Below are 72,089 nucleotides of genomic sequence, written 5' to 3' on the forward strand. Positions count from 1 at the left end.
TAATTATTCACCTTGGAAATCATTGTTTCTTGTTGCATATCATCTATAGAGATTTCACTAGAAATTGAGGATATCTCCTTCCCTTTTTTAGCAAAATCATCTACAACAGCTCCTTTATTTATAATATCCTGTAAAATAAAATAGCAAACAAGGTGTATATATTTTATTAGTTAAAAAAATATTTATAAAAATTTTAATAATATATCTAAGTTATTATGTATTACCTTAGTCTTTTTTCTACAGTTATTTTTCTTATTCTGTGCATTCTTCTTCATAGAAACAAGTTTTTCAACTTTAGAAGTTTTACGCTTTGGTGGTCGTCCATGTCTTCGTACAGCTACAGGACTATGAACTACATCCTCTTCTTATTTATCACATCTTTTTCCTTCCTCCTTATCACAACTTTTTCTTTCTTGCTTGTCACAACCTTTTCTCTTTGTTGGCAATCCATTCATCACATTCCAAAATGTTTCACAATTATCTTTAGATTCAATAGCCCAATCAGCAACTTCATAAAATTTCTTTTGCAACCTATTATACCTTTGAGTGTCAACATTTCCACTCACATCATTATAGTTTACCTTGATCCTTGTATGACATCGATTTATATCTTTCCTCCATCGCGCTAGAAGATACTTTTCTGGTACTTTTTTGACATGTTCTTGGGTCAAAATTGATAATATATGCCTACAAAGAATCCCTTTAAATTCAAATAGTCGACAAGCACAATTGATCTCACAATTCTCTTTATTGAACTTAACAATATAAGTCCTTTCTCTTTGTTGGTCTCCAACAAATAAAGTCTCAATTACGTTAAAGACTTTATCATCATCACCATTACAAGATACATTGCAATAAAGCTTCCCAGCTAGCTCTTTTTGTAATTCTTTAAACTTAGAATGAGTATAGATCATTTGAAATTGCCGCTCTATATCAAAATGAGTTACACAAGGAATCAATGTACTAAAAGATTAAAAATCTGCAAGATTTTCTTTCTGAACTTTGTTTCTTAAAGCAAGGTCATATTGCTCTACAAATTGTTGCAATGATGTCTTAGAATTCACATAATCATCAAAAAAATTAATTCATGCTTTCACTGCGTTGAGTAGTTGACATACCAGCCCAAAAAGTATCTTTTACAAATGAAGGAACCCAACGATGTTTTTCCTTATATAAATCACTTAACCACTCATTCTCTGAAAGATTAAATTTATTGAGAAAATGCCTCCATTTTTCTTCAAACTCTTCTATTGTTAAAGAATCATAGACCACATTTTTCAAGACATTCTTTATATGTTCATATGCTTTGTATCCCCCTAACTTTTTAGGTATCTTCTTCATTATATGCCATAAACACCAACGATATCGAGTCTTGGGAAACACAACTTCTATAGCATTTTTTTATTGCTTTGGCTTGATCTGTGATTATAGCCTTTGGTGCACATTCATTCATACATATACACCATGTTTTGAACAACTAAATAAATGTACTAGTATCCTCATTTGATAACAACCCACACCCTAATAAAATTGAATGTCCATGATGGTTAACTCCTACAAACGGTGCAAATGGCAAATCATATTTATTTGTCAAGTATGTTGTGTCAAACATAACTACATCACCAAACTCTTCATATAATGCTCTACTCCTAGCATCTGCCCAAAATACATTTTTTATTCGCCCATCATTATCCAAATCCATCATGTAAAAGAAGCCAGAATTCTTAGGCTGCATACTCATAAAATAATCACGTATTGCTTAAGCATCTCCTACCCCTAATCGTAAACGTCTAGCTTTATCAACAAAATTTCTGCAATCTTTTTCTAAGAATGGAAATTTACATGACCTCCAGCTTCAACTACAAATGTTTGAAAAAAAATTTCCACACTAATCCCGACACGATCATTTAACTCTAACTTTCTTTGAGCTCTTATACCTATTTCTCTGTTGCATGTATAGAATCGTGATTTATGGGGACTTAAATCATGATTATGTTCGAGCATGACAGAATTTATCTTGCATTTTCCATCTTCATACAAAGTAGCATTAATTCTTGCTTTGAAATCCGTTTTTGTCTGTGGACTCGGAGAAAGAAAATTTTGTTTCGTGGGTTGTGGTTTTCTAGCTCGAGAACATGAAATGCAAACAAACTTCACTTTACTAGATCATGAATTGCGACTTGTTTTATTTTTAACACCAAAACCTTCTTGTCTTCCATATTTTTTGTAGTATATAAACATATCTTCAAATGAATCAAAATGCATTCCTATCTTAGGTGTTTCTACTATTTTATTCAAATTTATTGTACTTCCAACTTCCTCACTAATATCTGTTGGAATTTATTTTACCAGGATCTTAGATCAACTCACAAGTATGTTTATTAACATCCTAAATAAGAACTTTCTAAAACGATAAATTAAACACATATAAAGTTAAAGAAACCTTACATTGGGTGCAGCGGAATTAAATGACTCCTTCCGTTCAGATATCTAGCCCTTGATTCCTTTCTGTAGCAGAGCATTATCAATATCTGAACCTGGATCTCTTTCTCTGAATCTTTGATGCTGAAACCTCCTTCTTGCTGAAAGTCTTTCTTCACGATCTTCCTCACTATGATTGAGGTATCACTTGCTGTGTGTGGGCACTACTCTCACACTAAGATTTTCGAAATTGAAGAGGGAAGGAGAAAGAGAAGGGTCAGCCAAAGATAGGGAGAGAGAAGGCTCAGTTTTTTTCTGAATCAGAAGTGTAGAAATTTTAGTGTAAATTTCCTGAAGCCTCACTATCTATTTATAGCATTCCACTAGGGTTAGGTTTGAATTATTTGGCATTAAAATAATGAAAAAATCAGTTTAAATTTCCTACAAAAGTGGTTGGCCCTATACAAGTGGATTTGGGCCTCACTTTTTGCAATTTTGCAGTTTTATCTTTTCTGCATCTGATTTTCTCAAAAACGCCAATTTTCTAATTCAACCATTTAAATGCCAATTCTAACTATTTAATAACTATAAATAATTATTAAATAATATTGTCATTTATCATATTTATTAATTGAACCATACAAAGTATCATAATTAACAAATATGCCCCTATAAAACTCTTTCTTTACAATTTCGCCCTTACTTAGTGAAAAATTCACAAATAGACATAGTCTAATTTGAGAATTATAATTGATTAATCAAAACCAATTACATGAGTCTTACAAGCAATATTATCTCAACTAGTGGGGGGACCATGGGTCTATATAACCGAACTTCCAATAAGTAGATCAAGAATTTAGCACTAAAATTCACAAACTTATTAATTCTTCGTTGAATCCACGCATAGAACTTAGAATTGCACTCTCAGTATATAGAATGCTCTATATGTTCCACCATTGTTATAATCCTAATTTGATCAATGATCCTCTATATGAATGATCTACACTGTAAAGGGATTAAATTACCGTTACACCCTACAATGTATTTTATCCTTAAAACACTTGACCCCGTATAAATGATATTTCAGCTTATGTGAAATGAGTACTCCACCATTTATGTTCGTTTGGTCAAGCTCGAAGGAGATCATCCTTTGCTTACTATTCGCCAGATAGAAGCTATAGATTCCATGTTTATGCTAGCGCTCCCACTCAATTGCACTACCGTGTTCCCAAAATGTACGTATCACCCTGACCTAAAAGTAGGCTTAACTAACAAATCAAAGAACACGAATAGCCTTTCAAGATTGAGCCTAATCATAACAGGATTAAGAACATTTGATCTAGGATCAACTAGGCGATATTGACTTGAATAGATATTACGGTAAGTTTAATAAATCTAAGTCAAAGTTCAATATCGGTCCCTTCCGATGCATACTCCATGCATCCAACCTGAGCTTTACTTTAACCAATGCTCTGGAAAGAACATGTAACACCCTAACTACCTTAGGCGTATTACGTGATTTTTAAACATACTGTGCAGCTCGTTGCTAATCAACGAGGTTTATGGAAAAACGTGATTAATTAAAATTTTGCTTTTTGATTAAACTTGTAAAACATATTATAAAAGACTCGGGATCCCGATTATAAAAATATTTACAAAAAGTTTCACTGTTTAACTATTACATCAAAATCAAAGTCGTCTAACGACAGTTACAAAAATCTCACTTCGTCGTCCCGAGGATCGTACGCTCCAGGCCTAACCGCCCCGACATGTACAATCTCATAAGCTCGCTCACGGTCCATCAGCTATAGCCTTGCCTTTACCTACACATGAACATAAACTGTGAGTCGACAGACTCAGTAAGAAAAGCATAATAATATCATACATAACTAACTGCCGTGTCCAACACGATACTGAGTCCCGCTACTGCCATGTCCAACATGGTACTGAGCCACTACTGCCATGTCCAACATGGTACTGAGTTTTGAACGTTCAGGGGACGGTACTATTGACAAGTATCCTCCTGATCGGTCGAACCGGTCATACTCCGCCTTTGGTCATACTCCGGCTGTCACAGACGGGATAGGTCAATAACCTTTGAACCACCAACCAAGTGTCACTGATCGGTCGAACCTGGTCATACTCCGCCGTCGGTCATACTCCGGCTGTACCGACGTGACAGGGTTGGATGGTTCGAAGCCTAAATACCTAACTAATGTAATCTAGCAGGCTTCCTACATGCACGCTAAACATGTAATCTACATATGCATCTTGTTATACTAATCTTACCCGGATTCCGATTTCGGTGTGTGCCGTCAACCCGACCGGAACCGAAGCCGAGCGGCTGGACATCGGCTCCTAAACCATAAAAATCACAACGCTATAAGTGACACGCTAAATCACTTCCGGGGACTAAAACTTGGAACTAAAAGTTTCCTATCGATAAAAAGCATGGCAATACCCCTAAAAACCTAAAAACGAGGAAAACTAAGGTTCGGAAAAATTCCCCAACCGGCAGACCGGTTGCCCAACCGAATTCCGGTTACGGGAATTTCTGAACCCTCATCCGGAATTCCGGATGCACAACCGGAATTCCGGTTCCTCGCAGGCAGCCAACTAAAAATCTCATAACTCGACCAATTCAACCCCAATTGGTCCCAAACTTTCCAGACCTGTTCTAAACTATCCCTAGAACAAATCCAAAGCATCAAAACCACCCAGAAACCACATATACAAAAATCACCATTAAAGACCAAGCTTTGAGTTCCAAAACTCAAACTTGGTTAAATCCACTAACATGCATCCAAACCTATTTAATTCTACTCAAATAAGCATGAATAAGCTTCTGGAAACATACAAGAACAACAGCAACAACATAGTAACAGATTACATACTATTTCATCAAAATCACACATTTTGCATAGAAAATTTTCAAGCTTTGTACAACCTATCTAGCATGCTTTCCAACCTAACTAAACATAATTAATCCAGTATTTTGAACATAAAAATAACAACAATCACAAGCAGCAGCAACAACATACAAATTAACATGCATTTACTCATAATTTCATCAAAAACTCAAGAATTTTAAGAAAGGAAGAAGATGAGCTAACCTAGCTTGCAAAGGATCTTAAGAATGGATGAAAGTTGCTTGGAAATCAAAGAGAAAATCAATTCATGCACCCCAATTGCTTCAGCCGAAAATAGAGAGGAAAGGAGAGTGTTTCTTGAACTTTTCTTTCTTTTCAACACTTAGCCAAATTTAGTAAAAATTGGAAAATAAACTAAAGCCACATAACTCATTTACTTCAGCCAAAAATATAAACAAATAACATTTATTTTTCAAATAAACAAGTCACTAAAAGACAAAAAGTCATTGGGGCAAAAAGACCATTTTGCCTCTCCATTCTAAAATCACATAAAAATCACTAAAGGGTATTTTTGGGAAATTCTAAATTCCCGGCCATTCCCGACATTCCCAATGTCTAAAACCCGTCCCCAAACTACTAACATACTAAGTTGTGATTTCTACTGAGCCAAACGCCGAGTTCCAAAATACCGGACACCGGAAATGCGAAATATAAAGCTACTGATGACATAATCATGCATTTCTGAATTCCATAAATAACAGTAATAAATTATTTAAATAGCTATAAATAATCTCATAATTACTCCCAATTAACTGATAATTTCCAAATTAGCTAAGCGGGCTTTACAACTATCCCCCCCTTAAAAGGATTTCGTCCCCGAAATCTAACCTGAATAACTCTGGATATTGAGCTCTCATATCTGACTCTAGCTCCCAGGTGGCTTCTTCCACCTTACTGTTTCTCCAGAGAACCTTGACCAACGCTATGGTCTTATTCCGAAGGACTTTATCCTTTCTATCCAGGATCTGCACTGGTTGTTCCTCATATGACATGTCCGGCCGAGCCGAAGACTCTCATAACCGAGTATATGAGAGGGGTACGAAACGTATTTTCTCAACATTGAGACATGGAATACGTTGTGCACTCGTCGATAAGGCTGGAGGCAATGCTAACCGATATGCCACTTGACCTATCTTCTCGAGAATCTCGAAAGGTCCTGTAAATCTAGGGCATAACTTGCCTCTTTTCCCGAAACGTTTAATCCCCTTCATCGGAGATACTCGTAAAAACACATGTTCCCCTACTTGGAACTCAACATCTCTGCGTTTCGGATCTGCGTAACTTTTCTGTCTGCTCTGTGAGGCAAGCATTCTAGCTTTTATCTTTTCTATTGCCTCATTGGTCCGCTGAACTGACTCTGGACCTAGGTATTTCCTCTCCCCTGTCTCATCCCAGTGGATAGGGGATCTACACTTCCTACCGTACAACAGTTCATAGGGAGCCATCCCTATCGTACTCTGATAACTGTTGTTGTATGAAAATTCTATTAACGGTAGATACTTACTCCATGAGCCTTCAAAGTCCATAACACAGGCTCTCAACATATCCTCCAATATCTGAATTGTCCTTTCGGACTGACCATCTGTCTGAGGATGGAATGCTGTACTGAATTTTAGCTTCGTACCCATTGCCCGTTGCAAACTTTGCCAAAATTTAAAGGTGAATTTTGGATCCCTGTCCGAAACTATAGACTTCGGTACCCCGTGAAGTCTCACTATCTCTCTGACGTACAGTTCTGCCAACTGATCCACTGAAAATGTTGTTTTAACCGGCAGAAAATGAGCAGATTTCGTAAATCGGTCCACCACTACCCAGATGGAATCATACAAACCCGTGGTCCTAGGTAACCCGACCACAAAATCCATCGCAATATCCTCCCATTTCCATTCTGGTAGGGTTAGAGGCTGCAACAACCCTGCTGGTCTCTGATGTTCAGCCTTGATCTGCTGACAAGTGAGGCATCTCGATACGAATTCTACCAAATTCTTCTTCATACCGCTCCACCAGAAGTACGGTTTCAAATCTTGGTACATCTTGGTGGTGCCGGGATGCAGAGAATATGGAGTAGAATGAGCCTCCTCAAAAATCTCGTTTCTAAGTTCCACACTGTTCGGAACACAAACCCTGGCTTTATACAAAAGCATCCCACTGTCTGACACTGAGAAGTCTTTGGCTTGACCAGCCAATACCTCATTTCGGATCTTCACTAACTCCGGATCTGTCATCTGAGCGACCTTTATTCTTTCCAACAAATCAGATTGCAGCGTTAAGTTGTGAAGCTGACCTACCACAAACTCACGTCGGATCTAACCATATCCTCTGCTAGCTGAGGTGAGATCTGAACCATGCTAGCTACTTGCCCGGACCCTTTCTGCTCAGGGCATCAGCCACTACATTGGCTTTTCCGGGATGATAGAGGATCTCGCAATCGTAATCCTTCACTAATTCCAACCAACGCCTTTGTCTCATGTTCAAATCTTTCTGAGTAAAGAAATACTTGAGACTTTTATGGTCGGTATAGATCTCACACTTCTCTCCATACAGGTAATGCCGCCAAATCTTCAGTGCAAAAACCACTGCGGCTAATTCTAAATCATGAGTCGGGTATCGCTGTTCATAATCCTTTAACTGACGGGAGGCATAAGCGATAACCCGATCGGCTTGCATCAATACGCACCCCAAACCCTGTTTGGATGCGTCACAGTAGACTACGAACTTCTCCTTGTCCGAAGGCAAAGCTAGTACGGAGCAAGAATCAATCTCTGCTCGGCTCCTGAAAACTAGCTTCGCATTTATCTGACCAGATAAATCGCTGATTCTTCTTTGTAAGCTCGGTTAGGGGCATTGAAATTTTGGAGAACCCCTCCACGAACCTACGGTAGTACCCAGCTAATCCCAAGAAGCTTCTGATCTCTGTCACTGTCTTCGGTCTCGGCCAATCCTTGACGGATTCAATCTTCCCGGGATCCACCTTGATCCCATCCTTACTCACAATGTGCCCTAGGAAGGACACCTGAGACAACCAAAACTCACATTTCTTGAACTTGGCGTAGAGCTTGTGTTCTCGAAGTCGTTGCAGTACCATCTGAAGATGTAACTCATGCTCCTCTTCTGATTGAGAGTACACGAGGATGTCGTCGATAAACACAATTACACAGATATCGAGGAAATCCTTGAATACTCTATTCATCAGGTCCATGAATGCTGCAGGAGCATTGGTTAGTCCGAATGACATAACCAGAAACTCGTAATGTCCATACCTAGTGCAGAAAGCCGTCTTTGGAATGTCCTCCTCTCGGATTCTCAACTGATGATAACCCGAACGGAGATCAATCTTAGAAAAGACCGTCTTCCCCTGAAGCTGATCGAACAAGTCATCGATCCTAGGTAATGGGTATTTATTCTTCACCGTCAGCTTGTTCAACTCTCTGTAGTCGATGCACATCCTCATAAATCCATCCTTCTTCTTGACGAACAAAACCGGGGCTCCCCAGGGTGACACACTGGGCCGAATGAACCCTATGTCAAGCAACCCTTGGAGCTGAATCTTTAATTCCTTAAGTTCAGCTGGAGCCATCCTATACGGGGCTTTGGAAACCGGATCCACCCCTGGTGCCAAGTCAATCACGAAATCGATCTCCCGCTGAGGTGGTAACCCTGGAAGTTCTTCGGGAAAAACGTCCAAAAATTCCCGAACCACTCTGATGTCCTCTGGCCGAATGGTGTCTGGCCGAGTGGTGTCCACCACCACGGCCAGAAACCCTAAGCACCCACCGTGCAATAATTCTCTCGCTGACATAGCCGAGATCACCGGGATCCGAGATCCCTGAACCGAACCCACAAATACAAACGGTTCTTCACTTTCCGGTTGGAAGACCACCATCTTCCTCTTACAGTCAATGCTCGCCGAATATTTAGATAGGAAATCCATTCCTAAAATAAGATCAAATTCGACTAAGCTCATCTCTATCAGATCAGCGCTTAACTCTCTACCATCTATCCTGATCGGCATAGACCTAATCCACCTATTGGAGATAACCAATTCTCCGCCAGGTAACAGGGTTCCAAACCCTGATTCATATCTATCAAAGGGTCTACCCAACTTACTAAAGACTCTGGCCGCCACATAAGAATGTGTAGCCCCAGAATCAAACAGCACTGAATAAAGCGAGTTGTTAATAAAAAGCTGACCTGTAACAACTGATGGGCTGGCATCTGCATCAGCCTGCGTGATAGCGAACACCCTGGCTGGAGTGGGTATCGCTGGAGCTCTCGGTGCCTCTGGCCGGAGCTGGGGACATTCCCTCTTGAAGTGTCCGGGCATGCCACAATGAAAGCATCCCTGCCCCTTGCACTCACCCCGATGATGCCTCTTGCAGCTAGGGCACTCGGGATAGGAGAATCGGGTCTCATTACCACCAGGACGACTCCCTCTGTTCTGGTTCCCCCAGAACCTCTTGTTCTGACTCGAGCCGCCGGAAGCAGTGGGTGCCCTCTTCCTCTGATCAATGGCCGAACCACTACTCCCCCTGCTATAGCCTGATGCAGGAGGGGTAGGAGCTCCGCCACTAATCGGAGTACTAGCTGATTCTGACATGCACCCCACTGCGCCCTCAGCTCGCAGTGCCTTCTCCACCATCTGAGCATAGGTGGTGCTGTCGTCGGTGGTAATCATCAGGTCATGCCTGATCTTGGGATTCAACCCGTCCAGATACTTCTCCTTCTTGCTGAAGTCGGTCGGCACAATTCCCGAGGCTAACCTCGCCAACCGATCAAACTGAGTAGTATACTCAGTGACGCTCATGTTCTCCCGCTGGGTCAGGTGAACGAACTCTTTCCTCTTGGCGCTTCTGACCGCCTCATTGTAATACTTTGCGTTGAAGAGTTCCTGAAACCTTTCCCAGGTCATGGTGGTGACATCGTGAATCTGAGACACCATGTCCCACCATACCAGGGCGTCCTCCTGGAACTGAAACGTGGCGCACACCACTCTGTCGTTACCGGTGACACCCATGAAGTTCAGAATTTTGGTGATCACCGTCAGCCACTGTTCGGCTTTCATGACGTCCGGACCTCCCAGGAAAACCGGAGGTGCTTGCTTCCGGAACCGCTCATACAATGGTTCCAATCTATGGGCCGCCACCACTATCTCGGCCTGGGCAGCAGGGGCAGGTGCCACTGGAACTATGGGCACAGGAACTGCAGGAGCACCCTGCTGTCTCAACCTCTGAATCTCGAGGTCTTGTTCTTCGATCCGGGCTTGCATCTCCGCAAACCGCAACTCCCAATTCGGGGCTCCCTGATCGGCTGGGGGAGCCTGGGCAGCCTGTGGCGGGTTCTCATCACCCCGGCCACGAGCCCTGCCTCGGGGACCTCTACCTCGGCCCCTGGCAGGTGGGGGAAACTGAGCTCCCTGTCCCTGATTCGACCCTACGGAGTTGCCCTGACTCCTGGTAGTCCGCCTGGCGTCCATCTAGTTAGAACCGCCTGCGAAACCAAGAGTTGGCATATCAGGTCGTATTCAAGGCGAGCTTACTAATGCCGCTTAATTTGGAAATTAGAAACGAAACATGCGCCTATTCTACTATCAGGCTACTAACATGCTTCCTAACAGGCTTTTCTTTTTCATAACTGAATAAAATAAACTACTAAAGCAATAAAGGCTTACTGAACCGTGAACCGAGCTAACTGCTGATGATGATTGTACATGTCGTGACGATCTTCGGAAGACAACACAGCGGCTACGATACCAAATTGTAACACCCTAACTACCTTAGGCGTATTACGTGATTTTTAAACGTACTGTGCAGCTCGTTGCTAATCAACGAGGTTTATGGAAAAACGTGATTAATTAAAATTTTGCTTTTTGATTAAACTTGTAAAACATATTATAAAAGACTCGGGATCCCGATTATAAAAATATTTACAAAAAGTTTCACTGTTTAACTATTACATCAAAATCAAAGTCGTCTAACGACAGTTACAAAAATCTCAGCCCTGCTGTCCCGAGGATCGTACGCTCCAGGCCTAACCGCCCCGACATGTACAATCTCATAAGCTCGCTCACGGTCCATCAGCTATAGCCTTGCCTTTACCTACACATGAACATAAACTGTGAGTCGACAGACTCAGTAAGAAAAGCATAATAATATCATACATAACTAACTGCCGTGTCCAACACGATACTGAGTCCCGCTACTGCCATGTCCAACATGGTACTGAGCCACTACTGCCATGTCCAACATGGTACTGAGTTTTGAACGTTCAGGGGACGGTACTATTGACAAGTATCCTCCTGATCGGTCGAACCGGTCATACTCCGGCTGTTGGTCATACTCCGGCTGTCTACTGACGGGGATAGGTCAATAGCCGAACCACCAACCAAGTGTCGGCTGATCGGTCGAGCCGGTCATACTCCGTGCGGTCATACTCCAGCCTGTACCGACGTGACAGGGTTGGATGGTTCGAAGCCTAAATACATAACTAATGTAATCTAGCAGGCTTCCTACATGCACGCTAAACATGTAATCTACATATGCATACTGTTATACTAATCTTACCTGGATTCCGATTTCAGGTGTGCCGGTCAACCTGACTGGAACTGAAGCTGAGCGGCGGATTACTGGCTCCTAAACCATAAAAATCACAACGCTATAAGTGACACGCTAAATCACTTCCCGGGGACTAAAACTTGGAACTAAAAGTTTCCCTATCGATAAAAAGCATGGCAATACCCCTAAAAACCTAAAAACGAGGAAAACTAAGGTTCGGAAAAATTCCCCAACCGGCAGACCGGTTGCCCAACCGGAATTCCGGTTCTGGGAATTTCTGAACCCTCATCCGGAATTCCGGATGCACAACCGGAATTCCGGTTCCTCGCAGGCAGCCAACTAAAAATCTCATAACTCGACCAATTCAACCCCAATTGGTCCCAAACTTTCCAGACCTGTTCTAAACTATCCCTAGAACAAATCCAAAGCATCAAAACCACCCAGAAACCACATATACAAAAATCACCATTAAAGACCAAGCTTTGAGTTTCAAAACTCAAACTTGGTTAAATCCACTAACATGCATCCAAACCTATTTAATTCTACTCAAATAAGCATGAATAAGCTTCTGGAAACATACAAGAACAACAGCAACAACATAGTAACAGATTACATACTATTTCATCAAAATCACACATTTTGCATAGAAAATTTTCAAGCTTTGTACAACCTATCTAGCATGCTTTCCAACCTAACTAAACATAATTAATCCAGTATTTTGAACATAAAAATAACAACAATCACAAGCAGCAGCAACAACATACAAATTAACATGCATTTACTCATAATTTCATCAAAAACTCAAGAATTTTAAGAAAGGAAGAAGATGAGCTAACCTAGCTTGCAAAGGATCTTAAGAATGGATGAAAGTTGCTTGGAAATCAAAGAGAAAATCAATTCATGCACCCCAATTGCTTCAGCCGAAAATAGAGAGGAAAGGAGAGTGTTTCTTGAATTTTTCTTTCTTTTCAACACTTAGCCAAATTTAGTAAAAATTGGAAAATAAACTAAAGCCACATAACTCATTTACTTCAGCCAAAAATATAAACAAATAACATTTATTTTTCAAATAAACAAGTCACTAAAAGACAAAAAGTCATTGGGGCAAAAAGACCATTTTGCCCCTCCATTCTAAAATCACATAAAAATCACTAAAGGGTATTTTTGGGAAATTCTAAATTCCCGGCCATTCCCGACATTCCCAATGTCTAAAACCCGTCCCCAAACTACTAACATACTAAGTTGTGATTTCTACTGAGCCAAACGCCGAGTTCCAAAATACCGGACACCGGAAATGCGAAATATAAAGCTACTGATGACATAATCATGCATTTCTGAATACCATAAATAACAGTAATAAATTATTTAAATAGCTATAAATAATCTCATAATTACTCCCAATTAACTGATAATTTCCAAATTAGCTAAGCGGGCTTTACAGAACATATCACTTCTCCAAATGCAAGTAAACTCTGTTGTAGATTATCATATCAGTAAAACCCTATGTCTGATAAATCTAGGAAACTTTATTCACATAGTCATGTTTACTTTCCAATGTGTTGACGGCACAATAAACAGGATCAAGTATGTGAAAAGGGTTTCAGATGAATTTATACATTATGTACATATAATCATGAAATAAATCATCCGAACCATGCAACATTAAATGTTATTTCTGATCTATATTAATAAGTAAATCTGATTATATTGAAATGAGTTTTATTTAGGGCATAAAACCCAACAAACTCCCACTTGCACTAATATAAAAGAAAAAGTGTGTTTCAAATAATCTCAACACCTTGATATACAAATCAAGTGTAGTAGTAGTAAACTCCTCGTAATAGGACCTGAAAGGTTGAATTAAACACAACCTTTTCTCCACCATTACTCTTCCTTAATCACAAAATCATTGATAATGTGAAATTCCTCTCTATATGTCTACTCTCTTGGGATACTGGATTCTATACTTTTGGCAACTACTTTTGGTTAATCAGGAAATTAACACTAGTAGTTTAGGCAGTTTGGAATGGTGCCAAAGATGTATAGAACTTTCCTTAGACTGAATAAGTACGTTTCCTGCAGCTTTAACATTCAGTCCCTCTCTAGTAGACCTAGAGACTTCAGATAGGTTTTACACTTCTCCAAAATCACCATTCCACCCCCAGAGTAACCACCATCTTATCAGAAAGATTTACTAGCACAAAGGCAAATTTCGAAATCTGATATGGTGTAGTCTAAGAGTTTTAAACACACCCTTATAGACTAACATATAGTTTCTCTTCTTTATCTTAAGATTTACTTGATTGTCTTCCAATGTTCTTCTCCTGGATTAATCTGATACCTACTCATTACTCCCACTCAACAGCAGGTGTCTGGTCTAAGGCATACAAAGCATATCTAAGACCTCTCACTGTTGATATAAGAAATTCTTTCATGGCTTTATCTTTTCTGGAATAGTTGAGACTTTTCCTTAGATAAATAAAATCTATGCCTAAGAAGTTGTGAAGCTTCAATAGATTTCCATTAGAAAGAAAATGCTTCAGCATCTTACTAAAGTAAGTTGCTTGCATTAGAGTAAGTAATTACCAGGTATACCACAAGCCATAGGTTTAGATAAACTCAAACCTATAATACTAGGAACAGGAAGTTTTGTTAAGTCCATTGAATAGACTTATTAACTAAAATTTCCTTTTATGTCCTTGTAATAGAAAACTTTAGGTTACTCCATGTGAATGGATTAAACCATAGTTCTATTGGCTTTCTTCTTAGTTTCTTATCTTGACAATCCAATACTTGTTTAAACTCACAATGGATTTTAATCACTAGTGTCTCCCAAGTCATGAGAAGGTGAGTTCCTTGAAACTCTCCCACTACGACAAGGTACCGTGAATTATGTCTAAGAAAACTAAATGGTATTGATCTCTTCGGTTGTGACAAGACAACAGAGGCAGTGGGATCATGATATGTCAAATAAGATGATAGAACACTTTTGGAATCAAGAATTAAATATCTCCTTTATTTGCTACTTTATTTTCAGACTTAGTCATTATCTTAGAAAAGTAGTATTTGTTTAAACAAACACTTTCTTATCTATTGACTATGGGATAGTCCACCCCTAATCACTTAGAATAGCTAACAAACCATGGTTAACAGTTCTAGCTTTTCTTAAGATTTTGATTAGGTCATCCATGAATCTAGTAATGATTTACATTAAGTATACAACCATTACATCATTCTGAAATTGTATTACCATAGAAGGATTTAGGCAACGAATAGTAACTAATCATCAATATGCAACTCGAAATTTCTGGGGAGGTAAGTTTGGATATAATTCAAAAATCAATTTAATGATCTTTGAACTGCATATCTACTAACTATTTCTCCACCCCTATCAGTTCGCAAGATCTTTAACCACTTACCTTAATGGTTTTAACCATTGCTAGAAATTAATGAAATTTTTCAAACATTTCAAATTTCTTTGCTAAAAGGTATAATCTAGAGTTATCGTTTTAAGAATACAACGAAAAACTCATATCCACCCCTGAATGTACATCCATCTGCGAATGAGATGAACTACTTTCAGTGGATATAGGCATATTAACTCTTTGCAGAGATTGATTTTGTCAAATCCACTATGAACAAGATACAAATGCCATAGATTAAAAAAAAAATGTGGTAGTGTCTATTGATGACATAGGTTTAGTTACATCAAAGAGTTGTTAGAATACTGCAAGTGGATCTTGGTCACAGAATACCTAACTCATATTCCATACAGTTTTAATCCATTAATAGAAGATGGATATTAAACACTTGAGAAAGTGTAACTGTATTGTATTCTGGAATTAGAAATATAAGAAAATTTCGATTTGGAATCTAAAATTAAAGTCAAAGACTTAAATTTATACCAAATATAATGAGTAATTCTATCTTGGACCACCACTACTAATACAAACTCTAAGTAAGATTTTCCCATACAAGTAGGAGATTTCTAAGATTGAGGATTTATATCAATTGGGAATAGAATTTCGGGATTATAATCATATGCGTCATTTAATTTCTTAAGAGAAAATATAGAATGACATGAAATGATTTATATACCATTCATCCAATGATATGTTTTGAAGCTAATTCGAAATGAATAAGCTAAGAGGAATTAGGATAATTTCGTTTATAAATAAGAATCCAACGATGCTTCGATTAGCGAATGTCAAAGTAATCTTATTTATACAATCTTCTTGTTTCATATCGTAAAAATACTAGTCTAAGGTGTCATCAATTGATGAACAGCTAGATGTCGCATATACAATATTTATCTTTCGAGATCTAACACTATTATGTATGTCTAATGGTGAAAATCCACTAGGGATTTATCTCATTAGATAAACAAGCCAAGTTAGACCAACAATGAAGATTCGAAATTAAACTACAACTTAATAACAGAAAATAACATGGTTCAATATAAATTCATACACAATTCAGAAATTATGAACATATAGCAAGTAGGAATGACAAGTGAAAATACTAAAACTTACAATCCTAAATAATTTCCAAGGTTTTTCAACAAACTGATACAGTGTCCCGTTTAGGCGAGAGTCAAAGCATCATCCATTGAATAGAGTTGTCAGCTCATCTAAAATGATAACCATTCTAGCAACCTTTTATTCGATCAAGATTGGAATTCAGCGTTGTCCCGTTTAGGCGAGAGTCAAGGCAATTCTATCTTATGAGCTTCCACCATTGTTTCATAATTTGCAAGTCAAGTATGGTCGCCACCATTAGGGTGATCCATACCATACAAAACACTTACAAACTACTTATCATGCGAGGTTAAACGGTGCGAAATTGCTAATGAACGTTCCTCCATTAGGGAGGATTACTCACTAAAACAAACGCGGTGTAAAACCCACAATGGAGATCGAATATCTTAATAATAAAGCTCATTATTTAAAGAGAGTTGTATTTTCTTTGATTCTCTTTATTTAATCTATTTATTTAAATATATATTTATTTAATTAAAATTTCCAATTTAGAATGAAAAATTCTAAATATAAATTTTAATTTAATATTTATAAATTTTACTTAGATGGATATGAAAATAACATGAATTATTTCCATCTTAGTAATAATTTCCAATAAATATTTAGAAAAATATTCAATTTAAGTTGTTACAAAATTAAATTAAATTAATTTACAACTCAAATTTAATTTTCTATAAATATATATTGCATTTCGAAAAATTAAAGTATTCAAGGACACAATTTTCGAAAATGCATGTTAAAATAAAAAATAAATCCTGAAAAAATTATTCTAATTTAATGTTGGCCCAAAATTAATTAATTAATTTACAACAAAAAATATAATTTTCCTATTTAATTAAATGTATATAAGAAAAATTTCAAATATTTAAGTATGATGATGAAAATCAACTTAAATATTAATTTTCTATTTAATTAAATACACTAGAAAAATACTTCAAGCAAAAAATATCATCTATCTAGATTTTTCTTTGACTAATTAATTCAATTTCTAATAATATACTTTAATTCAGTTTATTTTAATTAATCATTAAATGAAAAAATTATTGATTTAAGTTGGTCCAAAATTAAAATAAATAATTTACAACTTTAATCTATTTTTCAAATAAAATTCGAAATTCCAGCATTTAAGAAATGCAATTTCGAAATTTGATTAATAAAATAAAGAAAAATATATTTTGAAAATTATTTAAATTTAGTTGAAAAAATAAATTTCAACTAAAAATAATTTTCTATTTAATTAAATGTCATGAAAAAGAAATATTTAAGTATGATGATAAAAATCAACTTAGATATTTAATTTTCAAATTAATTAAATGTATTAAATTCAAGAAATAAATAATTAAGTGTAGAGAAGGCTTAATTATTAATCTCTAGATTAATACTAGGAAAAAATATACTTAAAATAAATTGTACCAAAATTAATTATTTAAATAATTAATTTCACAATGTATAATATTTTCCTATTTAATATTAGAAATAATAAGTAGTCTAGAAATAACTATCTAGAAAATATCTTATTTGACTAAGTATCTTTTCCACAAAATTTGAAAAAAAAATATCTAATTTAGGTTGTATTAGAAAAAATCTAGAACCTAAATATTTTTCAAATTTAAATTTAATTAAATATCAAAAATTAAGTTGTAACCACTTAATTTGAAAATATTCCATTTTAAGTTAATATTCGAAAAGATATTAACTTAAAAAATATCTAAAGAATCTTAATAACCAATACCTAAAATTCCTCAACTTAATTTTGAAATTTTAAATCCAAAAGATATTCAGATTTAAGTTGGTTAGTTGAAGATAACTAAATATCAACTTAAATAGGAATATTTAATGAAAAATTTAAATTAAGCTCCAGAAAGAATCTAGATGATTATAATTCTATATTTAATTAAATACAAGAAAATACATATAGTTTAGCTTAGAATAAAAAATTCTTTAAACTATAATTTTCTTAAATTAATTTCAAAATAAATGAAATTAATTATGTTGCTAATCAATTTTATTAGGTTAAACTAGTTTAATTAACCTAGTACAGTTATTCAAATCAGACAAATGGGCCTTCACAATTGGGGTAGTTCATGTGAGGGGGTGCTGGGTTCAGTATGTCGTACCCACTACTATGGCTCCCAACTCTCACACAAGGCCCAAAAGAGAGGAATTTAACCTTAATAAGAACAACTGTTATTAATTGAATAGGCCCAAAATCTAAATGGGCCTAAATAAATTCTATCAAGAACTATAATAATTTATTTTAGCAACAGCAACCTATATGCATCTATAATAAAATTAAACACATAGGCTCACACAGGCACACTTTGGATGGGTCTTATCATGTTGCTAGGTCATACACAGATGAAAGAAGATTGTAAATATACCTGTTACAAATTATTAACTTGACCAAGGGAGCCATCAGATCATTAGATCTGGCAAAAAGTAACCATGGCTATTTGCAATCAAGTAATAATAGGTTTTGAAAACTTACAAACAAGCTAAAACACATACTCCTGCAACAAGGTTAGCTGGATAGTTGGATGTAGGATTTATTTAATTTTAAATTAAATAATTAATTTCGAAATAATTAATTAAAAAAAAATTCGAAAATTTAAAAAAATTTGAAATAAAAATTTCGAAATTAAATTAAAATTTAAATTTAAAATTAAACCTACAATTTTGAAAAATTAGGTTTCAACCAACCTAAATATCATTTCAAAATTTGCTAACTACTTTTAAAATTTAAATGTTATTTTATAAATAAAAATTAAATAAAAAATTAGAAAAGATAAATGAATATCTTTTTCAGATTTTAAATGTAATTTAAATAAATAAAATAACAAAATTTAAAAGTTAGCAAAATATCTTATATCTATTTAAAATTACATGATTATAGTTATCTTATTTTAAATTTAAATAAGGTCAAATTATTTAAAAAAAAAAAAAAGATTTAATTTAAAAAATTTAAAATCTGACCTTAAATTTAAAAATAAGATAAGATATAATCAAAGCAAAAAAAAAAGATAGATAATTAAGCAAAAAAAAAGATACTAACTATTTTCAAATTCAAAATACACTAATATCTTGAATTAAATTTAAAAAATATTAAATTAATTCAAAATGATAATTAGAATTGAATTAGGAATAGTAATAGTATAAATATAGAACTACACAAAAAATCGGAAGTTAATTCCATGAAAAAGCATGAAAAAACGAAGAAAAACGAAAAAAATTGTGAGCTGTACGGACAGTTTTCGCGATCGCAGGAAAATTTCAGCACAGCTCCGATTTTTTCGAATCTTCAAAAAATCATAACTAATTGAAATTAAATCGAAATTGAGTTCTGTAAAAAAGTAACTTGCTTAATTTTTTCCATACTATCCAATAAAAATAATTCCAGAAATAAAATCGCAATTATTTTTCACAAACATTTACAAACATTAAACAATCATCAAATAACACTCAATACAACATGATACCATCCAAAAACAAACAAACAATCGTTTTAAAGTCCAAATTTCTTGCAAGTAAATCAATTACCATGGCTCTGAGGCCAGTTGTTGGAATTTATTTTACCAGGATCTTAGATCTACTCACAAGTATGTTTATTAATATCATAAATAAGAACTTTCTAAAACGATAAATTAAACACATATAAAGTTTAAGAAACCTTACATTGGGTGCAGCGGAATTAAATGACTCCTTCCGTTTAGATATCTAGCCCTTGATTCCTTTCTGTAGCAGAGCATTATCAATATCTGAACCTGGATCTCTTTCTCTGAATCTTTGATGCTGAAACCTCCTTCTTGCTGAAAGTCTTTCTTCACGATCTTCCTCACTATGATTGAGGTATCACTTGCTGTGTGTGGGCACTACTCTCACACTAAGATTTTCGAAATTGAAGAGGGAAGGAGAAAGAGAAGGGTCAGCCAAAGATAGGGAGAGAGAAGGCTCAGTTTTTTTCTGAATCAGAAGTGTAGAAATTTTAGTGTAAATTTCCTGAAGCCTCACTATCTATTTATAGCATTCCACTAGGGTTAGGTTTGAATTATTTGGCATTAAAATAATGAAAAAATCAGTTTAAATTTCCTACAAAAGTGATTGGCCCTATACAAGTGGATTTAGGCCTCACTTTTTGCAATTTTGCAGTTTTATCTTTTCTGCATCTGATTTTCTCAAAAACGCCAATTTTCTAATTCAACCATTTAAATGCCAATTCTAACTATTTAATAACTATAAATAATTATTAAATAATATTGTCATTTATCATATTTATTAATTGAACCATACAAAGTATCATAATTAACAAATATGCCCCTATAAAACTCTTTCTTTACAATTTCGCCCTTACTTAGTGAAAAATTCACAAATAGACATAGTCTAATTTGAGAATTATAATTGATTAATCAAAACCAATTACATGAGTCTTACAAGCAATATTATCTCAACTAGTGGGGGGACCATGGGTCTATATAACCGAGCTTCCAATAAGTAGATCAAGAATTTAGCACTAAAATTCACAAACTTATTAATTCTTCGTTGAATCCACGCATAGAACTTAGAATTGCACTCTCAGTATATAGAATGCTCTATATGTTCCACCATACAGACACATCATTAGTTATCCATTGTTATAATCCTAATTTGATCAATGATTCTCTATATGAATGATCTACACTGTAAAGGGATTAAAGTACCGTTACACCCTACAATGTATTTTATCCTTAAAACACTAGACCCCGTATAAATGATATTTCAGCTTATGTGAAATGAGTACTCTACCATTTATGTTCGTTTGGTCAAGCTCGAAGGAGATCATCCTTTGCTTACTATTCGCCAGATAGAAGCTATAGATTCCATGTTTATGCTAGCGCTCCCACTCAATTGCACTACCGTGTTCCCAAAATGTACGTATCACCCTGACCTAAAAGTAGGCTTAACTAACAAATCAAAGAACACGAATAGCCTTTCAAGATTGAGCCTAATCATAACAGGATTAAGAACATTTGATCTAGGATCAACTAGGCGATATTGACTTGAATAGATATTACGGTAAGTTTAATAAATCTAAGTCAAAGTTCAATATCGGTCCCTTCCGATGCATACTCCATGCATCCAACCTGAGCTTTACTTTAACCAATGCTCTGGAAAGAACATATCCCTTCTCCAAATGCAAGTAAACTCTGTTGTAGATTATCATATCAGTAAAACCCTATGTCTGATAAATCTAGGAAACTTTATTCACATAGTCATGTTTACTTTCCAATGTGTTGACGGCACAATAAACAGGATCAAGTATGTGAAAAGGGTTTCAGATGAATTTATACATTATGTACATATAATCATGAAATAAATCATGTGAACCATGCAACATTAAATGTTATTTCTGATCTATATTAATAAGTAAATCTGATTATATTGAAATGAGTTTTATTTAGGGCATAAAACCCAACAATATCTTCATCAGTAAAAGAATTATTTTTTTTCTTCAGATGATGACATTTCAAGCTCTGTAAAAATCAATAGGTAGTTCACTCATCATTACAAACCAATCTATTTTTAAAAATAAGATAATGTGCATATTATTCTAAACAATTTAGATAGTTATATATGTTCATGTAAAAAGTTTTTTAAAATGAAAGATATTTCATTAATAAATTAATAATCAAAACTTCAGAATAATGGAAATATTTTTGAAAAAGTAAAAGGGAAGTAGAACTTACCAATTTCTTCTTTGTATTCTTATTAAATGTGCATCCCTCTTCAAAATTTGCTTATAATAGATACATATATATATAATATATATATATTGAGACACAAACAAGTCATGATAAAGTTCTTTTTAACAAAAATATAATTAGAAATAAAGTAAAATTACTTACTGTTGGTATAAGAAAATGACAAAAAGAGAATAAGTAATATTAAATGTTGTGTACTATATTCTCTGTAGCAATACCAGAAGAAAAAGAATAAAGGAAGAAGACGAAACTCAATAGTCACTTTTAGAATTGCAATAGTTTTTTTTTTTTTTTTGGAGTTTAGAATTGTAATAGTTAGTTGTGGTAGAGAGAAAAGCGTGTGAGTTACAAAAAGTGGTAGAGTTTTATAACATTTAATAAATAAAAAGTATTAATTAAATAATGTAAAAGAAATGACACATATGCAGCCACCTAGGGAGATGCCCGACACCAGAGGTGTCGAACAACAATACATCTATGACGTGAGCACAACTTTGACTACAACTGTTCTTAAATTTTGAAACTAATTAATTACATATACACGTGTATATATCATGTACTCAATATGCACCTGACTAGTAATTTAATAGAATACACTATCCATAAATGTCCTTAACAAGGTTATTGGTTCAAACTCTAACCACCAATGCATATCTCTTGCTCCATTTACTCCTTAGAAGTTATTATTATTATGTTTTTTTTTTCTAACAGCCAAATGCTCCAAGTCATCCACGTGGATGTTATTGTTCTAGGATTCATTTCAAATTAATTTGAATATACTAGTTGATGTTCTCATGCACTCATGACCATAAACATATATATAAATATACATTGTATTCATTTCACTTATATGTATTTGCCACAATAATAATAATAATAATAATAATAATAATAATAACACTATTTTGTAATTTCATAGGCAAAATTTGAAAAGGAAATTACACTCTATACCCTTTTTATATTCTTTTCTTTTATTTTTACCTTCTTTTTTAAAGTCTATCAATTTTACCTCTTTTTTTAAACATTGTACCAATTTTGCCCCTGTCACTTCAAGATACACTCCATGTGACTCTCTTATGTCAGGGTATTTTGGGTACAATACATATAAAAAGAGGTATGTTTCAATTAAATATAAAATTAGAGGTAAGTTTGATTAATTGATTAATAAAAGTGGTATTTTTCAACTTACCCCAAATTTAAAATGAACGGTGCCTTTAGCCCATATTAGTTTGTTGGAGTCCAATCAAGAAAAAATGACATATTTTTATTGTACTTAAGAAAATACTATAAACAAATAACATATTCTAAGCATTTCATTATCTCCACAGCGAGTTAACTAAAAAAAATAATAACATAGTAGAGAATAATAATAAAATACTTTTGGTTATTACAATCTACCCTCCTTAAAAGAATTTCGTCCTCGAAATTAGCTTCTACCCACATAAACGTGGGGTATCATTTCCTCATATCTTTTCCCAATTCACAACTTTTCTATTAGAATTTCCTTTCCACAAGACCTTATCTAGGGATATACTCATATATTTTAGTTACACATTGTACCACAGCTCCTAACGTGACGTATTACTTGTAAAGCCCGCTTAGTTAATTTGGAAATTTGCAGTTATTTATGTTAATCAGGAAATTATTTATAGCTATTTAAATAATTTATCATGGATATTTATGGAATTCAGATATGCATAATTATGTCTTCAGCAGTTTTTATATTTCGTATTTCCGGTGTCCGGTATTTTGGAACTCGGCGTTTGGCTCAGTAGAAATCACAACTTAGTATGATAGTAATTTGGGGACGGGTTTTAGACATTGGGAATGTCGGGAATGGCCGGGAATTTAGAATGTCCCAAAAATACCCCTTTAGTATGATTTTCATGATTTTATGGTGGAGGGGCAAAATGGTCTTTTTGCCCCATTAGTATTTTTGTCTTATGTGATTTATTAAATGGAAAATAATTAATTGTTTAAGTGATTATTTGGCTGAAATGATTAAGTGTATATGTTAAATGAGTAATATGTTATAAATCCCTTTTTCTCAAAATTCCAACACTTAGGCAAATTTTAAAGAAAATAGAAAAACTCTCTCTCTTTTTCCTCTCTTTCGGCTGAGGCTTGGGGGTTCAAAAGGCTGGATTTTCTTTGGTGATTCAAGCCCTAATTTGCAACCTATTGATCTCTTGTTGTGGTATGTGTTTTATAGTTCTTTTCTCTTTAAATTCCTTGAAGAAAATGATGAAAATGGATGATAATGCATGTGATTTTTGAGAGATGTTTCTGCTGTATTTTGTTGTTGATTTAAGTTGTTCAAAGCATGATTATTGTTGTTGTTTAAGCTATGTTAGAAGCATGTAGGTTAGATTGTTAAAGCCTTGAGTTTTCTTTGTAAAAAATATGAATTTTGGAAGGAAAATGTGTGAATATGTTGCTGTGAAGTTGCTGGGTGTTTCTGTATGTTTTCAGAGGTGATTATATGCTTAGTTAAGTAGAATTAACTAGGCTAGGGTGCATGATAGTGGATTTAACCAAGTTTGAGTTCTTGAACTCAAAGCTTGGTCTTCAATGGTGAATTTTGCATGTGGGATTTCTGGGTAGGTTTGATGCTCTAGAATTGTTATTTGGGACCTATAGAGGAGGTCTGGAAAGTTTGGGATCATTTGGGTTCGAATTGGTCAAGATATGGGAATTTTTGGTTGCTGCCTGCGAGGAACCGGAATTCCGGTTGAGCATCCGGAATTCCGGATGGGGGTTCAGATTTTCCCAGAACCGGAATTCCGGTTGGGCAACCGGACTTCCGGATGGGGGATTTTTCAGAACCCTAGTTTTCCTCGTTTTTGGGTTTTTAGGGGTATTGCCATGCTTTTTATCGATAGGGAAACTTTTAGTTTCAAGTTTTAGTCCCCGGGAAGTGATTTAGCATGTCGCTTATAGCGTTGTGATTTTTATGGTTTAGGAGCCGATGTCCGCCGTTCGGCCTTCGGTTCCGGTCCAGTTGACGGCACACCTGAAATCGGAATCCAGGTAAGATTAGTATAACAGTATGCATATGTAGATTACATGTTTAGCGTGCATGTAGGAAGCCTGTTAGATTACATTAGATATGTATTTAGGCTTCGAACCATCCAACCCTGTCACGTCGGTACAGGCTGGAGTATGACCAGCAGCCGGAGTATGACCGGTTTGACCGATCAGGCTGACACTGGTTGGTGGTTCCGTGCTATTGACCTATCCCGTCGGTACAGGCTGGAGTATGACCAGCAGCCGGAGTATGACCGGTTCGACCGATCAGGAGGATACTTGTCAATAGCACCGTCCCCTGAACGTTCAAAACTCAGTACCATGTTGGACATGGCAGTAGTGCTCAGTACCATGTTGGACATGGCAGTAGCGGGACTCAGTATCGTGTTGGACACGGCAGTCAGTTTTATGTATGATATTAGTATGCTTTTCTTACTGAGTCTGTCGACTCACAGTTTACGTTCATGTGTAGGTAAAGGCAAGGCAGTTGCTGATGGACCGTGAGCGAGCTTATGGGATTGTACATGTCGGGGCGGTTAGGCCTGGAGCGTACGATCCTCGGGACAGCACGGCTGAGATTTTGTAACTGTCGTTAGACGACTTTATTTTGATGTAAAAGTTGAACAGTAAAAACGTTTGTAAATATTTTTATAAATCGGGATCCCGAGACTTTTTGTAAAATGGTTTATAAGTTCAATGAAAAAGCAAAATTTTAATTAATCACGTTTTTCCATAAACCTCGTTGATTAGCAACGAGCTGCACAGTACGTTTAAAAATCACGTAATACGCCTAAGATAGTAGGGTGTTAGATTACTCATGTCTTGATGTAGTTAGAAATTCCCATACATAAGCATGTGTGTGGGATTGGATACCTACCTTCTCCACATGAAAATGTGGAATTCTGTTATACCTATCTGCTATAGTAGGTGGACCTAAATATCTCAGGCTTTACTTACCCTGCACAATATTTCTCTATTGAAGTGAACTTTAAGAACATACGGTCACCAACAGTACTTAACTTTTTATCATTTCTAAATCATCATCCACGAGAGCGGCGAGCATACTAAGTCGTATCTTGTCTACTATTTTTTGATAATTCTCTTACTTCTTGCTGACTTATAGGTGGTACCTCACTCCAAGTAAATTTAGCACTCATAAAAACATCTTATAGGGTGCCATACATATTGTGGCCAACCAACTGTCATCATAAGAGAATGTTATCAACTACAAACAATTACTCTAACCTACCAGGAAGTATACCATTTGTAACATCTTTGCTTCAAGCCTCCATTAGGTCCTTACACCCACGGAATTATGACTCTTATACACGAGTACATCACTTTAGCTACTTCCTGGACGATGCTACATGACTTCATTTGATTATCTAAGGATTTGTATTCGATCTAACACTTGAAAATATACTAAAACTCAGATCGAGGTCACCTTCTTTAGGAATACTAGGATCGTATCGTTTTCATTAGTTTTTAATGCTCCGCTCTTACGTGTTGGCATGTAGGATGTCCAATTACAAATCCAATTGCCACTTTCTAAATACTCATCCATCCTTTACCTAATCATTGTACTATTTTACAACTAACTCGGGATGCATCTAGTGTGGTGTAGGTGGTGCTTCTGTCATTCTCTCAACCTTAAGTTTCCATTACAGTACGTTTTCTCCTTACCTTCGAGTAGCAACACTAACATAGATACTTTCCTGGTTACAAATTATGTCCATATCCTTTGTTTCATACTCTCCTTGAGGTTCGTCAATGTGTAAGCTACTACATATTAGGCCAAGGAAGCTTTTAGTCTCTCTTCGGTCTTTGTGCACCGACAGCTCTTGAATACTATCACGCTTGTAGGATCAACCACAAGTTCTGTATTAAGAAATAAGAATTCTTTTTTTTTTTTGAAAGCCAGCTCTTTGAACCAATTGCTTTGATCTTTTAATCCTCTAGTTCAGTCGAGTCTTCCAAACTCAGTTTAGGGTCGTATTTAAGTATCCTTAACATCCTCCCACAAGTTAGAGTATGGAAAACATCATCATTAACGAATTCATCCACCTACTTTTTGAACACTCACACCATCCCCTGGGCATTGAATAATTTAAGACCAAATTCCTAGTGCCCCGGTGTTTGAGTGCCACTTCAGATGTCAAACTCTTTGGTACTTCTTGCTCTCGGTGTCTAGTTTAAGTATTTATTCCCGATTTAAGAATTAACATTCCTTTATTAAAAAGTAGATTCCTAAGTAGAGGCAAATTGTCTTCCTTGTTAATTTTGTAGGGAGTTATTTTGGTCATAAAAGAAGAATTTGATTGAAGGAAAATAAATCTTTATTTACTTAAAAGTGTACTAAATCTCTAGTTACATAGTCACTATATTATTGAAATAGGAACAAAAATATCTTCTTTGGATAAAATTTGACAAGTTAAAAAGACTACTATTCGTCCTCTACGCATGACTCGGCTTTGGATTCTTCAGTGTCTTCTTCCAGGCCTTCTTTTGGGTGATCCTCAAAGTCTATTTCCATTTCTACATCTGCTGGAATTGATGTTGGCATGCTCTCGGATTCAGAGTCGGACTCATCAATTTCTACTTCAAAATGATAATCAGGTATGTCATATTCTAGTTCATTGATGTTGGTTGTTGTGGATAGATCTAAGTCCTTGCTCTTCGGTATTGGAGGGTAATCTGGCTCATTGGGCCCTTCCGGCATTTCCTCATCTTTGGATTCTTCATCTGAAGGAATCTCTATTACTTCTACTATTTTCTGTGCTTTTATTTGAGGTGGGCTTTTTAGTTCAAGTTCCAACATTTCAACTGTCACTTCAAAATAGTCTGGCATTTCTGATAAATCTCGTTCATTTGTTACGTTCACAGATTCAGTTAATAGTCCTCCATACTGTCGTCACTTAGCTTATATCGTATGTTCTTGACGCATTCTTCTTCCATGCCGTTTGTTTCCATAATATAAGTCTTTTTGAAAACGAAGTTGTGGAAGTCAAGCGTCATCTCACATATGAATGTTGCGAATCTAATTGCGTCGCCAAGATTTGAGACACGGTGTCAGACTTCATCGATATAGTAAAGAAGTTCGGGGACATGTGACAAAGCAACCCTTAGCACTAGAAACTTTTCTCGTGATTTGATTAAGGCTCCCCTCACCTCTACTACTCTTTTAATTTTTTCATTAATTGCGATGACCTCTCGTGGAGCTCTAAGAATCTTATCCTCTTCGTGGCGGATATTTTCGATCTTAAGTGACAGAATACTTTTTATTTCTGCAAGTACTGTTTCGTTTGACGCCTTAATTCTAAGAGACATATCTCCTATATCTGCAATAATTTTTCCTTAACTATTCAGTAAGACTTAATATAAGTAGATATATATTTATATAAATCTTTATCAAATAAAATAAAACTTCATTATTTATTTATAAATTCCAAAAGATAACAAGCTAAAGGAGTTACATTAAAACTCCTAACTAAAGTGGAGCCATACTAACACTCCTTATTACATAAAAATAAATAAACACATAGAATAAAATACAACTTGACTTTTCTACTCTTCTATGTCTGACCCTTCCTCTAACATATCTTCTGTCAAATCTACATAGTCAAGTTCTAAGTACACCAGGTTTGATGAGATTGGTAACTTTTGAAGGAATTCAAACCTAACAGCATTATTGGGTCGATGATATATTTCTTCTTTAGAGCCATCAGGGTGATAAATGGTGTCGGTAATTTTGTACTGATCCACTAGGTTGATCATGAGTAGGTCATATCTTTCGGCCTCATCTACCCCAACATACCCTAGATGTTCCCAATTTGCTCTTAGACTACGTTGGGGCAATTTCAGGATGGGTGACCTCTTGGGAAGTTTTTCTAGGAAGCGTGCGAGTGAGGACAAAGTACGTTGGAAACACTCGTGTTGGTCTGTAGGGTCAGTCATCAATCTAGGAAGCAGCCAGAGTAGTGTACTCGTGTATAAGAGTCATTCATTCCGTGGGTGTAAGAGCCCAATGGAGGCTTGAAAAGGGAACGTTACAAATGGTATCAGAGTCTTGACCCAGCCGGAAGTGTGGTCGATGAGGATGTCGGACCCCGTAAGGGGGGTGATTGTGACAGTCAGTAGTCCCGTGATCCGTAAGGGGAAATACCGGGTAAACTGTGCAATCCCACATCGCTTGGGGAAGGTCAAGTGAGATGATTCTGAGACGGTGTAGGTATGGGACTACACAGTTGAAGATGGCTTAAATGGATTGATTAGTACTACCTATATCAACAAGGTGCATCTTGTTTTTCGGTAGTCCATCACGGACGAACTCCACAGTTAAGCGTGCTTGACTTGGGGCAATTTCAAGATGGGTGACCTCCTGGGAAGTTTTCCTAGGAAGCGTGCGAGTGTGGACAAAGCACGTTGGAAACACTCGTATTTGTCTGTAGGGTCAGTCATCAATCTAGGAAGCAGCCAGTGTTGCGTACTCGTGTATAAGAGCCATTCATTCCGTGGGTGTAAGAGCCCAATGGAGGCTTGAAGCGGGGATGTTACACTTATTGTTTCTAATGATATTATTAATAAGTTTTTATTTTAGTTTATTATTTTTTTTTTTACTTCATACGTATTTGACTTGATTAGAGGTCATTCACTTTAAAAACATAACTCTCATCATAAACTCAATTAGAATGCTCTTATTATTTTCCTTACTCTATGCATATGGAATATATATATATATATATATATTGATATATAGTTAACATTATTATTATTTTTATTTTTATTATAAAAGGACTCAACAATTGCCACAAAATATCTCTAATGCTTTCATATATATTTATATATAAATATATAATAATAATATTATAACTATTATTTTTTTATTAATCACACATTTAATAATCATCACATATTTATAGTGATCTTCTTTTTGTTTGAAAAGATTTAAAGTGGCTTTTATTTTTAGTAATTTAAATCATATAATTTATGTCTATTTATATTATATTTATGTAACTGTAAAATATTAAAAGGTGGTGTGACATTCTCTATATCTAATTTTTTTTATAGCTATATCTAATTTTCTATTTTTTTACTTTATAGTTTTTTTCTACTTTTTCACATTATTTTAATTTAATGTAATCAATCAACCAATTAAATTATAATTTATTATACCAAAGATACAAACGTTTGTGTTTTATAAAACTTCTCAACAATAATTTTGTTCATAAATTATGAAATATTATTAAAACTATTTATGAAGCCAACTGTCCATCTTAAAATTAACTATTTCTCTATTTGCAAATGTTGAGAATGTTTAAAGAAATGAAAAGTTATTAATATTGTACATATTGAATCAAATAGTTAATTGTGTTTTATAATTTATATTGATATATATAATTTTATATTAAACATTAAATTTTATTCAAGTTCATAAGTGAGATTTATTCTATTTTTTTTTTAAAACTGAGAAATTCCATTAAAAGGCATCAAGCCAAAAGATCGGGATACAAAAGATAGACAATTTATTGATGGTGTGATTTTTTTTTTAAGAAAAAAAATTTTAAAAAAAAAATAGTTGATATTATATTTTTAGTTGTGTATATAATAATATTATATTATGATTACACCATGTAACATTTTGAATGTGTATGTTGTTGGGTTTTGTTCCCTAAATAAAATCCATTACAATCTGATTAGTTATCAATCTAAGAAATTAGAAGTGATTCATGTTTGCATGAATTTTTTTATGCTTATGGTTTAGTATTTTTAATATATGCACAAAATCTGTTAAGTCCAGAACATATATTTATTCACAATTACAGTATTGTCAACACAGTGGAATGTAATTGTGATTATATGATTCAAAAGGCTAAGTCCCTATTTTATCAGTGTTTTGGATTTACACTGATGTGATAATCAGCAATGATGTGTACTTACACTTGGAGTAAGTGTTATGTTCTTTCCAGGACATTGGTAAAGTATACTAGTTTCGAATGTATGGAGTATACATTGGACTAGACCGATATTGAACTTAGTCAAGATATTATAAACTTACCGTTGTATCTTTCCAAGTCAATATCACTAGTTGATCTTAGATTAAAAGAATCTAAATCCTGATATGCTTAGGCTCAACTCAAGAGTGTTATTCATGTTCTTTGATTTATTAGTTAAGCCTACTTTTGGGTCAGGGTGATACGTATGTTTTGGGGACATGATCATATGATTGAGTGGGAGCGCTGAACATAAATTTGGAATCTATAGCTTCTACTGGTGTATAGAAGTCAAGTGATGATTCCCTTCGAGCTTAGCTAAATAGAAGTAAGTGGATGAGCTCTTGTTTCAGTGACTATATCTTAGATTACTAAAACATCATTTACAAGTACCTAAGTGTTTTAAGGGGCCAAATACATTAAGGGGTAAAAACGGTAAATTTGTCCCATCTCGATGTAAATCATCTATATACAGGATCTTTGATCACATTAAGATTATAACGATGGTTAAATGAGATAGCATATCTATATCGTGAAACATATAGAATGCTCTATATAAGTCTGAGAGTGCAATTCCAAGTTCTAAGAGTGGATTCAACAAAGAATTAATAAGTTAGGGAATTTACTTAGTAAATTCGGTTCGCTTATTGGAAGCTCAGAATTATAGATCCATGCTCCCCATTCTAGTTGAGACCATACTGCTTGTAAGACTCAATAATTGATTTATGATTAATCAATTATAATTATAAAGTTAGACTATGTCTAATTTGTGAATTTTCACTAAGCAGAGTTGAAATTGTAAAGAAAAGAGATTCTAGGTTTATTTATTAATTAAGAGACTCTATATGTTTAATTAATAATTATATTAAATGACAATATTATTTAATAATCTATTTTAGTTATTAAATAATTAGTTTTGGCATTTAAATGGTTAGAATTAGAAAATTTGCGTTTTTGAGAAAATAAAAATAAAAATTGTGAAAACTGCAAAATCCAAGTGAGACCCAATAACACCTATGGCCGGCCACTTGATTGAGTTTTTCCAATTAATATTTTCATTATTTTAATGTCAAATAATTACTAACCTAAACCTAGTAGTTGCTTATAAATAGAAAGTGATGGCTCAGACAAAAATAACAGTTTTAAGATTGCTTTTCAAAAAAACTGAGCCTTCCACTTTCTCTTTATAGCCGACCCTCTCTCTCTCTCTCTCTCTCTCTTTTCTTCTTCATAATTTTGAACCCTCTAGTGATAGAGTAAGTGCCCACACACAGCAAGTGGTACCGCAATCATAGATTGGAAGACTGTGAAGGATCACATTCAAAGAGAAGGACATTCGGGCTCAGATCTTGATAATACTCTGCGACAGAAAAGATACAAGGCTTAGAGATCTGAGTGGAAGGAGACATATTATTCCGCTGCAACCAATGTAAGGTTTTCTTAACTTTATATGTGTTTATTATCGTTTTAGAAAGTTCATATTTAGGGTGTTAAACAACATACTTGTGAGTAGATCTAAGATCCAGGTAAAATAAAATCCAACAACTGGTATCAGAGCCATTGTAATTGATTTACTTGCAAAAATTTGGACTTAAAACGATTTGTATGTGATTTGGATGGTTTCATGTTGATCTATGTGTTATATAATGACTAATAGATGTTTGTGAAATTTCGTGAGAAATAATTAAAATTATGTTTCTGAAATTATTTTTATTGGATAGTTTGGAAAAAAGTAAGCAATTTACCTTTTTACAGAACTCAAGTTTGATTTTATTTGAATTAGTTATGAATTTTTGAAAATCGAAAAATATCGGGATGGTGTCAACCCACCTACGCGCGCGGATGAGGGTGATATCCTCGACAGCACGCGCTCAGACTCATGCTCGACCAAGCTACCTCGGTCAGACACGGTTTTTTGTCTAAAATTCCTCCCTTGCGCGCGCGGAGAGGCTGCATGCAGCCTCTTGCGCCGAGGAACTTCGGTCAAGCCTCCCTGCTCGTGCGTGTGGACAGTATGCACCGTACCACTTGCAAATTTTTTCGTTTTCTTCGATTTTCCATGCTATTTCATGGAATTAACTTCCGATTTTTTGTCTAGTTTTGTATTTTGATTTTTACTTTTCAATTTTTAAATCTAATTATCAGATATAAATTAATTTGATTTTTTAAAATTAATGTTAGATATTAGTGTAATTTGAATTTGAAAATAGGTAAAAATCTATCTTTTTGCTTAATTTTTAATCTTATTTTTAAATTTGATTATTTTATCTTATTTTTTAAATTTAAGGTTAGATATTAAATTTTTTAAATTAAATTTTTTTAAAAATAATTTGACCTTATTTAAATTTAAAATAAGATTACTATAATCATGATATTTTGAATAGAAATAAGATATTTTGCTAACTTTTAAATTTTGTTATTTTTTTTTAAATTAAATTATAAAATCTGAAAAAGGATATTTATTTATCTTTTTTAATTTTTTATTGAATATTTAATTTTTAAAATAACATGAAATTTTTAAAAGTAGTTAGCAAATTTTTGAAATGATATTTAGGTTAGTTGAAACCTAATTTTTTAAAATTGTACGTTTAATTTTAAATATTATTTTATTTTAATTTAAAATCCGAAAAAAAAATATTTTTTTTATTATCATTATTATTTTCGAAATTTAATTATTTGAAATTAAATAAATCCTACATCCAACTATCTAGTTCAACTTGTTGCAGGAGTATATGTTTTAGCTTATGTGTAAGTTTTATAAAACCTATTATTGCTTGATCTAAATTGTCATGGTTAACTTGTTCACAGATATAATGATCTGATTTTAACCCATGGTTCAATTGTCAATAGGTCAAGTAAATAATTTGTAACAGGTAAATTTTACATTCTTTTTTCATCTGTGTATGACCTAGAAACATGATAGGGTCCATCCAAATCTGTGTGCATGTGTGAGCCTATATGTTTATTTTATTATAGATGCATATATGTTGTTGCTAAATAAAATGTCACACCCTGATAGATTTTATTTAGGTCCATTTAGTTTTTGGACCTATTCAATTAACAACAGTTATTTATTTTAAGGTTAAATTCCTCTCTTTTGGACCTTGTGTGAGAGTTGGGGGCCAATAGAAGTGGGTACGACATACTGAACCTAGCTCCCCCTCACATGAACTATCCCAATTGTGAAGGCTCATTTGCCTGATTTGAATAACTATGCTAGGTTAATTAAATTAGTTTAACCTAATAGAATTGATTAGCAACATAATTAACTTTTAAAATTTATGAAATTTATTTTCATTTTAATATTTTAAAGTTAATTTTAAGAAAAACACTCTTAGTTTTAGATATTATTTCTAGATAAACTATTTGTATTTTTCTTGTATTTAATTAAATAAAGAATTTTAACTAACTAGATTCTTTCTGAAGCTTATTTATTAAATATTCCTATTTAAGTTATTAATTAGTTATTTTAACTGATTTTTCTTATCTAACTTAAATTTGAATATTTTTTGAATTTAAAATTAAGTTGAGGAATTCTAGGAATTGGTTATTGAAGATTCTTGAGATATTTTTTTTAAGTTAGTTTTAAACTTAAAATGGAATATTTTTCAAATTAAGTGGTTACAACTTAATTTTGATATTTAATTGAATTCAAATTTGAAAATATTTAAGTTTTAGATTCTTTCTATAACAACTTAAATTAGATATTTTTCAAATTTTTGAAAAGATACTTAGTTAAATTGAGATATTTTCTAGATAGTTATTTCTAGACTACTTATTATTTCTAATATTAAATAGGAAAATATTACACATTGTGAAATTAATTATTTTATAATTAATTTTGGTACAATTCAAGTTAAGAATATTTTTCCTAGTATTAAACTAGAGATTAATAATTAAGCCTTCTCTATACTTAATTATTTATTTCTTGAATTTAATACATTTAATTAAATTGAAAAATTAAATATCTAAGTTGATTTTCATCATGATACTTAAATATTTTTTTTTTCATGACACTTAATTAAATAGAAAATTATTTTAAGTTGAAATTTTTCTTACAACTTAAATTTGAATAATTTTCAAAATATATTTTATTTATTTTATTAATCAATTCGAAATTGCATTTAATTATGCAAGATGATTTTGAATTTACCATGAAAAATAGATTAAAGTTGTAATTAATTATTTATTTTAATTAATTTTTGAACAAACTTAAATCAATCATTTTTTCATTTAATGATTAATTTAAAATAAATGAACTAAAATATATTATTAGAGATTGAATTAATTAGTCAAAAAGAAAATCTAGATAGATAATATTTTTGATTGAAGTATTTTTCTAGTAATTATTATTTAAGTATTTCGAAAATAGTATAATATTATACTTTCTTTTTCAAAATACAATAAATATATTCTTATGAAAATTTAAATTTGAGTTGCAAATTAATTTAAATTAATACAACTTAAATTAAATAATTTTCTTAATATTTATTGGAAAATTAATACTAAGATGGAAATAATTCAATTTATTTTCATAACCATCTAAGTATAATTTTATAAATATTAAATTAAATTCTATTTAGAGTTTTATTCTAAATTTGATATTTAATGAATATATATTATAAATAATAAAAGAAAATACATTTTAAATAATGAGCTTTATTATTATTAAGATATTCGATCCCCATTGTTGGTTTTACATAGCTTTTGTTTTAGTGAGTAATCCTCCCTAATGGAGGAACGTTCATTAGCAAGTTAACACCGTTTAATCTCGAAAGATAAGTATATTTGTAAGTGTTTTATATGGTATTGATCACTCTAATGGTGGCGACTGTATTTGACTTACAAAATATGAAACAATGGTGGAAGCTCATAAGATAGAATAGCCTTGACTCTCGCCAAAACGGGACAACGCTGGATTCCAATCTTGATCGAATAAAAGGTTGCTAGAATGTTTGTCATTTTAGATGAGCTGACAACTCTATTCAATGGATGGTAGCTTTGACTCTTGCCTAAACGGGACACTGATATGAGTTTGTTGAAAACCTTGGAAATTATTAAGGATTGTATTTTTAGTATTTTCTCTTGTCATTCCTACTTGCTATGTGCTAATAATTTCTGAATTGGATTTTGTGTTAAACCATAATTGATTTCTATTTATTATTTTGTAGTATCATGTATAGCCATGTCAAATCCCATGTTATCACTCTTGACTGAAAATAAGCTAAATGGATCTAACTTCCCAAAATGGAAGGAGAACATTAATATTGCTCTCATAGGTGAAAGTGCCCTGCTTGTGTTAACTGAGCCGTCTCCTGAACAGTCGGGTGACAATGCAACCAAAGCTGTGAAAGAGAAGTTCGAGCGTTGGCATAATGCTAACAATAAAGCTCGATACTTCATGCTTTTCAGCATGGTTGACACCTTAAAAACAAGGTTTGCAAAAACCGAAACGGTTGCAGAAATTATGACGAAGTTAACTGAGCTATTCGGTATGAAATCTATTCAGTCTCGCTTTGACGCGACTAAGAAATTTATCAATGCACGGATGGAACCCCATCAGAATGTGCGTGATCACGTTCTCCTAATGGCAAGTTATTTCCAGGAAGCCCAGAATCATGGTGCTGAAATGGATCAGACAACTCATGTAAGCCTTATCTTGAATAGTCTGACTCCAGCTTTTCTGTCCTATACATCAAATTATGTCATGAATAAAAAGGAGATAGACTTTCATGCGTTAGTCAATGACCTTCAGACATATGAGAATTTGATTGGAGGACCCAAGAAGAAAGGGAGTAAACCTCAGAATTCTGGAAATGGTATTGGGACGATTAAACCTGAGGCACATGTAGCCTCTACTTCAAGACCTAAGACAAAGAAGAAGTGGAAAAATACAAAGAAGCGAGTCAAAGCTGTGAAAACAGAATAGAACAAAAAGGATGCTGCTACTGGTGATGCACTAAAAGGAAAGTGTTTCTACTCCAATGAGAAAGGCCATTGGAAACCCCAATGTCCTAAACTTCTTGCAAAGAAACAATGTATTTCTTTCTATAAACTGATGAATTTTAGTGAATTATTATCCAATTGGATTATTAATTCTGGACTACTAACCTTGTTTATTTATTTTTTCTTCTTATTATAGCCCAAGCTGCTTAAACTCAGATGCTATCTTAGTGAGTTGAATCAAAAAGCTGGACAAAGGGGTGGAGTTCGTCCAAGATAAAGATGAAGCTCATTTATTAATTTATTTATTTTTGAATTAATTGTTTTAGTTTAAAAACAATTTGGATTTCAATTTTTAGTTTGGGATTTTTATTCCCTGTTATTTTCTCATGATGTTGCAAACAATTTTCTTTAAAATTTTATAATATTTATTTTATTTTTCTTTTACAAATAAATTGCAATTTATGAGATTGAGCTTCATCTACTTTATCTTAAACAACAATTACCAATTATATTTATATGTTTGTATGTGTAAGTGTTTTTATTATTGGTACAAATTCTATAATATTTTAAACTCTTAATAGAGTTATTATTACATAAACACTAGAAATTATTTTTATGTTTATGAATAATTGTTAATTCTAAAACAATTATTAAGAATTTTTTTAATAAAAAGATCTTTTGATCTGATAGGGGTGGAGAAAAGTTAAGAATAATATGCAGTTCAACGATCTTTTATATCTAATGAACTCTGGATTATATTCAACTCCACATAATCTCTATAACACTTAGAGAATCACGATCTTTAGAACCTTTAGGGGTGGATCATAATCTCTATATACTTAGGGGTGGACTTTAATCCACAGTAATCCCTGTAACACATATTTTCTTTAAACATGGAAGTAATATAATAAATTAGCTATTATCAAAATAAATCCTTGATCTTGATTATATGTTCCAGTTTAGTTTTACTCTTGTAATAAATAATGATACCAATAAAGTTCTTTGATAATGTATCACACTACCTTAATTGAGTGGGAGAATTTTAAAATTCTTTACCCATCTTCATTTGGTTGACACTTGTGATAGGAACTTAAGAACACTACTGAGAAAGCAAATCTAACCATTCATGTGGATAGAAATAACTTATCAGAATTATGAGAATAAGTTAGAAGAATTCTTGCATAGTCTATTCGAATGACTTGAGCCAAGATTTCTAATTCTCATAACATTTTATGGTATCTTAATTTGGTTACTTAATCTCTAGCAAGTATTTTTCACTTCAAATACTAGACTGCTATGTTGATGATTTAGTCTTAAAAGAAACTTACAGTTTTAGACTAATACAATAAGTTAGAACTTGATATCCCTCCAAACAATAGTAAGAGGTTAAAAGTAATATTTAACAAGACATCTACTATTGAGTGGGAGCTATCTGAGATGTAATCAAATTAGGAACGTTAGGAGATACTCTAGAAAGATTTATGAAAGTGATCTATATGTTAGATATTAAGGAACTATACATTAGTTATCCTTATATCTACCCCAACTCATTCAAGATTTTGAGATGGTGGTTACTCTGGGGGTGGAGGAGTTATTCTACAAGAGTGTAAAAACCCTTCTATAATAATTCAAGCTCTACTAAGAAGATTTATAACTTTGTAAATTCGAAATTACCAAAAAGTTATTTTACTGAAGAAAATTCTACACTGTATTATCTCAGTTCCAAATTTTAAAATATGAGAGATGTGTCTTCTATTTATTCAGATGTACTTAATAAACAGTAAGGATTTCAGTATCCCTTGATGAGTAAAGCATATAGTAAAGGATGTTTCATAATGTTTTTATGAACCTGGTTCCAAAAGTTTGGGTGGATTCAAATATACTACACTTAATCTGAAGATCAAGACAAGAGATTGATTGGAATGCACAGTTTGTTTTATGTTAGTGCAAGTGGGAGTTTGTTGAGTTTTGTGCCCTAAATAAAACCCATTACAATCTGATTAGTTATCAATCTAAGAAATGAGAAGTGATTCATGTTTGCATGAATTTTTTTATGCTTATGGTTTAGTATTTTTAATATATGCACAAAATCTGTTAAGTCGAGAACATATATTTATTAACAATTACAGTATTGTCAACACAGTGGAATGTAATTGTGATTATATGATTCAAAAGACTAAGTCCCTGTTTCATCAGTGTTTTGGATTTACACTGATGTGATAATCAGCGATGATGTGTACTTACACTTGGAGTAAGTGTTATGTTCTTTCCAGGACATTGGTAAAGTATACTAGTTTCGAATGTATGGAGTATACATTGGACTGGACCGATATTGAACTTAGTCAAGATATTATAAACTTACTGTTGTATCTTTCCAAGTCAATATCACTAGTTGATCTTAGATTAAAAGAATCTAAATCCTAATATGCTTAGGCTCAACTCAGGAGTGCTATTCATGTTCTTTGATTTATTAGTTAAGCCTACTTTTGGGTCAGGGTGATACGTATATTTTAAGAACATGATAGTATGATTGAGTGGGAGTGCTGAACATAAATATGGAATCTATAGCTTCTACTGGTGTATAGAAGTCAAGTGATGATTCCCTTTGAGCTTAGCTAAATAGAAGTAAATGGATGAGCTCTTGTTTCAGTGACTATATCTTAGATCACTAAAACATCATTTACAGGTAGCTAAGTGTTTTAAGGGGCCAAATACATTGAGGGGTGAAAACGGTAAATTTATCCCATCTCGATGTAAATCATCTATATAGAGGATCTTTGATCACATTAAGATTATAACGATGGTTAAATGAGATAGCATATCTATATCGTTAAACATATAGAATGCTCTATATAAGTTTGAGAGTGCAATTCCAAGTTCTAAGAGTGGATTCAACAAGGAATTAATAGGTTAGGGAATTTACTTAGTAAATTCGGTTCGCTTATTGGAAGCTCAACATTATAGATTCATGGTCCCCATTCTAGTTGAGATCATACTGCTTGTAAGACTCAATAATTGATTTATGATTAATCAATTATAATTATAAAGTTAGACTATGTCTAATTTGTGAATTTTCACTAAGCAGAGGTGAAATTGTAAAGAAAAGAGATTCTAGGTTTATTTATTAATTAAGAGACTCTATATGTCTAATTAATAATTATATTAAATGACAATATTATTTAATAATCTATTTTAGTTATTAAATAATTAGTTTTGGCATTTAAATGGTTAGAATTAGAAAATTGGCATTTTTGAGAAAATAAAAATAAAAATTGTGAAAACTGCAAATTCCAAGTGAGGCCCAATAACACCTATGGCCAGCCACTTGATTGAGTTTTTCCAATTAATATTTTCATTATTTTAATGTCAAATAATTACTAACCTAAACCTAGTAGTTGCCTATAATTAGAAAGTGATGCCTCAGTCAAAAATAACAGTTTTAAGATTGCTTGTCAAAAAAACTGAGCCTTCTACTTTCTCTGTATAGCCGACCCTCTCTCTCTCTCTCTTTTCTTCTTCATAATTTCGAACCCTCTAGTGATAGAGTAAGTGCCCACACACAGCAAGTGGTACCTCAATCATAGATTGGAAGATTGTGAAGGATCACATTCAAAGAGAAGGACATTCGGGCTCAGATCTTGATAATACTCTGCGACAGAAAGGATACAAGGGTTAGAGATCTGAGTGGAAGGAGACATATTATTCCGCTGCAACCAATATAAAGTTTTCTTAACTTTATATGTGTTTATTATCGTTTTAGAAAGTTCATATTTAGGGTGTTAAACAACATACTTGTGAGTAGATCTAAGATCCTGGTAAAATAAAATCCAACATATGTATGTGCTCTCTTTAGGAGATTACATCTTTTTCTTTTCAACTTATTTCTAAGTATGAAAATTTGTATCAATTACCGTTTCTATAATAATAATAATAATAATAATAATAATAATAATAATAATAATAGGTATAATAATCATAATGAATTTATATTGTTGCTATCAATTGTAACAAAAATGAAGTCAAACTCGCACGAAGTGCGGTTTAGTCCCCTAGTATATATATATAAAAAAATATATAAAACGGTGACATGTCATTCTAAAATCACTCTAAATAGCACTATTTTTTCTCTCTTTATTTCTCTCATTTTTTTTAATTCTTTATTAAATTTAAATAATAATTTAATAAAAAAACCAAAAATACTTAATTATTATCTAAAAAATTTTAAAAAATTCTACAAACTATTATTCTATTTATTTATTTTTCTTATTTTTTATTATATTTAAATAATTTATACTTTAATTAAGTTTAAAGTTTTCACAAGATTTTTTAGTTTCAAATTTTACTTCCAAACCGTAAGTATTAATCTATTTTCTTAAGTATATATTAACTAATTTATTTTAAAAAAAAATATATATTAACTAATTAATATAAAATCACTCTAAATAAGTATGGAACACTTTTTAATGGGTATTACCCACGAATGGTTACTAAACAAATTTAACTATAAACATTAATTTTAAAAATATGAAACCATCGAATTTTGATCAATAACAAATAATGAAATCACAAATTTGAATTTTTATGCTTAATTTAACTACTTAATTAAAAAAATATCAAAAAATATCTCTTTTTACACTATATCAAAAATATGTTCATACAAAAATATTTAACTCAAATTCAACTTTTTCTTTTCTTATTTTTCTTGGTAAATTTTTTTTTTACCGATGAAACAATTTCAGCCCATATGATATAAAAATAAGAGATTTTTTTAATTAGATAGAAAAATTAAGCATAAAAACTTAAAATTTTCAAATTTTACCCATTCATGGGTAATACCCATTAAGATTGCACCCAAATAAGTATATATATTCTCTCAATTATCTCACCTTCTGTATTTTTTTAATTCGATTTATATATTACTTTGAAATCTTCTATTTTCTTCCTCCGATTTTTTAATTTATAATTAAAAAATACAATATCTATCTATAACAGCTAACTATATAAAGCCAATTTGAATGTCCCAGTTATTGATACTATGTCTTGGGACAAAACATATTCTTATGTCTTGGGACAAAACATATTCTTAACTAATACAATGAAATAAGACGATAATAACGAATGAGATACAATGATAACTACAGATGAGATATGGTGAGACAGCAAATGAGATAGAATTAAATGATCGGATATAAAAATAATACATTATATTTATGAGAAACACTCTAATTTTTTTTCTACACCACCCTATTAATTTATTTATTTTTATAATAATAATTTTTTTTAACAAAAGAATTTAAAATTTTCTATATATACATTAGTATAATTTCAAATTTCATAATAAATAACGGGTAAATACCATTTTGGACCTTGTGTTTTACAAAAGTTACCAATTAGACCCTCTGTTTTGTTAAATGACAAAATAGATCCTGTATTTTTTAAAATTGTACAAATAAGACCCTGAACTGATTTTTTGTCAAAATAAAATTTAAGAATAATTCTAGAAGTATTATAACAAAACTGTTTACATTTTTCTGTATCTGTTTATGTTAGGAATTGTCTTCAAGTTGATTATATTAAAGTAAAAAGTTATCGAAAAGTAAACTCAGGATCCTATTTTTACCATTTTAGAAAATATAGGGTTTATTTTATCATTTAACAAAACAGATGGTCCAATCAGTAACTTTTACAAAACACATAATCAAAAATGATATTTACCCATAAATAAATAAATTATAGAACAGAACTTTTCAATAATCCTCCAAATAATAATAAATAATTATTGTGAATAGACATAATTTTTTCTTATTTTATTATTTTATGAAGTTATTTTTAATAAATTTAATCAATAATATTAATATGTAATTATATATATAATTTCAATATCACTATTTGTTAAAATAACTTTTAAATTATTATTTATTATATTAATAATATTTATTTTTTATTATAATACTAAAAAGATTAAATTAGCCATGCCTAATTTTTAATATAGTATAAATAGAAATATTTTTTAATTAACTAAATTAAATATAGAAATTCAAATTATCAAAATCTAAATGGTTTAATATTTTTAAAATAAATATATATATTTAGTAACAATTACAAAAAAAATGTTATATATATATTTATTCTATATAAAGTGTGCATATATAACCGAATTTTTGGTTTTTGAGAAATTCATGGGTCACTTTTTATTTATATATAATATAATAAAAATAAAATAAATCCCATTAAATCCAAAAAAAATAGGGTTCTAGATTTTCTTTAATTATCGTATTTCTAACCCTATTGATTATTTATGTCTCTTTTATAAACCCTATTTGATTAAAGTTAAGATTATAAGATTAATTCAAATTATTGTTCATATATTGATTAATTATAATCTTAACTTTTTAATTCAATTAATAATTATTTGTCACGTAATTATTAAGTCTTTTCCTTTTAATTTTTCTTTTGTTGATGATGCTAATTTATTCATATTTTGATTTCTACAATTTTTGTGTTCAGACCATTAAGGTAGTGTTCGACTCGGGGATCTAACGAGTTTCTCCCCTTCGCTAATGGCCTCTAAGAGTTCAAATTCCAGTATTGTATAAATCTTCAATTTGTTCTATTTCTTATATTAACTGAAATTTTGCTACTTGTTTTTTTTTTAATTTACAACTTTATTGTTTATATCTTATTAGGGACATTCATAGAAATTTGGGTTTTTTTTGAAATATACAATTAATGAGCATTACTTTTTGATCATGGTGTATTTTCTATGACTGAAAACCCCAATAATCTCTATCATTTGATATCAAATAAAATAAAATTATCATGATGTATACATTATGGTTATTTAATGAGTAATTAGTGTGTTAAAATTGTCAAGCTGATATTTATAATTGTTTATCATTGAATTGTTTCTTTGTCAAAATTAATATTAAGTATATTTATATGTTTATAGGTTTATCTATTTTCTCTTAGATCAATCATGCTCATATAGCAAAAAAATCATACTCATATAGACATGTTATTTTCATTTTGTAATTCAAATCTTCTTAGTCATTATTTAGTTCACTTAAACCTTTTCCGATTATGGTAACTGAAGTTTTGTTTCTTTTAGGTACTCTATTACAAAGAACTCTATTACATGTATTATTTATTTTTGACTATGAGGAGGTGGATTTCTTTATTGGGAAACATATAGCGTGACAAATTATTGTTCATATATTAAATAATTATTTTTGATTAATGAGATTCATATATATATCTGTGTATATTGAATTCTTTATTCAAATAATTATTTTTTATTTTTACGTGATTATTTATTGTTCAAATATCTAGAAGCCTATTTGATTAAAGTTAAGATTATAAGATTAATTAATTTGTGATTTCTTCCTATACACATAATAATAATCTCACTTAATAACTAATAATATTTTTTCTTTAATTTTTTAATTCTATCACTTTCAAATAACATAAAAAAAATTAACATAAAATTTAATATAAGTGTCTCGCACATAGCTTTTTACTAGTATATATATATATAAATAGAACAATTCTCAATGAATAATACCTATTGATAGTTACTAAATAAATTTAACAATAAATATTCATTTTAAAAATATTAAATTATTAAATTTTGATCCAAATAACGAATAATAAAAGACAATTATTAATATTTATGCCTAGTTTAGCTACTTATTTATAAAAAATATATATAAAAAAAATATCTCTTTTTACATTATATTAAAAATATATTTAGATACAAAATATTTAAGTCAAATTCAATTTTTTTTTTTTTTTTGCTGAAAAACTTTTGTTAATTTTTTTTCAATTGATGGAACAAACCCAACCATATAATGTAAAAATAAGAGATTAAACTAATTAGATAGTAAAATTAAACTTAAAAACTAAAATTTACTCATTCATGAGTAATACCCATTAAGAGTATATTCATATATAAATATTCCAAAACATTGGACATCATCTCTATACTTTATTCATATCTTGAATAGCTGCAAGTGCAGCATTGCGACCTGGTGCACCCATCACACCACCACCAGGGTGCGCCCCACTTCCACATAAATAAAGCCCAGGTACTGGCGTCCTATAATTTGACCTGCATCCAACGACCAACAACATAAAAAAATATACATCAACAAAAGCTAAACATACAAGCTTTTAGTTTTACAAACAACTAGATAAGAAATAAAACTAAGCTCCAAATATTACCATCCTTTTACAGGTCGCATGAGGAACAGAGAATCCAATCCCATAGCCCCATGGAAGATATTCCCTCCTGTTCAGATTTCAGTATTAAGGGTTAGACCCTGCAAAATTCAAATGTGTAGCTTGGCCGCACATTAGGTCAGTCAAATTTCATTCATTATCAAGCTTGTCCTTTTATTCATTTTATAAAGCTCGTCCTTCTCTCTCTCTTACCCTATGACTAAAGCTAAATTTCATCTTATATTCATAGTAAGTACCTGTAAGACCAATTTCCCTTTCAAGATCCGGTGGAGTCAACATATCATAATCAATGACTGATGAGCTGAAGTTGGGAGCATATTCATCAATTAGACGAAAGCATCTTTTTGCAAAGGACTCCTGAACGGATGGTCATGAGCCATTCAAAAAATTATTAGCTTGAGACGTGGACAAATGCAGATTTTCGTGCACAAAATATAGAATTAAACAATTGGGGCAGAGACCCTGGTTAGTACCCAAACATAAAAAAACACACACATCTATAGATTTTAGAGAACGAAAGACAGAAAGGACTACTTTTATGCTCCTCTAGCTCTCTCCCTCTCATAATTATTTACTTTTGAAAAAGTCGGAAACAGATTGAGAAGAAGTGCATTTGATGGAAACTCACTCTGTAAGCAGAGTCAGCCCAGCTGCCATCTGATGGTTTATATGGTGTGTATTGAATAAACAAGTTGATCACATGCTTACCTACAACCATAAAGTTAGACTTAAACTTATAATTGGCACTGCCAAAGTAGAATCTAAGTGCACGAGCCTTTTTATTTACTTGGCATTCTCATGACTTGGATTGGCCTTGACATGATGTGATAACTGTTTACAAAAAAGAAAAAAGACAAGACAGTTGTCCTATGCATTTCATTTTATTATTTAGAAAAAAAACTACGGATAATTTGATGAAGGCACATATATTTAAATGGAGAGGCGTAATAAAATACCAGGTGGAGATATAGTCTTGTCCAAGACAGATGGAATTGTCATTTCAATAACTGGTCTTCGTGATGGTAATCCATTTCCAGCAGAATCATGACAGGCTGAATGAATCTCTTCCATGCTTCAAAAAGTGACAATTACAATAATCAGGATCATCATCCATTTGGGATCACATATAGTTAAGGAAAAACACTTATGGGGTGTTTGGTGATGGGGTGTTAGGTGATGAGTAGGAATGTGTATTATATACCATGTTATGTTTGGTTAAGTTTTTAGATGGGAAAGTGTAACTCTTTTTTGGGTCCTACATAGCTTTTAGAGATTAATGTCAAACTATCTGAAATCTAGAGTTTCATATTACCCTCCATCTTAACTCTTTCCACAAATTCCTAGGCTACTCAAAACTCAAAACAAACACCCTTAAGGGGGCTGATATAATGTTAGATAGGAATTACTAATATCTATTTGCTTTTAAAACCCTGTCAACAAACAGTTCAGAAAAAATGATTGATGTGACTTGATCAACTATTGCACGTATATATATAAACGGTTGGAAATCGCTATCATCGCGTCTATTCATGTTCATGTTGTTGTGTCCCGACCCTAACCCCACTCATTTATATTTCATGTCAAAAAATCTCAACCATGGAAAAGTGAATGTCCATGATAAATTGCAAACAAAGCGTTCTTACCTAGCTATTTCCCTTGGCTGGTGCTTTGTTGTAAAGCAAGTGGGAAGAAAGTTGAAAATTTGTTTTCGGAATGTATATTCTCTTATAGGCTGTGGCTAAATCTGTTAGAGGAATTTGAATTATCCTGGGTACCATCTTGTGTTGTTCCTCTAATGATAGTGAGTAAGCTAATACGAAGCAAACGTAAAGTAAATTATGGAGGACAGTTGTAATGGTTACTGTTTGGGCAGTTTGGTTAGAAAGAAATAATAGAATTTTTTAAGGACATGAGAGTTTTGTAGAGGACTTATGGGACATTTTAAAGTTTTGGACAGCATCATGGGTTTTTAAGACAGCCTCTTGAGGAATTTTCTTTCTTAATTTTATGTAGAGAATGGAAAACTGAGTTGTAGTTTCGATTTATGTGTTGCTTGTTTTGTGTTTATGCTAAAATTTTGTTACCACGGTTTTCCTCAGCCACAAGTGAAGTTAAGGTCATCAATATACTTGAGTGGGGTCAGTCTAAGACAGGTGGCCCTTTCAGAAAAAAAAAAAAGAAAAGAAAAACCTCACATCAACTTAGTCATTTCTTCCTAACTCAGTCTAGCATGAAGATAAAATTTCTGTCTTAATATCACAGAACACGTACAATACCTCTCAGAACCAATATGAATGGTACCCATATGCTGAGGACCTGCAGCAGGATAACCTAACTTGCAACACTTAAACTGGGGCAGTTTATCCACTGCTACATTTATTTTTGTAGTTGCCTGTTTTGGCCAATTACAACCACATAATCAATCATTAGGTAATTAACCAAAAAAAAGTATGTCATATGAGAAGTGGTACATGGAATTCGTAAATTTGTTCCATAATTCCTTAAAAGACTAACGCCAAATACCCTTAAACTATTTTTTTTAAAACGTCAGATAAAAACACAATTATGTATCCAATGTTTATCCCAAAAGCAATCCTGTTATTTCTCCTCCCATAAAGTTTTTTGCAGCAAAAGCATTTGTCAACTAAAAAGTACAGTACTGCTGGGATACCCTGCTTAACAAAATGAATATTCATTTCTCACGTTATTCTTTCAACAATCGGAACTGGTAAAGTCACCAGACTAAGGTTAATGGTGGTTTCAACAGTCCATTCTATTGTCCGCATCATATGTTGTTTATGATAATTTTCATGAATAGACTTTACAGCATATAAGGCTATGTTCATGGATGGAATGCTACATAATTACTAAAACCTGCTGAGTAGCAAATTAAGTATGAGGTGATGCCAGACTAAGAAGGTAGTAAATTCTAAATGAAAAGATAAGCAGTCTAAAGGGATCTTACAGAGCTGTAGTCAGAGTAACTAATAGCACGGATAAAATCATCAGGAAGAACTTGATTTGGCGTCAACTCCTGTTTTAGAAAATAAAAATAATTAATATAATAAAAACTGTTGCTGAAATCCATCAAACGCAAAACTAAGAAGTTGAAGGTACTGCCATGCCCATGTTTTCATTATTTTATAGAGCATCACCTATTCTTACACGGTGTAAATAATTATAAAAAAGAATATTCATGTTAATATATTACCTTGAAAGTTCTGTGCGGCGTTGCATTTGATAAAACAATTGAAGAGCGCACTGATGTACCATCAGCCAATAAAATCTAATAAAATTTGTCATCAAGATGCTTAGTTAATTTTATCAAAGCTTAAATATTGCACTTCACTGAAGCAACCACAAGACACTTACCCCATTTGCTCTGCCAGAGTCATCAACTAAGAGTTGTTTAACCTGAAGAACAAATTTGAATTAAAAAAAAAAAAAGCTGATAAGATAAGAGAAAACACCAACTAATACAAATATTTAGATGCTTGTGGCATCTTACCATGGCGTAAAAATCTGGCATGACCAGGATAGGATTTTCAAGCTACATTTTGTTTATCTACTAGAGAGTTTTTGGTTGTGTCAGGAAACGAATTGTTGGATATTGACACAACCAAATAAAATAGCAGGATTGCAATCATTAAGAAAAAAAGAGCTTATTTTTCCCTTTCTCGTAAAGAAAAAAAAATAAGTTTTACTATTGAGTATGCATCTTGCTCTTCTTCACAAGTAAGAAGACAAACAAGATGGTGAGCTATTCTCCAAAGATATACCTCCGCATTGGTTATTATACTAGCCCCTGCTTCCTTAGCAGCATTTCCAATAGCCAAGGATACTGATCCCATCCCACCTTCAACATATCTGCCAAAAATAATATTATTAGAATGGGAAATGAGAAGAGTAATGACATCTGGATAATACAGAAAATGTAGTTTCATCCTAATAAGCTTTGCCAGTTCACAATATGTTTGTTGTAAAGTGTATCACCTGACAAGGACACACATCTATCTCTTCTACTCCATTAAGCCTAAAATGAAGTGTTTCTTGCTATGATATATTTACCGTGCCATTTAGTTATTTTCAAGCTTAATTGACTTATATTAGAATCATAGCACCGGCTAGAGGAAGTTGCAATATGGCAATGTACGGTGTTGCATCATGAAACTGATAAAAATGTGTGAACTGGTATATTACATACGACCAAATTCCACGTTCACCATCAGTTTCTCCCATCACGTGATGCAGCAGAACATAACCACTCCCTGGTGTGTGGACGCTTGCCTTCATCACAAAATAGAAGGCAACTGATCTTATTAATGATCACAAGAGTCCAATGTAAGAAGACAACAACAAAAACAAGGACCGAGTGTATCAAATATTAAAAATATTGATTAGTTGTTTCAGTAATTACCAGCACAAAAACCAACTTCACAAATCCATCAATGTCTATCACAATCACATAATGAAAAAGGCCCAAGGTTTATAGTAGAAATTGTGAATGAATTATATGTCTGAAACACAGGATATAGAAAATTACTTATAAGAAATATTACCGTTGAACCTATTACAGCATCTGTTGCCAATGTTGCTTTCAAAACATCACTCTGCAAAAATCAAAAGTCAGTGAGACCCAAATTAACACCACACAAATGTACACTATATGAAAGCTAGGAAGAAAAGTGCTACGACGTTGGACTTGAACCAAAATACATTCGTACGGCTTTTTATTTATTTTCTAGAATGCCAAAGCATCATGTTACTAATGACAATGTACAAACTGTGTGATTAGTTACTCAGTCTAAGCAATTCAATAACAGTTGGTGTGGCCTTCCGAAACAAATGGCATACTAACCTCAAACCAGTTATTCAAAACCTTTGAAGCCGGGGATAATAACAAGTCCATAAATTCCCTGTCAACAAATCACAATGATCAAAATGAAAGCTATGAATCTACATGCAAGAACATGATTAAAGCAAACATATATAAATATATGAAATCAAAGGTAAAAAGTTCTTACACAATATCTTTTTGGCCGAGAGAGAGACCTTGTCGAAGAAAACGTGCCCAGAAAACTGATTTGTGTATCTTATCTTTGAATCCATCAGTAAAAGATGAAGTATATTTCAACAATTCAGGTGGAGGGGAATCTATAAGTGGATCCATCAATTTGCAGAATTTCTCTAGCTGATCCTCATATCTAGACAATAAGGAGACGAAGCTTTTGAGATAAACTGATAATAATAATAATACTTCATTTTCTAAAAGCAACTTCTACTTCTATAGAAAATCACATTCAAGTGGAGAAAGATTCCAAATTCTCAATCTAAATCAAAAACAAGCTATCTGCATGAAAAGTAATTCGGTTTTGAGTAATTTAATCTGACCCAGAATAAGCATCGGCGTCACGTTTGGAGAATTTGGAGATTTCGGAGTAGTTGAGCTCCTTATCGGGTCCTAAAAGAAGATATCGTCCATCCAAACAAGGAGTAAAAGATGAAGGACTTCGCTTCAACATTTTCAACCCATGACGCCCTAACTCCAGCTCTCTGTAATGCCAAAACGAGTTACTTCAAATACACTGTATGTATTTGTGCATCTATCTATCAATACGTTTATACATATACCTATATATATAATAATAGTATATCATTGATTGTAAAGTGGAAAAAGTTACTTGATGATGGAAGGTCGGAGGAGACTTTGGAGATAGCTACAGCGAGAGAATTTGAAGCCTGAAATGAGTTCCTCAGTCACCGCGGCGCCACCGATGACGTGGCGACGTTCGAGAACAGCGACAGATAGGCCGGCGCGTGCGAGGTATGCGGCTGCAGTGAGGCCATTGTGGCCGCCGCCGATGACGAGAGCGTCCCACTTTTGACCGTTCAATCGGGTGATGGGGCCGGATTTGAAGTTGGAGGTGCCGCTGCTAAAGCACCTTCGCCACATCTCTGTTGTCTTGTATCTCAGAAAATAGCGTTAGGGACTTGGGAGACGAGGAAGACTGCCACTGCACCACTGCAAATGCAAAGACGACACTATTGTTTATTTTTTCTTTCTTTTATTTATTTATTTATTTATTTATTTATTTTTTTTTTTTGAAGGAGATGACACTTTATTAAAAGAAAAAATTAAGGGAATACTAATGTGAAATATTAGTAATATATAATTAGTCTTGAGTAATATTGATGATTTAAAAGATAGTGAGATTGAATTATTCTTCTCTAATATATTAACTAGTAAATAGTATGTGCTTCGCGGTGAATATGTAATTTTTTCAAATGATATATACAGAATAAATAAAGTATTTTATTGAATAATAACAAAATAATATATTCAGTTGGTAATTGGTGATTTAAACAAGTAATAAAAAGTAGGGATATTTGCAGCATAAATACTATATGTTTTTTGTTTTATACACTTAAATATCACATGTTTTTTTTTCGACGGATTTAATACCTTAAGTTACATTTCCGTTACTTCCGTCACTACTTTTTTGTTAAATCTTATTCAAACATAGAGTATTTGCGGCGTAAATACTTGATGTTTTAAATTTCATACACTTATATATCACATATTTTTTCTTTTAGCGGATTAAATACCTAAAGTTACATTTACGCTACTTTTTTCATTATCAATTCGTTAAATTCTATTAAAATAGACTAAGTTGACACATGTCAACATATTAGTGGTCCACTAATATATTCTCAATAAAAAAATATTAAATAATTTTAAAATTTATTAAACTGTAAATAAAACATAAAAAATTTATTTTTTTGCTAAGTATTATTCAATAAAAAAAGTTATTAAATAATTATAAAGTTAAAAAAAAAAATTAAATAATGTTTATTTAATTAATAAAAATAAAATAAAAAATCCTTTTTTTTAGAGATATAAAAAATACTATTTATAGTTAAATCTTTTCTTGTTTCTTCGAATTTGTGCAAATAAATTTGTTGAAGATATTTTTGTAAATAAAATCAATTTTAGGTATAATATTGAAAAAAATCTTTATAATAGGGTTTAAGAGACTTGTAGTGATGAAGGTAATGTAAATGTAACTTTAAGTATTTAATTCGTCAAAAGAAAAAACATGTGGTATATAAGTGTATGAAATTTAAAACATCAAGTATTTATGCCACAAATACTCTATGTTTGAATAGGATTTAACAGAAAAGTAGTGATGGAAGTAACAGAAATGTAACTTTTTTTTTTGAACAAAATAGCTTTATTCAAAACTGGCAGCAAAACATACAGATCAAACCCAAATAAACAAGGAACCACCCGCCTGCTAACACAGCAGCAGCCACCAACGAAACTACCAGCCCCTTATAACATCTATAATGAATTTATCATGCCTTTTAGGGGAATTACAAGCCATACTCAAGATTCTATAATGAGAAATCTTCCTAATCTCCACGCTCAACTTAAGAGGAGAGGAACAAACTAAATCAAAGACACAACCATTTTTGTTTTTCCAAAGCATGTAGATTGTTGCTGCATAAACAGAGTTTATCACTCAGTTCTTAAAATCGAGGGGCCCCCTGGAACACCACTGTTGAATATTCTCTGCATCCTTTGGCCAGTCTATAACTCCCAGCCAGTTTCCTATCTCTGCAAAAGTTTTCCTTGCATACACACATTCAAAGAAAAGGTGTGTGTGTGTGTTTCTATGTCAATCTCACAAACCGGACAAAGGTTCGAGGGGAGGCTTAGAAACCTGCTTAAGTGATCTCGGGTGAGAAGTTGAACATTGCAAGCTTGCCAAAAAATAAACCTGTGCTTTGGAACAATGAGCTTATTCCAAACAGCTCTATTATAATTCACTTCATGCGCATCCTCGTGTAAGTTATAAAAAAGTTTAGCATGGAACTTACCTCCTTTTTCAGCAAGCAAAAGGGAGATCTCATTAGTACTAGTTCGGATCTTCATTAGTTTTTTGAAATACCAGCTCACATCCTGTTTGACTGGGTACTCCCACACATTTTGGTCCTTTAGGTAAATAGAATTTATCCATTTCACCCAAAGGCTATCTTGTTTTCTAGCAATGGCCCAAAGGAACTTGACCATTAAGGCTTTATTCCACTTTTTACCCTCACGAAAGCCAATTCCTCCATACTTTTTAGGGAGACACACCTTCTCCCAAGATGCTAAGTGCAACTTTGAGCGATTCCCAAAGGTACCGCATAAAAATTCTCTACATCTTCTATCAATGGCATCTATAACTTTGTTTGGAAGAGTGAAAATACTCATCCAATAGTTTCTGATGCCGAGGAGGACCGGGTGAATCAATTGAGAGCGCCCTGCAAACGAAAGATTTCTGCTCGCCCAACAGTTTAAGTTCTTATTTATCTTGTCTTGGATAACTCCACAGTCTTCAACCTTCCATTTGGTTGGACGAAGCTTAACCCCAAGGTATTTGATAGGGAAGGAACCCTCTTCTATTTTTACAAGATCCAGGATCTGAGTTTTAATACCATCCTTAACCCCACCAAAATAAATGTGGGATTTGGACTTATTTGCTGAGAGACTTGTACTCTGGCAAAAATTCATAAAAGACTCATTCACATATCTGACCGAGTTAAGATTCCCCTTGCAAAAAATAATAAGATCATCTGCAAAACACAGGTTAGTTAGCTTCAAATGTTTGCATAAGGGGTGAAATCCAAACCCTTTCCTCCCAGAGGATTGGGCAAGCAATCTTGTCAAGTACTCCATGATAAGAACAAAGATGAGCGGGGACATAGGATCTCCTTGACGCAGCCCCTTTTCACCTTTGAACTTACCCTAGATTCTTCCGTTCATAAGCAAATTATAGTTAGTTCCCTTTAAGCAAGTCATAATCCACTCAATGAATCTACTGTTGGGTTTTATGCCCTAAATAAAACTCCATTTCAATGTAATCCATATTATTCAATATCAATAAAGAAACAGAAGTATTTTTCATTCATTTGTGTATGTTTTGGTTCACCTTATCAATTATTTGACTATTCGATTTATAAATTCATCCAAACCCTTTTCACATACTTGATCCTATTTATTGTCTTGTCAACACAGTGGAAAGTAAACATGACTATGTGATTAAAGATTCCTAGATTTATCAGAACACTGGGGTTTTACTGATATGACAATCTACAACAGAGTTTACTTGCATTTGGAGAAATGCTATGTTCTTTCCAGAGCATTGGTTAAAGTAAAGCTTGGGTTAGATGCATGGAGTATGCATCAGAAGGGACCGATATTGAACTTTGACATAGATTTATTAAACTTACCGTAATATCCATTCAATTCAATATCACCTAGTTGATCCTAGATCAAATGATCTTAATCCTGATATGATTAGGTTCAATCTCAAGAGTGTTATTCGTATTCTTTGATTTGTTAGTTAAGCCTACTTTTGGGTCAGGGTGATACGTACATTTTGGGAACACGGTAGTGCAATTGAGTGGGAGCGCTAACATAAATATGGAATCTATAGCTTCTATCTGGCGAATAGAAAGTAAAAGATGATTTCCTTCGAGCTTAATCAAACAAAAATAAATGGTGGAGTACTCATTTCACTTAGCTGAAATATCATTTATACAGGGTTAAATGTTTTAAGGATAAAATACATTGTAGGGTGTTACGGTAATTTAATCCCTTTACAGTGTAAATCATCTATATAGAGGATCATTGATCAAATTAGGATTATAACAATGGATAATTAATGATGTGTCTATATGGTGGAACATATAGAGCGTTCTGTATAGCTGAGAGTGCAATTCTAAGTTCTATGCTTGGATTCAACGAAGAATTAATAAGTCAGTGAATTTAAGATGTAAATTCTTGATTTGCTTATTGGAAGCTCGGATATATAGATCCATGGTCCCCACACTAGTTGAGACAATACTACTTGTAAGACTCATTTAATTGGTTTTTGATTAATCATTATAATTCTCAAATTAGACTATGTCTATTTGTGAATTTTTCACTAAGCAAGGGCAAAACTGTAAAAAAAGAGTTTCTAGGGTAAATTTGTTAATTAAGATACTTTGGTTGGTCTAATTAATAAATATAATAAATGATAATATTATTTAATAATTAATTATAGTTATTAAATAGTTGAAATTGACATTTAAATGATTGAATTTGAAAATTGGCGTTTTTGAGAAAATGAGATGCAGAAATGATAAAACAGCAAAATTGCAAAAGTGGGGCCCAAATCCACTAGCCATGGCCGGCCACTTATGTAGGGTTTATCATTTAATATTTTCATTATTTTAATGTCAAATAATTCAAACCTAACCCTATGTGGCATACTATAAATAGATAGAGATGGCTTCAGGAAAAGTAACACATTGCATCTTATTCCTTTCAGAGAAAAACCTGAGCCATCTCACTAAACCTAGCCGCCACTCTCTTTCTTCCTTCTTCCTTGATTGTTTCGAAACCTCTTAGTGAAAGAGTAGTGCCCACAACAGCAAGTAGTACCTCAATCATAGTGTGGAAGATCGTGAAGAAACCAATTCAACAAGAAGGACATTCGGGCTCAGATCTTGATAATACTCTGCGACAGAAAGGATACAAGGGTTAGAGATCTGACTGGAAGGAGACATATTATTCCGCTGCACCCAATGTAAGGTTTCTCATACTTTATATCTATTTATTTATAATCGTTTTAGAAGTTCATATTTAGGATGTTAATCAACATACTTGTGAGTAGATCTAAGATCCTGGTAAAATAATTTCGAACATCTAGAAGGAAAGCATAGAGAGTTTAGGAGATCTTCAACAAACTGCCAGTCAACAGTGTCATAAGCCTTGCTTAAATCAATCTTCATAATGCATCTTGCTGAAATATTTTTCCTCGAGTAACCCTTTAGGAGATCTTGGAAAATCATGATGTTGTGAGCAAGAAGCCTGTTCTTCACAAAAGCCCCTTGGTTGCTTTGGACTAGGGCAGGGAGCACCTCCGAGAGTCTCGAGCAGATTATTTTCGAGATACACTTATAGATTGTATTGCAGCAGGCAATGGGCCTGTAATCACTTGCAGACAAAGGATTCACAACCTTGGGGATAATCAAAATCACCGTTTCACTTAGACTTTTTGGCAACCTTCCATCATGAAAGAAACCCAGAACAGCTGTAGAAATATCTTCCCCAATATCCTTCCAAAGCTTCTTGAAAAAGCCAGACCCAAATCCATCCAAACCAGGACTCTTAGAAGAGTGAATTCTAAAAAGGGCATTCTTCACATCACTCTTACTAAAAGGTCTAATTAGGTTCACTTGTTGGTTCAAAGCCTGATTGATTCGGCAAGTTGCAGAACTTCTACTACCCATGAACTGTTTGAAATGAGCTAGAAAATGATGTTTAACCTTGTCAAAGTCATCTTCAATTGTATTTCCTTGAGAAAAGGTTGTGATTCTATTCTCGAGCTTTCTTTTCCTCATAGCCGCATGGAAGTAACCCGAGTTTTCATCACAATACTTGACCCAAGTGATCTTGCTTTGCTGAGTGATAAAGCTAGAGTAGTTCTTTTGCAACTGTTGGAGATGCTGCAAGTGTTGGGATGCAGATTGTTGAAGGTTTTTATCAGTTGGATTCTTGGCGGCTTCCTCCTGAGTTCTACTATAAACATCCTTTGCTTCCCTATACTTCAGAGTAATATCACCCACTTCACTTTTATTGAATTGAATTAGCATCTGTCTAACCCAGTTAATCTTCTGCATGACTCCCTCCAATCCACTTCTAGTCGAGTGAGAATTCCAAACTTCTAACACCCTTTGCTTGTAGTTTGGATAATCTACCCAGAAGTTACAAAATCTAAAGGGTTTGAAGCCTATATTACTCCTCTTCTGGTTCCGGATTATGGAAAAACTATGATCCGAAACATTATCCCATTTAAAGATAGCTTCCGTTTCAGTAAACACACCCAGCCACATTTTATTAACAAACACACGATCAAGTTTAGAGAAAATAAGATCACCAACCTCATGCTTATTAGACCAAGTGAAATAGGATCCCGTGCACTTGAATTCCTCCACTTGGCAACAGAAATGTAACTTAAGGTATTTAATCTGTCGAAAAAAAAACATGTGGTATTTAAGTGTATAAAACTGAAAACGTATGGTATTTATGCCACAAATATCACTAAAAAGTAATAAAGAGAGTGTGTTATTAACCTTCGAATAGATTGAGATCGCCAAAGGAAATCATCTGCAGTAATGAAATAGAATGCATTCACCACATGATCCAAATAATATTACTATGCAATAAGAATTTAAAAAATATATAGGTAATAAATATATTATCATAGATTGATCAAGTCATGATACATTAAAATTTTCTATAATAATAAAAATAAAAGAAAGATATGTGTTATGTATATTCTTTTCAAGAAAAAAAAATATTCATAAAAATATTGAATATTAAGTACTTATAAAAACAATTAAACAAAGGTTGTAAACTATTGATGCTCCAAAAAAAAAAAAAATTAAAGAAATAAAGAAAAAAATTAACAAAACTTTTACCAAGAGGTTATATATTCCATAATAAATAGTTTAAATCTTCAAAAGTCAATATAATCAATGGCTAATAAAATGTCACTATTCTATGGGGACAAGTGAAGTGTTCTTATTGTAGGGATACTTTGGTTTTGTCCCTATGGTAGGGATACTTTTCTAGCCCTTGATTGTTGATCTAATAGTAATAAAGTTGAGGAAATATGATATCAATAGTGGAACCTAGCTAGTAATATTTTTACACATTTTTTATCTTTACACTATTGTCTTCTTCTTCTTCTTCTTCTTCTTCTTCTTCTTCTTCTTCTTCTTCTTCTTCTTCTTCTTCTTCTTCTTCTTCTTCTTCTTCTTTATTTTTCATTTTTCTAAAAAACTAACTTTAATGGTTATTATATTTTACTTTTTATTACATTTAATTAGTAATTTTATTATATTCTTTTAAAGATATTTTGTTAGTATGTTGCTTTCAAAAAATATTTATTTTAATAAGCTTGTTGAGGATTAACCTTTTTTAAAATTTATTTTCTAAAATTTTATCAAAAAAAATTATTTTCTAAAGATTATATTTTATGTCTTTCTTATATTTGTTTTCTTTATAAAATCAGTTTTTGAGCAATACGACTTTCTGATTCTTAAAAAAAATCTAATAAGTACAATAATTCATAATAAAATATAAATTAATATGTATACATCAACATATATTTAAATAAGCATAAAATAAAGTAACTCATATTAAAATAAATGAGTAATTTGCGGTATAAATATCTAAGTTTAACTTTCGATTGCAGATAAATATTTAAGTTTAATTTTTTACGGTAATAATACATAAGCTAAAATTTTGGAACTTTCTTTGGTACCTGACAATTAAGTGTTAAGTTAATCTAAATCATTAAATTTTATTTTTTATTTAAAAAATAATTTAAATATACCAATAAAAAAATAACACGTGGATAATAACTTGACACTTAATGGTCAGGTAACTTGAAAAGTTCTAGAAATATAACTTAGGTATTATTACCGTAAAAATTAAACTTAGATATTTATCTGCAATAAAGAGTAAAACTTATGTATTTACGCCGCAAATTATTCAAAAATAAATTAATAAATATTTTTGAATTCATATTAAAATAAATGAATATTACACATGAATATGTAATTGGTTTGAATTTTATTTGTAGGGATACTAATCAAGTAGCACATATTGTAGCCAATAATGCATTGTAAACAATGTTACATGTGCTATTTGGATTGGGATTGAACTTTCTTGTGCTCGTCATGCTTTACAATTAGAGTGGCAATGAGTGTTGGTGTGTCGTGTTCGTGTTGTGATGAGGTCTTAAATTTACTAAAAAATTACAGACACAAACACGACACGTGACACAAAAAAATTAAAAAACACAGACACGAACAAAACTCGAATAAGTTCGTATCTTGTCGAACACACAAAATCGCATATCGTGTTGCCGTGTTGTAAACTAAATTGTTGATTTTAATGTCATCATGTCATGTTCGTGTTATATTAAATTTTAAAATTTATTTTAGATGACAGACACGAACACGACCCGTAACATAAAAAATTGATAAAACACAAATACAAGTAGCAAAATTTTCGGGTCATCGTGTCAAACTCGTAAAATCTCGAGTCGTGTTCATGTCAAATCTGTATATCGTGACCTAAATTGCTTTCTACTTTACGACTCAACTTATATTTTCCTTGTATAGATGTTTTGAAGTCATTGATGAACAACTTTTATTTTTTTTTAAAAAAACATATATTAAATAGAATAATAATAACAAAGTTGTAAAAACTTATCTATAGTATATACTCTTTCTAATAAAAAAAAATTGTATTAAAAGCTTAATTTTTTTATATATTTTTAATTATTTTGAGGATTAATGATAATATAGTTATTTTTCTTAAAATTCTTAGCTATTAAAATAATTTTTATTTAAAATTTAATTATTTAATTTATTTTATATTGGTATACATTGTTATTAATGTGCTAATTACAAAATTATAAAAAATTATTATATATTTAATTGATACTGTAAATAATCTACATGAGGTATTTAATTTTCTTTTTCTTCTTTTGTTAAATTAATAACGATATAAATTATAAAAAGTAAATAAATTAAAATATATTCAATTAAATACTAAATTATATAAATTTTTGATAAGAATGCATGTTATATTAATATAAATATAATTAGTAATGTTTTATTTTTTTTAAATAAATAATAATTGATGAAGATTTTAAAAAATAAAATATATAACAATTTTTATAAAAAACGATTGAAGAATGTTCAATTATAAAGTAAGAAAAAACTATCCTATTTGAAAAATATTAGAAAAAATAATGTTTTAATATATGTATACTATTTAGAATACAAATAAATATGAGAATTTGTAAGACTATATAAATAAATAAATACAGTATTTAAAATTTTTTATAACAACATAATAATTAAAAAATTTAATCGTCATTACAGTAGAGTCATAAATTTATTGTTAATGACCCTTGTTATTGTATAGGGGCAATAAAATTTTGATCCCGAATAATTTAATATTATAATTATTATTATTTGATAAAAATAATACAGAAAATATATATATTTACGCACATAACATAAAAAATAAAAATAAAAAGTTGTAAACGGTTATTTAATATTTTTTCTTTTTGTCAAATTATTTTGAGGACTAATGGTGTAGTTGTTTTTCTTAAAATTTTTAGTTAAAAACTAGTAACTTTAAAATAATTTTTTTATTTAAAATTTATATATATTTTAATAGGCTATCTTATTATTTATGTGCGAAAAAAATCATAAAAAGTTATTATGCATATATTTCGAGCAACAAATATGGTCACAACACGTGGACGAGAGTTCAAAAATAAAATGTATTTAGGAGAAATAAATATTGTAACGTCTAGAGAACCACCACGTGCCAAGATTAAAATATGCTAATCTCGTTAACTGGGGTCCATAAGCCAAGTGATTTAAAATAAATTTCACTTAATTAAACAAATAACTTGTAATAAAAACTTACATTACTTTAAAATAAAATATTAAAGTTACATGTCTGGGATCCCGTAAAATTATTTTCAAAATATTACAAGTTATTTCATACAAGCCAACCTAAGTGGCAAAATAGAATTTTTATACAATTTCTTGTTCGACCCAACTCTCGTCTAGCTTGGCCAGAACATGTACAATTCATCTTTAAAACTCTCGAACTCATGGCTGATTCGATACTATTTTATCCTTGCTTACACAATAGAGCACCTGTGAGCCAATGTCCAATAAGACAAAACAATAAAATAGCATATGAACAATTATAATAATCACATTTCATACATTACACATCTGCGTATATAACTGTGACACCGCACTGTATATCACATTATCTTATATACAATGATGTCACTGCATCTAATGTCTATAAAATAGAAAACATATATTAAGTATTAAACATTAATTTTATATTTTATTTATTTTCTACTTACATTTTGTTATAGAGCATTGGTATTAGGCATTAGTGGTGCTTATCACTATCTAGATGTGTAAGCCCTATAATTAGTTAGTGATACTCTTTAAAAATTATTAATCAAATTATATGAGACATGATACTTAATTGTGCCAAGAGCAATATGACACCTAGGAAAATACTAAACATCAATAACGCTTTTGGCATTACTCTAATTTTTTTTTATTAAAATATATATTATATTAATACAAAATTATTACTGACATATTTACGTTTTTTTTAAATAAATAATAATTAATAAAATATTATAATATATATAATTTTTATTTTAAAAATTAAAAAAAATATTTGCTATAAAAAATATTTGGGCAAAATCAAGGGCAACATTTACCCCCCCAAGCCTTGTTTAGTGGAGCACAAACGAGGCTTGTTTGGTGCCTCCGGGTGGCTCATCGGTTTAGCGGCATGTGCTCCAAGCGTGTGGGCTGTATTTATGGCAGTCATCATTAATATTTATTTCCTTTTGTAGGCAACGATTCGCTTCTCGTCCATTAATGATCTGGCGCATTTAATCGGTGTCAGAAAATGTACTCAAGCATTTTTAACCGCCTTGATGAGCGTTTATCCCAATCGTTGGATCAACGGAATGCGAATCGATTACGATTCTCACCATATGATGGCGCCTGATCACAGCTGCCTTGCACCCGTTCTGTCTACAAAAGCCAGCCTTTTTCCTTCACTGGGTTACTTTCACCACTTCGCCATTTCATTCCAAGAACACTTTCGAGAGAAAATTCCAGAAACCATAGATTTCTTACTGCTATTCCTCCATTGCTGTCAGTCTGCGTTCTACCGTCGATCAACACCAACCCCCAGTTTTCAACCTTCATGTAAGTCTTCTGGGTACCTTATGTTTTTGTTGTTCATTTGCATGTCAGGGTAGAACTTTCGGTTAAGTGCTTGATTTTTGGGAAATAACTTTGGCAAAAACGGTCGCCTCGTGCATATACCCTCTTCTTATTTGTGTTTTACTACTTCTCTTTCTTCTATCTTTGCGATAGACCCCTCTGTTGGAATATTGTTTAGGATATGAGACAATTTTCGTTCCCACGTTCTGTCTTTCATTTTCCCTCTGCTTTCGCTGCCTTTGGGATATTTGCACCTGGTGTTTGCCTAGGAAAATCCCTAGAATTTCCATCTTTGGCAAGCATCCGGAAGGGACCTCTTTCCAACGGTTAGGGGACCCCCATTCCCTCTTTTAACACTAGGGTTTGGTTTGGGGGCTAACTGCTGGATTTTTCCTTTTACAGAACTAAATGTTTGCTTCTGCGTTCGGAACCAAATTTTCCCGTAAGGGGGCAGTTACTCTTGCTACCCTGGAGGAAGTGATGAAGGGCCCTATCGTTTAGGAGAACTACACCTGTCGATCGAATGGTTGGGAAGCGGACGTACTTCGCTCAACCTTGACTTGTGCCCACAAGTTGGAAAAGATTGTGACCGTGGCTGGTATCAAGCCGTCCGCTTCTGGGGTTTTTCACCGCCTGCCTCGAGAGGAAGAGACGCCCAACCACAACTACGGTGGTTTTGGAGCCTGGAGCCAGACCCACCTCATGTCGGGAGCCATGCTCTCGCTTCAAGATTACTTTATCAATTTTTTAGTTTTTGTTGGCCTCGCGCCTTACCAACTCATTCCCCAAGCGTACCGCCTGCTCTCAGGTTTATTTATTCTTTATGTAGCCCGAGGCTGGGCTTCCCCTAGCCTGGCAGAAATTTTATATTTTTACGAACTTGTGTCTGTCCCTAAGAAGGGGGATAAATTTAAAGATGGTTTTTCCACACTCCTGGCCCATCATGCCAACGAGGGTTTGGTCCCTTATAACTTCCAAAAGAATGTCAAGGAGTATCGTCACCGATTTTTCTTCTCTTCCAATTTTCAAGCCGTGGAACGCCCAGAACTGCTCACGAAGTGGGTTAGGATTCCCCCGATGCACCGCACCGCTCCTACCCAACTCTTCCTTCAGCAGGCCAAGGTCTTTTCCACATATGACAAAGAGGGTCTTAATGTGGGGGCTTGGTCACCATGGTGAACTAGGGCCAATCGGTGGACGACTTCAACCTCTCCAAGGTCCTTTGCCCCAACATTCGCACCCCTGATGCCGAAAAGGTACTCCGGGCGAACATTATCGCCTCAGCGGAGGACCGGTACCAAAAATACCTCTTTAGGAGGGAACATGAGCTAGCTTACATTAAGGCTCATGCTGCTACCGAGAGGACTCTCTGGGTAGAGGCTGGCAAAGAGCGGGTGCCGTCTCGGCCCAAGTTGCTGCTCCCGGTTCTCAACACTGGGGCTCCTGATGCCAGCACCTCCGGATCCGGTAAGTCTCCCTTAGTTATTCATCGTATCCCTTCTGCTCAAGATTATTCTCGATGTAGACCTATAGAGTTTGACGAACGTCTCCTTAGATTTAAGATGCCTCCTACTCGATGGATGCCAAGGGCTTTTATTTTTCAAACCTAGGTCATTTTTTAGGCCGGTCCTAGATGGGGTCTGGGCCTCCCGCACCTATCCTTCTGGATCATTCAGCCTATCTATCTTCCAGCTGGTTTCTCCCCTCAGACAGCTTTCTTGGGGATGACGAAGCTAGTATTGTAGTGCAGGACTTTGCTAGGGCTGAATTAGATTTTCTGGGTAGGATTAGTTTTACTGCTTTGTCCTTGTGCGCATAATTTCTCGTGATCATTCTGACACTTGTTTGTTTGTTTCTTGAAATAGCTAGGCCAATGGACGAGCCTTTGGCAACCCTTGCCCAGACTTACAGTCCCGAACCCGCCTTGCCTTAGGCACCTGACCTGACGGTAACCTCAAGGAGGTCTTCGTCGAGCGTTCCCTTAGGCCAAATCGTCTTGATCGATGAGGACGGGGAGGCTGAAGAGGAAGAAGAGGGCGAGATTCTGACCCCTCTGGATCGGAAGCGCAAGGGCAAGATGGTGGAGGTTGAGTCTACCAAGAAGCCCAGAAGGGTCAATACTCCGGCTCCTAGCTCTGACTCGAGGATCCCACCTGAGGCGTAGGAATATACTGTGCCTCCCGGCATAGTCCTGACTCCCGTTCCTGCTGATGAGGAGAGACAACAGCTCTGGATTACCAAGCACAATTATGCTATGGCCGAATACACAAAGGGGAACGCGGAGGTGGAGGCCTTGAAAAAGGTCATAAGGGAGGCCCATGACAATTCCACACGCAGTGAGTACTTTGGGACGCCTGGGATCTGAATATGGACCCCCTGACGGACTGGTTCAACCGCTTCATCGGGCCTACCCTCACTCTTTTTGCCTCAGAGCTGACAAGCCACTTCATCTCCAATTTGACCCAACTCCCGGCCAAGAGATTATTGGAATTTATTTTACCAGGATCTTAGATCTACTCACAAGTATGTTTATTAACACCCTAAATATGAACTTTCTAAAACGATGAAATAAACACATATAAAGTTTAGGAAACCTTACATTGGGTGCAGCAGAATAATATGACTCTTTCGTTCAGATATCTAGCCCTTGATTCCTTTCTGTAGCAGAGCATTATCAATATCTGAACCCGGATCTCTTTCTCTGACTCTTTGATGCTGAAACTCCTTTGCTGATGATCTTTCTTCACGATCTTCCTCACTATGATTGAGGTATCACTTGCTGTGTGTGGGCACTACTCATAGACTAGGTATTTCGAAATCTCAATGAGGAAGAGAGAGAGAGTGGGTTCGGCCAAAGATAGGGAGAGAGAAGGCTCAGTTTTTTCTGAATGAAAAAGTAGAAAATTTAAGTGTAATTTTTCTGAAGCCTTCACTATCTATTTATAGCATTCCACTAGGGTTAGGTTTGAATTATTTGGCATTAAAATAATGAAAATATCAGTTTAAAAATTTAAACCAAGTGGCCGGCCATGTACAGTAATGGGCCTTACTTGGATTTTGCAGTTTTCTCAATTCTGCATCCGATTTTATCAAAAACGCCAATTTTCAAATTCAACCATTTAAATGCCAATTCTAACTATTTAATAACTATAAATAATTATTAAATAATATTGTCATTTATCATATTTATTAATTGAACCATACAAAGTATCATAATTAACAAATATGCCCCTAAAACTCTTTCTTTACAATTTCGCCCTTACTTAGTGAAAAATTCACAAATAGACCTAGTCTAATTTGAGAATTATAATTGATTAATCAAAACCAATTACATGAGTCTTACAAGCAATATTATCTCAACTAGTGGGGGGACCATGGGTCTATATAACCGAGCTTCCAATAAGTAGATCAAGAATTTATTACTAAAATTCACTAACTTATTAATTCTTCGTTGAATCCACGCATAGAACTTAGAATTGCACTCTCCGTATATAGAATGCTCTATATGTTCCACCATATAGACACATCATTAGTTATCCATTGTTATAATCCTAATTTGATCAATGATCCTCTATATGAATGATCTACACTGTAAAGGGCTTAAATTACCATTACACCCTACAATGTATTTTAATCCTTAAAACACTTAACCCCGTATAAATGATATTTGAGCTTATGTGAAATGAGATCTCCACCATTTATTTTCGTTTGGTCAAGCTCGAAGGAGATCATCCTTTACTTACTATTCGCCAGATAGAAGCTATAGATTCCATGTTTATGTTAGCGCTTCCACTCAATTGCACTACAGTGTTCCCAAAATGTACGTATCACCCTGACCTAAAAGTAGGCTTAACTAACAAATCAAAGAACACGAACAACCTTTCAAGATTGAGCCTAATTATAACAGGATTAAGATCATTTGATCTAGGATCAACTAGGCGATATTGACTTGAATAGATATTACGGTAAGTTTAATAAATCTAAGTCAAAGTTCAATATCGGTCCCTTCCGATGCATACTCCATGCACCCAATCTGAGCTTTACTTTAACCAATGCTCTGGAAAGAACATAACACTTCTCCAAATGCAAGTAAACTCTGTTGTAGATTATCATATCAGTAAAACCCTATGTCTGATAAATCTAGGAAACTTTATTCACGTAGTCATGTTTACTTTCCAATGTGTTGACGGCACAATAAACAGGATCAAGTATGTGAAAAGGGTTTCAGATGAATTTATACATTATGTACATATAATCATGAAATAAATCATGTGAACCATGAAACATTAAATGTTATTTCTGATCTATATTAATAAGTAAATCTGATTATATTGAAATGAGTTTTATTTAGGGCATAAAACCCAACAAACTCCCACTTGCACTAATATAAAACAAAAAGTGCATTTCAAATAATCTCAACACCTCGATATACAAATCAAGTGTAGTAGTAGTAAACTGCTCGTAATAGGATCTGAAAGGTTGAATTAACCACAACCTTTTCTCCACCATTACTCTTCCTTAATCACAAAATCATTGATAATGTGAAATTCCTCTCTATATGTCTACTCTCTTGGGATACTGGATTCTATACCTTTGGCAACTACTTTTGGTTAATCAGGAAATTAACACTAGTAGTTTAAGGCAATTTGGAATGATGCCAAAAATGTATAGAACTTTCCTTAGACTGAATAAGTACCTTTCCTGCAGCTTTAACATTCAGTCTCTCTCTGGTAGACCTAGAGACTTCATATAGGTTTTTACACTTCTCTAAAATCACTATTCCACCCCAGAGTAACCACCATCTTATCAGAAAGATTTACTAGCACAAAGGCAAATTTTGAAATCTGATATGGTGTAGTCTAAGAGTTTTAAACACACCCTTATAGACTAACATATAGTTCCTCTTCTTAATCTTAGGATTTACTTGATTGTGTTCCAATGTTCTTCTCCTGGATTAATCTGATACCTACTCATTACTCCCACTCAACAGCAGGTGTCTGGTCTAAGGCATACAAAAGCATATCTAAGACCTCTCACTGTTGATATAAGAAATTCTTTCATGGCTTTATCTTTTCTGGAATAGTTAAGACTTTTCCTTAGATAAATAAAATCTACACCTAAGAAGTTGTGAAGGTTCTATAGATTGCCATTAGAAAGAAAATGCTTCAGCATCTTACTAAAGTAAGTTGCTTGCATTAGAGTAAGTAATTACCAGGTATACCACAAGCCATAGGTTTAGATAAACTCAAACCTATAATACTAGGAACAGGAAGTTTGTTAAGTCCATAGAATAGACTTATTAACTAAAATTTCCTTTTATGTCCTTGTAATAGAAAACTTTAGTTTATTCCATGTGAATGGATTAAACCATAGTTCTATTGGCTTTTCTTCTTAGTTTCTTATCTTGACAATCCATTACTTGTTTAAACTCACAATGGATTTTAATCACTAGTGTCTCCCAAGTCATAAGAAGGTGAGTTCCTAGAAACTCTCCCACTACGACGAGGTACCGTGAATTATGTCTAAGAAAACTAAATGGTATTGACCTCTTCGGTTGTGACAAGACAACAGAGGCAGTGGGATCATCATATGTTATATAAGATGATAGAACACTTTTGGAATCAAGAAAAATATCTCCTTTATTTGCTACTTGTTTTCAGACTTAGTCATTATCTTAGAAAAGTAGTATTTGTTTGAACAAACACTTTCTTATCTATTGACAATGGGATGGTCCACCCCTAATCACTTAGAATAGCTAACAAACCATGGTTAACAGTTCTAGCTTTTCTTACGATTTTGATTAGGTCATCCATGAATCTAGTAATGATTTACATTAAGTATACAACCATTACATCATTCTGAAATTGTATTACCATATAAGGAATTAGGCAACGACTAGTAACTAATCATCAAAATGCAACTCGAAATTTCTGGGGAGGTAAGTTTGGATATAATTCAAAAATCAAATTAATGATCTTTGAACTGCATATCTACTAACTATTTCTCCACCCCTATCAGTTCGCAAGATCTTTAACCACTTACCTTAATGGTTTTAACCATTGCTAGAAATTAATGAAATTTTTCAAACATTTCAAATTTCTTTGCATAAGGTATAATCTAGAGTGATCGTTTTAAGAATACAACGAAAAACCCATATCCATCCCTGAATGTACATCCATCTGCGAATGAGATGAACTACTTTCAGTGGATATAGGCATATTAACTCTTTGCAGAGATTGATCTTATCAAATCCATTATGAACAAGATACAAATGCCATAGATTAAAAAAAAATTGTGGTAGTGTCTTTTGATGACTTAGGTTTAGTTACATCAAAGAGTTCTTAGAATAGTGCAAGTGGATCCTGGTCACAGAATACCTAACTCATATTCCATACAGTTTGAATCCATTAATAGAAGATGGATATTAAACACTTGAGAAAGTGTAACTGTATTGTATTCTGGAATTAGAAATATAAGAAAATTTCTATTTGGAATCTAAAATTAAAGTCAAAGACTTAAATTTATACCAAATATAATGAGTAATTCTATCTTGGACCACCACTACTAATTTAATTCTAAGTCTGATTTGCCTATACAAGTAGGAGATTTCTAAGACTGAGGATTTATATCAATTGGGAATAGAATTTCGGAATTATAATCATATGGGTCATTTATTTTCTTAAGAGAAAATATAGAATGACATGAAATGATTTATAGACCATTCATCCAATGATATGTTATTGAGCTAATTCGCAATGAATAAGCTAAGAGGAATTAGGATAATTTCGTTTATAAATAAGAATCCAACGATACTTCGATTAGCGAATGTCAAAGTAATCTTATTTATACAATCTTCTTGTTTCATATTGTAAAAATACTAGTCTAAGGTGTCATCAATTGATGAACAGCTAGATGTCGCATATACAATATTTATCTTTCGAGATCTAACACTATTATGTATGTCTAATGGTGAAAATCCACTAGGGATTTATCTCATTAGATAAACAAGCCAAGTTAGACCAACAATGAAGATTCAAAATTAAACTAAAACTTAATAACAGAAAATAACATGGTTCAATATAAATTCATACACAATTCAGAAATTATAAGCATATAGCAAGTAGGAATGACAAGTGAACATACTAAAACATACAATCCTAAATAATTTCCAAGGTTTTCAACAAACTGATATCAGTGTCCCGTTTAGGCGAGAGTCAAAGCTACCATTCATTGAATAGAGTTGTCAGCTCGTCTAAAATATTAAACATTCTAGCAACCTTTTATTCGATCAAGATTGGAATTCAGCGTTGTCCCGTTTAGGCGAGAGTCAAGGCAATTCTATCTTATGAGCTTCCACCATTGTTTCATAATTTGCAAGTCAAGTATGGTCGCCACCATTAGGGTGATCCATACCATACAAAACACTTACAAACTACTTATCATGCGAGGTTAAACTGTGCGAAATTGCTAATGAACGTTCCTCCATTAGGGAGGATTACTCACTAAAACAAACGCGGTGTAAAACCCACAATGGAGATCGAATATCTTAATAATAAAGCTCATTATTTAAAGTGAGCTGTATTTTCTTTGATTCTCTTTATTTAATCTATTTATTTTAAATATATATTTATTTAATTAAAATTTCCAATTTAGAATAAAAAATTCTAAATGTAAATTTTAATTTAATATTTATAAATTTTACTTAGATGGATATGAAAATAATATGAATTATTTCTGTTGCTCCAGAATTCGCCCAAAATACGTGGACCAGTCGAGAGGGGACACGTGGATCGGATAACTTGGAAAGATTTGCTAAGTCTTTTTGTGCCACCAGGAAGCGTTGTTAGCATGGGTCCCGGAGGAGACACCCGGAGTACAAGGTACTCCAGGAAGCTAGTATAGCACAAAGGCTCTCCGGTATATGTCAGGTCTCTCCCGAGCAATCAAGTCGCATTTAATGCTGCATGGGAGGAAGCGTGTTGGGACTGTAACACGCAATAAAGTCTGACGGCACAACCCCCGAACAGCCAGCCGTCATACAAGAATGATCATTTAAGTCTAGCGACGGCTACTCTGCGAAGAGTCACGTCAATCACAAGGCAAAAAGGACATTCTCCATAAAAACCCTACAACACCTAAGGATTTGACCATGCATCACCCATGGTATATTCATCGGAAATGCCCAACTTTATGGATACTTACAGACACATGTGTAAGAATAATTCTAGGGATTACCCCACCAAAACACTATAAATACCCCCTCAAAGCTCATTTAATGGGGTCGAGAATCTCGGTTTGCAAAAGAGCAAGAAGAGAAAATACTCACCAAGAACATTCTCTGTATTTAAGAGAAAAACATTCTCTCAAGTGTAGAATCTGTATTAAATACATCCATTAATGACAGTGGCTCGTGGACTAAGGCTCATTAACGCCCCAACCACGTAAAAAATCTTCATCTCACTTTCTTACAGCTCCCTATTATAATTATATTCTAATAGTTTGCCGAAAACCTCGGTCAACATTTTGGTGCTTTCATTGAGAGCTGAGGAAAGCTGCTTCACGACAAGCATTTAACTTCACGACAATGGTGGAGACAAGAGCTACACGTCATCCTCGCTCTCTAGAAGACGCTCAAGACCCCAATGAGGAAGATGTAGCCTCAAGGGCAGCAGAGGAGTCCGAGGAAGAAGAAGAAGAAACAGTTCCCGATGAAAACTACGAGGAACACCTCGACGAGTATGCCTATGACGGAGGAAGCTACTCGGAGCTGGTGCTCCTTAGACAAAAAGCTATCGATCATGAAGCTGAGATCGAAGCTCAGAAAGCGCAAAATCAAAAAATGCAGGAAGTGATGCTAGCCATGCAGAAAGCCATGGAGGCAGCTGGTATTCACGTGCATCCCAAGGCGATGGCCGCTGGGCTCGACGGGGAGCCAGCAACGTCTTCGCCTAATTCCCAGCAGCAAAGGCCTAGGGAACCTAGCCCTATAAGGCACCCTGCTGAGGAAACCCAAGCAAAAAACCCTACTTCTGCCCCTGGTCGAAAGAAAAAGGTGCAGGATCCGCGAAAGGTCCGCTCGGATTTCCCTAAAGGGAAAGGTCCGCAGAGGGGCAAGCCCCGAAGAGGGAGTCTTGGCCCTCAGGATCGAGGGGACCGGAAAAGCGTTTCCGTGCACCAGGAACCAGGGGGTAGAGGGAGAAGAGGACAGAGATGTCCACCCATTGATCTGAGAAATCAAATCAATGGGAATCAAGGTGACCTCCGGGATCACCTTGACCAAAAAAGATACAAGCCCGTAGTCTCCTCGGGTACTGTAAACGAAGGGATCATGGCAGAACTTGCCATACTTCGAAAAGATATTGCTCGAGTCTCCCGGAGGCAGAAGGGAGACGACTCCGACTCGAACAGTGAGGATCGGGAGCCTTGTGCCAAACATATCCTGGAGGCGGAGCTCCCTAAAAACTTCAAGATGCCCGAAATGGCAGCATATACTGGGAACTCCGACCCCAGTGATCACTTGTCACGATTCAACCGGGTCATGACAGTCATGCGGGTTAGCAATGACGCCAAATGCTTATGCTTCCCCCTCACTCTGAGCGGATCGGCAGAGGAATGGTTCAAGAAATTGGAACCAGGATCGGTGGGTTGTTGGAACAAACTCCAAACCAACTTCCAGAGACAATTTGTCGCTGCCAGGAAGGTTAACTTGGAGGTTAGTGCCTTGACCAACATCAAGCAACTGCCCACCGAGACCTTGAAGAATTACATCAAGAGGTTCCGAGAGGAAGCCTCGAAGACCAAGAAGGTCGACGAC

General features: G+C 33.4%; 2 protein-coding genes and 1 pseudogene across 2 annotated transcripts; all 3 read right to left on the bottom strand.

Moving 5' to 3' along the window:
* Positions 1-209: 209 nt before the first annotated feature.
* LOC133036535 (protein FAR1-RELATED SEQUENCE 1-like) lies at positions 210-1,021 on the bottom strand. The gene has a single exon (XM_061113066.1). It carries the CDS (start codon positions 912-914, stop codon positions 366-368), a length of 549 nt encoding a protein of 182 aa, XP_060969049.1. The 5' UTR covers positions 915-1,021; the 3' UTR covers positions 210-365.
* On the bottom strand, positions 1,018-2,318 carry LOC115713263 (protein FAR-RED IMPAIRED RESPONSE 1-like; annotated as a pseudogene).
* A 42,705-nt stretch (positions 2,319-45,023) lies between these two features.
* LOC115714514 (uncharacterized) lies at positions 45,024-51,457 on the bottom strand. The gene is made up of 16 exons (XM_030643241.2): positions 51,058-51,457; positions 50,768-50,929; positions 50,401-50,580; positions 50,235-50,292; positions 49,936-49,986; positions 49,581-49,663; positions 49,156-49,243; positions 48,749-48,790; positions 48,588-48,662; positions 48,342-48,410; positions 47,653-47,768; positions 46,333-46,448; positions 46,005-46,084; positions 45,613-45,733; positions 45,359-45,425; positions 45,024-45,245 (listed from the first exon to the last, which is right to left on the bottom strand). The coding sequence occupies exons 1-16, from the start codon at positions 51,327-51,329 to the stop codon at positions 45,116-45,118; spliced, it is 1,710 nt and encodes a 569-aa protein (XP_030499101.2). The 5' UTR covers positions 51,330-51,457; the 3' UTR covers positions 45,024-45,115.
* Between the last annotated feature and the right edge of the window lie 20,632 nt (positions 51,458-72,089).

Source organism: Cannabis sativa, chromosome 4, assembly GCF_029168945.1.
Source record: "Cannabis sativa cultivar Pink pepper isolate KNU-18-1 chromosome 4, ASM2916894v1, whole genome shotgun sequence".
In the NCBI taxonomy this organism is placed as follows: domain Eukaryota; kingdom Viridiplantae; phylum Streptophyta; class Magnoliopsida; order Rosales; family Cannabaceae; genus Cannabis; species Cannabis sativa.

Bases quoted from the DNA above. Each gene is read 5' to 3' on its own strand.
- LOC133036535 (XM_061113066.1), bottom strand. From the start codon at position 914: ATGATCTATACTCATTCTAAGTTTAAAGAATTACAAAAAGAGCTAGCT.
- LOC115714514 (XM_030643241.2), bottom strand. From the start codon at position 51,329: ATGTGGCGAAGGTGCTTTAGCAGCGGCACCTCCAACTTCAAATCCGGC. The intron at 49,244-49,580 runs GTATGTAATATA...TATTTTTGGCAG, and splicing joins GGTGAACGTGGAATTTGGTC to ATATGTTGAAGGTGGGATGG. The intron at 47,769-48,341 runs GTAAGATCCCTT...TGGCCAAAACAG, and splicing joins GTTACTCTGACTACAGCTCT to GCAACTACAAAAATAAATGT.